General features: G+C 36.5%; 3 protein-coding genes across 5 annotated transcripts; 2 read left to right on the forward strand and 1 right to left on the reverse strand.

Annotated features, from left to right (window-relative positions):
- Nucleotides 1-554: 554 nt before the first annotated feature.
- Nucleotides 555-6,273, forward strand: LOC121420753 (succinate dehydrogenase cytochrome b560 subunit, mitochondrial-like). The gene is made up of 6 exons (XM_041615398.1): nucleotides 555-627; nucleotides 3,524-3,580; nucleotides 4,152-4,250; nucleotides 4,447-4,508; nucleotides 5,131-5,294; nucleotides 6,049-6,273. The coding sequence occupies exons 1-6, from the start codon at nucleotides 611-613 to the stop codon at nucleotides 6,151-6,153; spliced, it is 504 nt and encodes a 167-aa protein (XP_041471332.1). The 5' UTR covers nucleotides 555-610; the 3' UTR covers nucleotides 6,154-6,273.
- A 2,867-nt stretch (nucleotides 6,274-9,140) lies between these two features.
- Nucleotides 9,141-25,070, forward strand: LOC121420139 (cyclin-dependent kinases regulatory subunit-like). The gene is made up of 4 exons (XM_041614675.1): nucleotides 9,141-9,199; nucleotides 13,248-13,368; nucleotides 23,865-23,992; nucleotides 24,340-25,070. Exons 2-4 carry the CDS (start codon nucleotides 13,298-13,300, stop codon nucleotides 24,375-24,377), a joined length of 237 nt encoding a protein of 78 aa, XP_041470609.1. The 5' UTR covers nucleotides 9,141-9,199; nucleotides 13,248-13,297; the 3' UTR covers nucleotides 24,378-25,070.
- A 5,818-nt stretch (nucleotides 25,071-30,888) lies between these two features.
- Nucleotides 30,889-60,722, reverse strand: LOC121420140 (cilia- and flagella-associated protein 91-like). 3 transcript variants are annotated; one of them, XM_041614677.1, is made up of 19 exons: nucleotides 60,498-60,722; nucleotides 58,603-58,679; nucleotides 57,822-57,979; nucleotides 56,267-56,410; nucleotides 55,150-55,337; nucleotides 54,694-54,871; nucleotides 53,399-53,556; nucleotides 51,856-52,038; nucleotides 51,164-51,304; nucleotides 46,485-46,600; nucleotides 45,415-45,486; nucleotides 44,903-45,049; nucleotides 43,388-43,609; nucleotides 42,681-42,829; nucleotides 41,782-41,864; nucleotides 39,396-39,527; nucleotides 35,842-36,017; nucleotides 33,767-33,824; nucleotides 32,610-32,641 (listed from the first exon to the last, which is right to left on the reverse strand). In XM_041614677.1, the coding sequence occupies exons 1-18, from the start codon at nucleotides 60,562-60,564 to the stop codon at nucleotides 33,804-33,806; spliced, it is 2,412 nt and encodes an 803-aa protein (XP_041470611.1). In that variant the 5' UTR covers nucleotides 60,565-60,722; the 3' UTR covers nucleotides 32,610-32,641; nucleotides 33,767-33,803. The 3 variants fall into 3 exon arrangements, with proteins under 3 accessions (XP_041470610.1, XP_041470611.1, XP_041470612.1); XM_041614676.1 differs by lacking the exon at nucleotides 33,767-33,824 and having other exon boundaries at nucleotides 30,889-32,641; XM_041614678.1 differs by lacking the exon at nucleotides 32,610-32,641 and having other exon boundaries at nucleotides 33,765-33,824.
- Between the last annotated feature and the right edge of the window lie 226 nt (nucleotides 60,723-60,948).

A 60,948-nucleotide genomic window follows, 5' to 3' on the forward strand; every position in this document is an offset into this window, starting at 1 on the left:
GAATGACGGAAACATTTTTCTCTCTTTTATTCTTTCTTTCATCCTTTTATTCTAACTTTCTTTTTTCCCCTTCATTTTCCCTTACTTTTGTCTTTCTTTCTTCTCAATTCATCTCTTTTCTTTCGTCTTTCTCGTTCTCTCCTTCATTCTTTCGTTCACCCTCCCTTCCAGTTCTTTATAATTTTTCACAGGTGTAACACGTGTAGCCTTATTTGATCTTTTTGTCGATTGTCCCGTATTTCATTTTGTGAAATCTGGTCACCCTGCTGCCATGAGACATGGGGCAGAATCACCCCTTATAAGTATCAAAAATAAAAAGAGAAATGAAGAAGAAAGGGGGAAAAAGAAAAACTATCCATGCTATCGTATTCTATTAGTACACATACACTCTCTCCCTTGCAGTTTAACCTGTTTGTTTCTTATGAATTTACCCATTGGCCAATCAAGTATAACACAAGTTTAATGTCAGTCGAGATATGAGAAAGAAGAAGGTTTATAATGTTTTTGACGTTGATGGCGCAGCATTAATCCAGGGAAATTGGTTGTCGAGAATACTAGACTAGCCACTAGGCCTACACAAGTTCCAAGAAAGTTATAAAAAATCACCGATATGGCGCTTCTTTTAAGGTAAGTGGTGCTTTAAATGGCAATTATTTTTTAGGAGTGTGTTTCGTTTCGTATTCACATACTAAGATCAGTTTTTCTGTGAAATCTTTGCTTTGTCTTCTTTTTTGTGTCGATGTCTTTTTTTCAGCTCGGTTCCACATATTGATTTTGGTGTAACGTCATGAACGTTGACAGATTTTAGCGTAGGCGCGGCGTAATTGTACCGTTAGATAACAAATTTTAACGTTAGATGTAAAGAGTAAGACAGATCTATTTCAAGTCGGTGATTAGATGAAATGAGATATAAGGAGAAGGAAAAAGAATGAGCTATTGAGCCTGAATCGAATCAATTTTAAAATCGGAATCGGTGTTCGATTGATGACATCGACGAGCGCTGGTGCAGATTTTTAATTTTAGGTTCATCAAATCAAAAACAAAGTTTAGAGAGTCTTACTCGTCTGTTTTAATGTTTATGCTGAGATGATTTATGCACTGTGAATTCATGAATGGATTGTCATCGATTGCACTTGGGCACTGTGCTCAAACCAGGCCAGATTGAAATGGATCTAATATTCATAAACTAAAATTATGACACGAGATCAGAGATGCCAAGTTCAAAGACCAGCTATGCGTGAGATTTTCTGTGAATCTGAGTGAGATCACAGACATTGTGTACAATGTATATGGGGATAGGCTGTGATAGTTGTGTGAGACAGATTTGAGGGAATGAACAAGAGTCCAAAATGCTTGAGTCTCATGCATAATGTGTGAGACTTGGTAGCTCTGCAAGATCAATATAACATATTTTTTCAAACTTTCAATCAATGGTTTAAACAAAATATAATTCCTTGCAGCTCCAACTCCAAGTCAGATAAATTACATAAATTGTTTTTTTTTAATTAATGATGTTTTGATGATTGCTTTTTTATAATGGCGAGGGAACTGTGCCTTTGAAATGTATTATACTTTACTCTTTGTTTTTCAATTTCATTTTCAATTTATTGAGAAACTTGCATTTCTGGAATTCATGTACTGTATTGTGTCCTTCATTTAGAAAGGCAGGTACTGACTGTACCTACTGTACCTACCTAATGTTTATTAACTTTTTTCTTAGTTCAGGGGTTCCAGCCCATCAGGGAAATTAGGGAAAATAATTTCACTTTTTTTTCCAGTCAGAGAAAAATCAGGTCAAATATCAATACTGCTACCGATCACATGCAATGTTTTGAAATCGGCCGTGAATAATATGTTTGAGAAAATAGATACTGGCCCCAAATCACCAGTTTTGAGGATAATTGGAGGATGGACACGGAGTGAAATGCTGGTGAAGAGTAAGAAATTAAGCTAATTTTGTTTCTTGTTATTTTTTTTTTCTATTATTTTTACAATGATCATAACATTTCCATCCCACCTTTGTCACTCGAAATATTGGATTTAGTTCACCGTTCCGAAGTTCGGGTAGGTGGAGTGTAGTGCAGCGGTGTTGAAGTGGATTGTAGCTTGCACAAACTTTGCCCGAGGTAGGGAAAATGCCTCAAATAAGGAAAAATGATGGGCCCAAAAGTTGAAAGCACAGTGGTTAGTCAGACTGTTTATTTTGTTGCATATCAAACCAATATCAATTGAATGACTGGTTATGGTGGGTTTTTTTATGCAGCCTCTTTGGCTACAGTACAAGTACTGGGAGCTGTAGCACATGACCCAATTGAGGCCCCTCTAACTTTAAACATGATTATGTACACTAAAAAGCCAAAAGAGAGTAGCACCCCTCCCCTTGTTTTTGCACTAAAAATGCATGTAATTCACTGCAATAACTTAGAAAACATGCAAAACTGGGAATGGGTTTAGATAATTATCAGGGAATTTGTAAACTTTATCAGGGAATTTGTAAACTTCATCAGGGAAAAATCTGGAAATTTTGTTTTCTTGAAAAGCTGGGAACCCTGTTGTTTACTTAACATTATTGTACATGCCAGTACTGTAGTAGTAAAATTATTTCATTTATTTTATTTGATTTGAAACAAACTTGACTTCAGAATGGACTTTGTATAAATATTTGCACACTGTACATGTACTTCCTGCAGATTGTCAAATGTGTGTTTGTGCTTATGAATTATGTGAAATGTAATCTCAATATAAATTTCATAACCGAACAGGTTAATGTATCATGTACGTGTATTATTCAAACTAAATTGTAAATATTCACCTGATAGAATGTCCTTTATGATATACATTATGTAGCAGATCAAGGACAGGGCAATCTATAAAAGTAAAGTTATTCCAATATTTACTTTGATATTTTTATAGCTGAATTGTAATTTGTTATGTTGTCACTTGTCAGTTTGGAGGGAAGTCTGTTAAAACAGTCAACGCTGTTAATTTATTTTACATCGCACTTGCATCTTATTTTATCTGTCTCACAAATACTGAACTCTAAATTTGCCATATTGTGTTCTCAACTTTTCATCAACAATGCAGAAAAGTTCTAATATATCATTGCAAAAATAGTTCATGAATTTTTAAGGCAAATGTACTTGTATGTAATTGATGATGATAAAATGTTTATTTTCTTCTTCGCTGCTACTCATTCTCTCCTACTTTGGGTTCGGTTTTTGTCTCAAGTGATAATAATTAATAAAGGTATGACTCTAAATGATTATAATATAAATACATGCAATAACGTTAGCTTAAGATGCATACAAAATACATGTAATGCAGACACAAATGGAAATACCTGTGAAAAATACAAAGGGAAAGTAAGTTGAAATCCTGTGTTACATTCAAGACTCACAGATAGGGCAGTTTAATGATTGATTGTTGGAGAAAATATTTGCCTAAGTAAATTGATTATGAATTTTTTATATTGATTAATCTTATTTTCTCCCTTTTTCTTAATATTTCTTCTCTATTTCATCAGGGGAGTATGCAGGAATCATCAGCTTCTTGCCAGGCTGCAACCCATGATGACAAGCAGGTAGGTAACAAAAGAACTCTGCTTTGGGAGAGCCCTAAATATTTGTTTATTTTCAAGGCTTTCACAGGGTTTCCAGTTGTAAAAATGCTGTGATTGTTTCTTTCTTTTTTTCAGCACCTGTTTATTGAAAGCTGTAGGACTATACAGACCAAAAAAGTAGTAAAAAACATGCAGATCTATAATAGGGTACATGTAGGTCCATAAAAATGCAATTTGCCCCTGTTCTTTCATTTAATAATGTACATCATAGGCCTATGTTCCGGCTTAATATTGTTAAAATTGATGAATTTTTTTAGGGGATGGTAAATTTCTTGTTAGAGGGCCTAAATTGATGTGATATTTATATTTATGATATATTATGTGTGTTAACCTCTCTTAATCACTAATTTGTTTATAATTGAAAAGGAATGTTTGATTTCCTGGCTTACTATCCAGTTATATGTGTTTCGGGCAATGTTTATTTATTGATATATAATTCTTCTATATGTGTTATCATTTGTAAGAGGCAGAGTCCGCCACCTTTTGATTCCAACAAAGTATGTTTTATGATGTTGTTATGTCTCAAATGCAGGGTTACCATGGCAATGACAGCTCAGCAGGAGCAAGATAAATTTTGGGAGAAGAACAAGCAACTGAAAAGACCGATGTCTCCTCATCTCACCATATACAGGTAATTCATCATTCTAAGTAAATAAATAAATAAAATGATAAAATAATGAATAAATATGTAACATAAATAGATTTAAGTTCAAACAGAAAATAATTTGATTAAAAAAAAATAAAGTGAAAAATAAAAAAACTACAGAAATGTGATTCCATACACAATTAATCATTGCCTGTTTCTTGATGTTTGTTTATATCTGCAGTCCCCAGGTGACATCAATGTTGTCAATTACACACAGAGGAACCGGTGTTGGACTTACTGTTGGTAAATATCACCCAAATATTCTTCTTGTTTTACAAGCCTCCTACATCCATCCTGGAAATATTGACTTTGTGATGTGAATACTCTTATGCTATCATTTGGTTTAATACTTCTTTCCCCCCCCCCTCCCCCTGCTTTGAATGGCTTTCTTCAGATGTTGAGTAATTAATCACACTACATTGTATCTGTGAAGTGTTCCTCCTCTTGTCCAAAAATATGAATAGCTAATTTGTAAAATAATACCAAACTATCATGAAATTGATTTGCAATTTTCAAAGCAATAAACTAATTAAAAATCAGCCATACGTTTAATTACTATCAATATTTTCTATTATGAAGGTCATTTAGTGATATAATTTGTTGACCAATTAAATATAATTTCTTCCATGCATTTCGCTGGTAAATTGAAATGAACTGAAATGAATTATACCAGGTAAGTACACCTACGTCAACATTCTGTATGACAAATTTGGCTATCAAAATGGAAGCAATTTTCAGACCAGAACATGCATATTACTGTATGCATTATTGACATCTTCTTTGCTTCGCTCGTCAAACAGAATTCTGTGTCCTTTCAAATTTGATACAGGCAGGTTTCACCTGTATTTATCTCATTTTCTTTCAGGTATCTATGCTCTAGGTTTATCAATGAGTGTCTTGCCGCATGACTTTGCGTACTACCTAGATGCCATCAAGTCTCTTTCATACGGTCCATCGCTCCTCTTCCTCACCAAGATGGCGATCGTCTGGCCAATGGCCTACCATACACTCAACGGCGTCAGGCATCTGGTAAGTCCAAAGGTCAAACTTCATTAAAATCGTCATAGATTCTTTTTATCAGTGTATCTGTAAATATTGGCAATTTTTTTTCTGTTTCATACACTAAAATACATAAGAAATGTAAGTGTGGGACGTCCTCGTCTACCTCGTTTGCGTACTGACCAAGGCCTGTTGCATCAAGTATGGTATGGTAACTACCATGGTGATGAATTTCAACAGTAAATCAAAATCAGGGATATCATGGAAGTTAGCAGACTACAATGTGTAATGTTAAAAGGAGAAATTTATAATTGGAAGAATATTCAAGTTATAAATTCAATTCTTCAAGACACTTTCAGTGCCAAAGTCACTGCTTTGAGATCAAAACCAGCGATGTACTTCCTGGATAATTGATAAACGGCATATTTGCAATTTTTCATCAGATTCTGCTGTCTTGGGGCCCGTTGCAGAAAGAGTTGCAATCAATCGCAACTCTAAAAATTTAGGCGCAACTTGATTTTCAACCAATCAACAGCGCGCATTTTGGACTTGCGATTGATTTTTGGCTTGCACCTTTCGGCAAAAACCTCTCAGTTGTCCATTGTGATATGACTTGATATGATATGATTTTTCAAAGAAATTGGTTGGTTGTAGAAAGCGTCTGTGTTGTGAATATACGACATTATGTTGACTTAGCCTTCAAATTTTAAGTTTGTTCCTCCCCCCTTACTCTGACACACTCTCCTTTTTTTTTTTTAATTGATGTCTTCCCTTTTTCCTGCAGGCGTGGGACACCGGCTATGGCTTTGATATCAAGACACTCTACAAGACAGGCTACTTTGTGCTTGGTCTTTCATTCGTAGTTACAGCTGGGATCGCTATGTTATAAAATATTATATATATATATATATATAAGATATGAGTAATGATATAACCCATGCCCCCTCTGGGGTATACAATTTACAATTAATAAATCAAAGAGTCAGTTGCATACTTGCATAGCCACTCTTAAGAAGTCATTTATTAAGCTCTGTAAGAATATCATGAGTTGATGTTTCATGCAACCCTCTCGACTAGCTACCATCGTTACAGATCAATATTTGATCAGAATGTTCATAAATCATATTCTAATTAAAAATAACTTTACTTATAAGAGTGTCCCATCAGAGAAGATGAATCAAATAGTCTCTGGTGTTATGCCACGTTCTGCTGGCATTTCTTTTCTTTAACCATGTACCAGTATCTTATGCACATCATCCAAATCTTTGAGTACACTGTAGTTCTTGATATTTTTGTTTTAACGTTAAACAGAAGAATGTCCTCAGAAATGCATCATAATGTTGCCTTGTAATATACTCAATCATTTTCATTCTTTTACATGCCGTGTCTATATTAAATTGAAGTATACATTTTACGTCTTAGCCTTGTCGCATATAAATTAAGGTTTTGGATATGGGAGTGGTGCAGTAAGACCCTTATTCCTCTTTTCTGAAAGAAGCAACAGCAGAAATGTGTTGTCTGAAATGTATACATGATTAGATATTAAAATTGCCCATTTGTATGCGTTTAACTGTTGCTCATATTAATAAATATTTTAACAAATATTGATTTATAGAACTTGCAATTACATGCTTAGCATACATTAATGTGATCACCAGGCAATTACTTAACATGTGGTTTATTTGCCGACATTGATTCGTTGTACCCGAACACCGAATCTTCATTAAAAAAAAATATAAAATAAAAAATGTTTAGTCAAGAATTATAATTCTTGTCACATATATTCAGGTTGTATATGGGAATGTTTTTTTTTCTTCCTTCTTTCTGTATTTTGTCTGTTTTGTTTATCATATTTACGGTATCTTAGAAGATACCCATTTTGTCAGTAACTATTGTTTCTTCAGGAAGTTTGACGTATACTAGATTTGTGCATATTTTTTTAGAATTCAAAATAATGGAAATTCATTTTATCTGTACTGAAATCCATATTGAGGGAATGTGCTTTCAGTTAAACATTTTAAAAGCGTTTCAAGGAAATGATATGATTATTTTGTGTGATCCATGCCATATTCTACTAGTGATAATGTATTTTTTTTCCATGCGTGCATATCACAATATTTTAAGGGAGAACTTTAGGGGAGTTTATTTCAGGGAGCTCTGCCACCGTCCCATGGCACTATTCCCTGAGTTAGGGGAAGTACATTCATTGGATTGGATTTTGACATATGTATATTATCAACCTGAACAAAACGTGTTTTAGTTTGTGTTTGAGGGAAACAAAGGATTTATTAAAATTATCAATTATAATTATGGTTAATCAAACAGGCAAAAGGGGTTATTAATTTTTTTTTCTTGGTTGATTAATAATATTGCACATAAATTTAGCTCCAAAGGAGTATTTGTGGCATTTCTGCATAGACTATAACTCTACAATGATGTATGTACACTAAAAGAAAAATACATTGAAATAATGAAAGTTTGTATTCCTCGAAATGAACAGACGTTATTGATGTCCAATTATTTCCTGTAACTTTAAAAAATAAAAGATCAATGTGCATGGATGATTATGATGGTGATGATGGGGATGATGGTGGTAATGATGGTGATAGTGATGATGGTGATGGTGATGATGATGATGGCAGTGGTGATGGTGTTGATGATGATGATGATGATGATGGTGATGATGGTGGTGTTGATAATGATGGTGATGATGGTGGTGATGATGACGATAATGGTGGTGGTGATGATTATGGTGATGATGATGGTGATGATAATGATAGGCTAATATTCTAAACTTTGCTTTAACACTTTATAAATATTGCCTGCGAGGCATCAATACTAAACGCCGGTGGCCCTGCGCATGATCTTGTCCCTAGATCGTTTAATTTGGTCATCGCATTGTTGATTTATTATTGATGTTAATTGATTGTTAATTTCAGTGTTTTGTAAGAAAATCTGCACCATTATATAGTCGAGAAAATTTACTAAACAAGATGTATCAGTATGGCAGTGACGGCTAAGATCGTTGGTGGACTCACTGCATCAGGAATATTGCTCATAACAGCAAAGATGTTCTAACGAGCCCATGGCATGAAGACTTAAAGGGGAAGTTCACCCTGAAGAAAAGTTTGTTGTAAAAATAGCAGAAAAAATAATAAAAAATATTGGTGAAGGTTTGAGGAAAATCCGTCAATGATTAAGAAAGTTATTAGAATTCAAAGTTTTGAATTTGTGACGTCATATGCGAGCAGCATTCCTACAAGGCGAATGGTAAAAAATATATGAAATGTCATTTTCTCAGAAAATTGAAAATGGTTTTTACTGTGCCTTTTGTATATCAATAGACAAATCATTTCACACCCGATCATAAATAGAAAACAAAATAAAGTTATCAGGAACCGTACAAAATTTGAAATTCATTGATTTTTTACCATTCGCTATGTAGGAATGCTGCTCGCATATGACGTCACAAATCCAAAACTTTGAATTCTAATAACTTTCTTAATCTTTAACGGATTTTCCTCAAACCTTCACCAATATTTTTTATTTTTTCTGCTATTTTTACAACAAACTTTTCTTCAGGGTGAACTTCCCCTTTAACTGCAAACTGCATGAGAAATAGCAGAGGTAAATTAATCTCTAGTTTTCACATAGTTGAAATTTTAGCAAATTAAAGCAGAAACAACAGATTAGTGGTTACCGTGCAATCTCTCCCTACCCCCTTATATTGCCCCTCTCCTTCCCCCTTATTGTATTCTTTGTTTTGTTTAGATACCGTCCCCGCGCTCTTGTTATAATTAGCGCGCCGAAATCAAAAAGCAAAGACTCGACCGGATCGACCTTCGCTGCCCATACTAACGCTCGCCCTCGGCTCGCCCTCGGCTCGCCCTGCAGTTCTGCATGCCGATTCTCCTTTTTCAATTCATGTGACGAAGGTAAATACTCTTAATAATTATTTTTTACATTACTCAGTGGTTTATGCTCTCCTTATCGTTAATGGGGTAATTCCATAATTTATGCTGCGCGCTTGGAAAGTATTTGGCTGCCTTGATTGACGAGCCCCTGCTTGTGCCTGGCTTTGCCTTTGCTGATTAGAACGCAGCCTGGCCTAGCCCGATGGAGCTGGTCAGGGATCCGGCTGGTCTTTGACGCGGTATCGTCTGTGTGCGTGACGTGCCTCCCGATGAAATCCCAGTGCAGCGAAGCGCGAAGGACAGGTGGTGACGAAGTTGGAAGTAATGAATGAATGGATGGATGAAAGAATTAATATATTAATGAATGAAATTAATGAGTGAGTGAGTATAATAAATGAATCGCTGCCTAATCAGTAAATTAGTGAATTAATGAATGAATAGATTATAACGAATAAATGGAATGAATGGAGAACGAATCGATCAATGAGTTAGACTTGGGTCAAGTTGGGAGACTGGAGTGAATGAATTGGAATGGAAGAAATTAAAGGGATGCTCCAGGGCCGGGCTGAGAATAATTATATCTGAGAGTTAAATAAATACTCCAAAATTCACAGAGCAAAATGCAGAAAATTTCATCAAAATCGGATAACAAATAGTGCATAGCGAAATTATTGAATTTTAAAGTTTAGCAATATTTTGTAAAAACAGTTTATATGCAAGTCGATGAATATTCATTACAGAGCTACCAAGTCTCACGCATTATGCGTGAGACTGAAGCATTTTGGACTCTTGTTCATCCCCTCAAATCTCTGTCTCACGCAACTATCACAGCCTATCCCCATGTACATTACACAATGTCTGTGATCTCACTCAGATTCACAGAATATCTCACGCATAGCTGGTCTTTGAACTTGGCATCTCTGTCATATGTTGTTTGATGATGTCACATTCCTTTTTCTTAGTTATATTATTACATGAAATCATAATTTTTTTATATTTATGTCATACATGTCAACATGTGTAAATGATGTGTCTCCATTATGATGAAATAAGTTGCAGCAATATTTAACTACTAAACTTAATCCATTGTCAATCCAATTGTTTTAGTTCTTTGTAGAAAAATGCTGACTTGACCTAAATTCATAAAATAAAATACAAAAGAACAAGTGGGGATATGACAACAGCCCACCTAATGAATAATTCATGAAGAGAAGATGTGCCTAGAACTGTTTAACCTGAATAATGCAAAAAAATATTAAATTCAGTAACATCTCTTTATTGGTTATCCGATTTTGATCAAATTTTCAGCATTTTGCTCTGTGATATTTACTCTATTTATTGAAAAATAAATAACTTAAGCCTAGAGCACCCCTTGAAGGAACGAAATTGATCGAAAATTAATGAATGAGGACTCGGCGGGGGGGGGGGGGGGGGGGGGGCACTCACATCAGTAGAGGTGCCGGTCAGAAAATTGGGTACGTACATTGTACGTCCCAGTTTACAGGGACTGTGTCAGTTTTCAAAGATTCCTCCACACAAGAAATCTAGGAAAGTGCATTCACCTATGAAGTGCCGACACTAGTCAGGTTTCATAACAGGATTATTGGAAGACGGCAAGTTGGGAAAAATAGACAGTGAACTAGTGGGATTTGAGGTCACTGAATCTTGCGTCTGTGTCCCGCAGGCGTAAGGAAAAAAAATTGTCCCCTTATAAACAAGGACAGTCTCAATTTGTCAAGACATGATTTGTCTTGGTTTATTGAGGATATCCTTGTTTTCTGGGACAATCCCAATCGACGGCGGCGGCGTCAACATCAAATCTTAACCTGAGGTTAAGTTTTTGAAATGACGTCATAACTTAGAAAGTATATGGACCTAGTTAATAAAACTTGGCCATAAGGTCAATCAAGTATTACTGAACATCCTATTAGAGTTTCATGTCACATGACCAAGGTCAAAGGTCATTTAGGGTCAATGAACTTAGACCATGTTGGAGGGATCAACATTGAAATCTTAACCTGAGGTTAAGTTTTTGAAATGTCATCATAACTTAGAAAATATATGGACCTAGTTCATGAAACTTGGACATAAGGTTAATCAAGTATCGCTGAACATCCTGCACGAGTTTCACGTCACATGACCAAGGTCAAAGGTCATTTAGGGTCAATGAACTTTGGCCGAATTGCAGATATCTGTTGAATTCCCATCATAACTTTGAAAGTTTATGGATCTGATTCATGAAACTTGGACATAATAGTAATCAAGCATCACTGAATATTTTGTGCAAGTTTCAGGTCTCATGATTAAGGTCAAAGGTCATTTAGGGTCAATGAACTTTGGCCGAATTGGGGGTATCTGTTGAATTACCATCATAACTTTGAAAGTTATTGGTCTAGTTCATTAAACTTGGACATTATAGTAATCAAGTATCTCTGAACATCCTGTGCGCGTTTCAGGTCACATGACCAAGGTCAAAGGTCAATGAACTTTGGCCGAACTGGGTGTATCTGTTGAATTACCATCATAACTTTGAAAGTTTATGGATCTGATTCATGAAACTTGTACATAAGAGTAATCAAGTATCACTGAACATCCTGTGCGAGTTTCAGGTCACATGATCAAGGTCACAGGTCATGTAAGGTCAATGAACTTTGGCCATGTTGGGGTTTTTTGTTGAATAACCATCATATCTCTGTAAGTTTATTGGTCTAGTTCATAAAAAGTGGACATAAGAGTAACCATGTATCGCTGAACATCTTGTGCGAGTTAGAGTAGTATTCAAAGTCAGCACTGCTGCTATATTGAACCGCGTGATGCAGGTGAGACGGCCAGAGGCATTCCACTTGTTTGTCAAGGTACCTCTCCTCAGTCTCCTGTACATTGGTGTACTGGACGAGCTGCTTTGATGATCCCCTTCTTCAGACCTCACCTTCAATTTCCATTCTCTTGATTCAGCGCATGACAAAAGTTCTGTTCAGAAGCCACCCTTCCCCGCCTACAAGACCCCTAATACTACTTATACAACATCTCCGTTCCAAATGGCCGAGCCTACCACACTTGTGTTAAGCGCAATCCTTGATAAAAAATAAACCCCACAAAGTAAGCTGCAAGCGCGACTTTATAAATCCCTTCATTTCATCATGCTGCAAACCCACAGGTCACCGTACCTACAGTTGTTGCAGAGCCTAGCCAGCGATCGAGGGACTCGATCAATATACAGACTTGCCAAATCTTGCGTCTGAGACGTGAGATATCCGCATTAGGGGACCCTTGCTCATCCCCCATCTCTTGATCTGCATGTATTACTGCCTATCCTCATGTACAATGCTGGTGATCCCACGCCAAGTCACAGTGCTATACCTAAAATCTCACACATCACTGGTCTTTGAACTTGGCATCTGTGCTCCAATGGCCTTTTTTTTCTGTTTACTATGGCTGGCCTTAAAGGGGAAGTGAACTGTGTGTGGTCTCTCACTGACTGTGTGCTATAAATACATAGTCTTGAAATATAAGTTTTCAGATTAAATACTACAGAGAATAAATTGACCTAGATAATTGTATTTGTATACACGTAGAGAAACTAAAATGTTTTGAGGGGAAAATTGTTTTGCTACTTGGTAACATAATTATTGTGGTATGAATAATTATTGCGGTAGTTAGTTAGCATGTTATCATTCAAATCGGTCTATATTACTAGACTACACGAGCATCATGGGTTTGGAAACTGGCCAGGTATGAGTAGTTGAGGACTCTAGAAGGGGTAATTGGTTCATATCTGCTTTAATAGATAGGTTTGACTGTATGACAAATTATGCAAGTGAAAATTCCTTTTTTATTGTTCGAAATACAAATCTGAAACAGAAATCCTCTGTCCAACTCCAATTGACCTTGGGCCTGGCAGCCACAGTGCAGCACCAGATCGACGAGGCTCTATCCCTTCAATCGTTGAATGCCAAACGTGGTACATGTAGCAGCAGCACCCATCTGATGCAGCCGGGGTTTGAAATCTGGACTTGGTTGTGAGACACGTCCAATAGGTGTTTTTTTTTTCTTTATTGTGTGTGTGCAGGTACTCGGACCACTTCTCTGTTAAAGACGTATTCAAGGTCAAAGGTCATAATGCCAACTTCTGTGATGCAGCGATTGATCTCCTACTCGGATAAGTATGAAGATGATCAATTTGAATATAGGTAAGATTGGATGTCATGTCTTTTGGTAATGTTTTTATTTTCATTTCAAATAGCTGTGTGATCACTCCCTAAAGTAGTAATTGGATATGACAGAGATCTTTTCAGCTCATTTTACAAGGCAAAAATATCAGGTACTTTCTTTTCACAAGGCACCCAATCAAAATGAATTTTGATGTAAATCCGTAAATTTGACCGATAAAACGCATCAAGCAAAAAATTATTTTTTTTTGGGGGGGGGGCTTCTAACCTACTGTATAAATCTGCAACATTTGGTAAGCTTTAACATTGATCATGAACCCATGGGGATTTCCAGGGCTCTTTTGAGGGCCAAATTGTCCCCAGCCCAAGTGTATTTTCCCCCCTGAAACACGTATTTAGTTTATTTCCTTCACACCTCGACAGTTTTGGGGCACACGGAGTAACATGATGGAATGGAATAGTGATGGGCAGGCGCGGATCCATGGGGGGGGCCGAGGGGGCCTTGGCCCCCCCCCCCTTCGGCGAAAAAAAAAGAGGGAAAGAAAGAGAAAAAGAGGGGAAGAGGGGAAAAAAGAAGAAAAAGAAGAAAGGAAGAAAAAAAGAGAGGAAAAGGGGGAAAGAAAAAAGAAAAAGAGAGAGAGGAGAGGGGAAAAGAAGAGGGGGGAGAGAGAGGAAGAGGGGGAAGGAAGAAGAGGGGAAAAAGAGAGAGGAAAGGGGGAAAGAAAAGAAGAAAAAGGGAAGAGGGGGAAGGAAGGGAAGGAAAAGAGAGAGGAAAAGGGGAAAGAAAGAGAAGGAAAAAGAGAGGGAAAGGAAAAGGAGAAAAAAAAGAGAGGGGAAGAGGGGAAAGGAAGAGAAGAAAAGGAGAGAGAGGAAAAAGAGGAAAGAAAAGGAGGAAGAGAAGAAAAGAAAGGGAGAGGGAGGAAAGAAGAGAAGAAAAAAAGAGGGGAAAGAAAAGAAGAAGGGAAAGAAAAAAAGAGAAAAAGAGGGGAAAGAAAGAGAAAAAAGAGGAAGAGGGGGAAGGAAGAGAAGAAAAAGGGAGGGGGAGGGAGAAGAAAAAAAAGAGGAAGAGGGGGAAGAGAGAGGAAAAAGAAAAAAAGGAAAGAGAGGAAGAGGGAAGAAAGAAGAGGAAAAAAGAGAGAGAAGGGGGAAGAAAAGGGGAAAGGAAGAGAAGAAAAGGGAGGGGGAGAGGGGGGAAAAGAGGAAGAGGGGAAAGAAAAAAAGAGAGGGGAAAGAAAAGAAAAAAAAGGAGAAAAGAAGAGGGGAAAGAAAGAGAAAAAAGAGGAAGAGGGGGAAGGAAGAGAAGAAAAGGGAGGGGAGGGGAGGGGGAGAAAAAAGAGGAAGAGGGTGAAAAGAGAGAGGAAAAGGGGAAAAGGAGAAAGAGGAAGAGGGAAGAAAGGAGAGAAGAAAAAAGAAAGAGAGAAAGGGGAAAGAAGAGAAGAAAAGGGGAGACGAAGAGGGAAAGGACGAGAAGAAAAAAAAAAGAGGAAGAGGAGGAAAGAAAATGATGTTCGAACCAAAAGGGCGCTGAAATGATGTTCGAAGGAATGTCAAAATGCTGTTCAAACTGGGGGCAGAATTGATGTTTGAACGGGGGGGGGGGGGGCGAATTAATGTTCGACGTAGGGGCGCCAAATTGATGTTGGAACTGGGGGGGGGGTCAAAGTGATACTCGAGCTAGGGGGGGGGGGCGAAATGGTATTCGAACTAGGGGCGCCAAATTGATGTTGGACCTACATGTAGGGGCGCCGAATCGAGTTTCGAACTAGGAGGGCGCCAAAATGATGTTCGAAGGGATGCCAAAATGATGTTCGAACTGGGGGCCGAATTGATGTTCGAAACGGGGGGGGGGGGGGCCGAAGTGATGATCGACCTACATGTAGGGGCGCCAAATTAATATTCAACTAGGGGCGCCAAATTGATGTTGGACCTACATGTAGGGGCGCCGAATTGATATTCGAACTAGGGAGGGGGGCCGAATCGATGTTCGAAGTGGGGGCGCCAAATTGATACTCGAACTAGGGAGGGGGCCCGGGCCGAATCGATGTTCGAGGTAGGGGGCGCCAAATTGATACTCAAACTAGGGGGGCGAAATGATATTCGAACTAGGGAAGGCAAATTGAGTTCGAAGGAATGCCAAAATGATGTTCGAACTGGGGGCCGAATTGATGTTCGAACGGGGGGGGGGGGGGGCAAATTGATGATCGACCTACATGTAGGGGCGCCGAACTGATATTTGAACTAGGAGGGCGCCGAAATGATGTTCGAAGTGGGGGCGCCAAATTGATACTTGAACTAGGGAGGGGGCCGAATCGATGTTCGAGGTAGGGGGCGCCAAATTGATACTCAAACTAGGGGGCGCCGAATTGATGTTCTAACTAGGGGGGCGCAAAACTAATACTCGAGCTAGGGGGGCGAAATGGAATTCGAAGGGGGGGGGGCCAAATGATCGAACTAGGGGGGCGCAAAATTGATACTCGAGCTAGGGGGGATGATATTCGAACTAGGGAAGGCAAATTGAGTTCGAAGGGATGCCAAAATGATGTTCGAAGGGGGGGGGCAAATTGATGATCGACCTACATGTAGGGGCGCCGAACTGATATTCGAACTGCCGCCTTGTTGTTGGCTCATTGTTCCATATATTGAAAGTTTGAAGTGCCTTGGCCCTGAGGTTTTTAGGCATGGCCTTGGGGATTGATGCCTTGGTCTTGGGTATTAAAGCCTTGGAGGTTTGAGCCTTGACGACAACACTGATGGACAAATTTTGAAGTTTACTTGCAAGCACTAAGAAATAAATGTTCAGAATTGAACCCCGAAGGGTTGATGCAAAATCAGCACCCTATGGGTTAAAAAATTGAACCCCTGATTTGGGGTTCAAAAATTGAACCCTGCGGTTGGGGTTCATTTTTGCACCCTGCGGGTTCAAAATTTCACCCCTAGGGGTTCAATTTAAAATTTAGGGGTGCAGTTTTGAACCCGCAGGGTGCAAAAATGAACCCCAACCGCAGGGTTCAATTTTTAAACCCCAAATCAGGGGTTCAATTTTTGAACCCATTGGGTGCTGATTTTGCCAGAACCTTTCGGGGTTCAATTTTGAACCTTTATTTTTTAGTGTGCAATATGTAAAAGAATAAATGATGCTTTCATTGTAATGGTGAAAGTTTCGGATGCGTTTTTTATTTTTTGACGAATCGTCAAATACTCAAATAACTGAAATAACTCTATGGTTTATATCGTTCCTATATTTTTTGTTTCATGTAGTAATGCGTAAAAGACAGCTATATACAGTTGATGATACAACACCTTTTCTTTTCTAACCTACAGTGGGAAATCACGTTTTATTTTTTTAACGAATTCCACTGAAAATATTACGAGGATTTACTCAGGCCTAAACTGCATTGCTATCATTTACATTTATTGTTACATCTTGAAATAGTTGATGTATACAAGATACATGGGACCTTGGAATTCATGTTTCACTAGTATTGTATGAAAGAGAGAGATAAGAACTTATCGTCCAAAATGATGCGAACTTAAGAGCATTGTTTTCATATTTATAAAGACACTGACAATAAAGTATATTTTTACAGTAATTTATCTTTAGTATCTTATATACTTTTTATATACACTGTTTACACGCATTTTGTTTCTTTTGAAAATCTATTTGGAGTATATAAAATTTGAGCAAGATTATAAGATGCATAACCTTTTGATACTTTATATGATTGTTGCAAGAGCGGAAGAGCCAATGTTTGCTGATTAGGATTGACAAGACAACTCACTGTTTTGAATGGAATTCAAGCGAATAACAAAAGATTATATAATATATCCAAACACTTACAGATGAAAGTAGGCAGTGCACTCCCAATTAGTAAATGCTGAGTGCTGACTACTGAATCTACCTCACCTTTATAATAAAAAACATGTAAATTTATATCTTTTTCAAGAATATCTTACCCAAAATAAAATATTAATTTCTTTCATGCAGAATATACAATTTAGTTATTGCACAACCAGTTTTCATACGCGGCGATACAGGGGCGTCATCCCCGTAAGATTTTTCAACCCCTGAAGCAAAAAGTAGAAAAGAAAAAAATAATGGGAGTACCCACAAGAACGAAGAATGCCTACAATGCAAGAGAGGTTTCTGTGAGAAGTAACTGAACTAGACATTACCCATTCGGCAATGGGAGTCAATATTTCGGAACGATTATTACTTGACTTGAAATTAGGGCCCCCTAAGAAATCCTGGATCCGCGCCTGGATCCCGCTCACATAATTCTAGCAGGGCCTACTCTGATGAGAAGTTAAACGAATTGAAAGCATCAAATGGTTAAAATAGAAATCGCTCGAGTTTCCCGCTCGCATCGATTATTTGTTAAAGTGATATTACATTTATTCATGAACACATCATTATAAAACCATTATTCAATTGCATCTTCTTCATGCATAGGCGGATACAGGTGGGGACCCGAGGGGCCCGGACCCCCTATTGGTAGAGCAAAAAAGGGGGGGGGAGAAAGAAAAAGGAAGGAAAAGAAAAAAGAAAAGGAGGAAGACGAATGAATAAAATAAGATGAGAGGAAGACTTGGAAAAAATATTTTATGTCACTATATAAAATTTTCGCTCGCGCTTCGCGCTCGCATTGCCTGTTAAGTGATCAAAATATCTTGTTCAACACGGAGCTTGAATATCACGTTTGGAAGTCAGTATTCAAAACATATTTCTCCTTGGAAATCGAACTTTCATTAATTTTTGTGATTTACATATTGATTTTTAAAAAGTGCTCTGTAAAATGTTAGTTTTATGGTCTGAATATTAACATTTTCCAATTGCGCTGCGCGTTCGCGAATTTGGTTTATCAGGTACCTATTATTTTCATGTATTCCACAAAGTTTTCAAAATATCCCTTTTCAGGTCTGATTATCAAAACGCATCAGCTAGCGCGAGTATGCTTGCATTTTTGATTGGCAGGTAATGTATGTCTCAATATTGATTGTATAACAAACTACTTAAAATCCCCTTTTCATGACAGTTTATCAAAAATTTCTGATCGCGATTTGCGCTCGCATTAATGGTTAAAAATATATCAACTAATTAATGATGCATCCTATTCATGAATAAAAAGGTGCTTGAAATGTTCAGTGTTCAGGCCATAATATCAGATTCCGCGCCCTCATTATGCATTAATATTAAGATTTAATAATTAAATTGTCACTTTTGTTTTATCTCGCGCTTAGCAAGATGAATAGGAAGATATATAGTCATCATATTCATATGATAACATGTCCTAAGGATGTCAAGGTCCTATGTCTCAAAATTAAAGTAATAATGAAACATATCAGCTCTTTATCAAGTGCGATTTATATCCACCTTACAAGTTTCCTACAAAGTGTTTGAAATATCAGATCGGAATATCAAATATTTTAAGCTCGCGCTTCGCGCTCGCTTTTATTTTCATGATAAAAGATTGTTTAGAATGCCTAGATTCTAGGTGTAAATCTGAAACACGCGCGCGCATTTTCATTCAGTTATCCAGTTTCAGATCACAATATCGAAAAATTCTGCTCGCCCTTTGTGCTCGTATTAGGAAGATCCCCTTTCTCATGATTTACAAAACACGAATAGAGTTTCCCGTTCAAGGTCGAAATCTCGATTTTTTTACGCTCGCACTTCGCGCTCGCATAATTTGATTGTGAAATATGTAATGTCTTCATGGCTAAATGCAAGCAGTCCTTAAAAGGCACTTTTCGATCAGTTCAAAACGCACTTCGCGCTCGCATCAATTTTTTAGTTACATAGCTATCTTGTTCATGATTACAAAAACTGATTAAAGTTTTCCATTCTTTATGTAGAAATGTCAAAAATTTTGAGCTCGCGCTTCGCGCACGTATTTATTTGATTGTGAAATATGTAATGTCTTCATGGCAAAATGCAAGCAGTCCTTAAAAGGCACTTTTCGATCAGTTCAAAACGTATACAAACATTTTCTGCTCGCGCTTTGCACTCGCATTACTCATCTTTTTCATGATTTAGGAAACATGAATAGAGTGTCCCGTTCTAGGTCTAAATCTAGAATTTTTCCGCTCGCACTTCGCGCTCGCATCAATTGATTTGATTTGATTTATTGTTTTCTTCTGCATCCATAACATTCGTATAATACATTTTTCACAACATAAAAACATAAAATGTTAGCACTTTTGGCATGAATCATAAATAATGAGTACTAAAAAAATAATTCCAGGCAAAAATGATTAACTATATGATATTCACAATTTGCAGGAGGATTGTCATCATAAGCAGATTGCTTGAAAAAATGACAATCCCAAACTTATACTAACTGAATTAATACATTTATAAAGCAGAATTGGCATATATTTTCAAATACGAAACATGAATTCATGCAATGTTATAGTATGAAGATGAAGATGATAAAGCTAAGGGTGACGGTGATATGATGATGATGTTGATGATGATTATGATGATGATGATGGCCATGGAGATGATGGTGGTCATGATGAAGATATTGGTAATGACTAAATCGAAGGAGGAATAAATTCACGATAAAAAGGATATGACACAAAAATTTTACTTCTAATATTCTGATAATAACATAGATTTAACGTTTGCCTTAAATGAGTAAAGAGACGAAGATTGTTTTACAGACTCTGCTGGTAGAGAGTTACACAAATCTGGACCATGGTGTCTTATGGATTTCTGCGCAATAAGCAGTTTGGGGTTGATTAAATGAAAATTTGAAGTTACGGGTAGGGTATGAATGAATAGATGTATTCAGAGAATAAAAATTGTGGAATGAAGGTAGGTGGGAGCATGTTATTTACGTACTTAAACATAAGTAGTAAACTTTGAAGTGTATTTATGTCAAATACTGCATTAGAGTCTTTAGTTTATGGAATAATGGATTTGTGTGTGATAAATATTGGGAATCAGTACAGATTCGAATTGCTTTTTCTGTAATTAAGTAAATTGTATTAAAGTTTTCCATTCTTTATGTAAAAATGTCAAAAATTTTCAGCTCGCGCTTCGCGCTCGCATTGTTTAATTGATGAAATACGTAATGTCTTCATGTCTAAATGCAAGCAGTCCTTAAAAGGCACTTTTCGATCAGTTCAAAACGTATACAAACATTTTCTGCTCGCGCTTTGCACTCGCATTACTCATCTTTTTCATGATTTAGGAAACATGAATAGATTGTCCCGTTCTAGGTCTAAAACTACAATTTTTCCGCTCGCACTTCGCGCTCGCATCAATTGTTTAGTTATACTGTATAGTTATCCTGTTCATGATTACAAAAACTGATTATTAATTTTTCCATTCTTTATGTAGAAATGTCAAAAATTTTCAGCTCGCGCTTCGCGCTCGCATTAGTTGATTAATGAAATTTGTAATGTCTTCATGTCTAAATGCAAGCAGTCCTTAAAAGGCACTTTTCGATCAGTTCAAAACGTAAACAAACATTTTCTGCTCGCGCTTTGCACTCGCATTACTCATCTTTTTCATGATTTAGGAAACATGAATAGAGTGTCCCGTTCTAGGTCTAAAACTACAAATTTTCCGCTCGCACTTCGCGCTCGCATCAATTGTTTAGTTATACTGTATAGCTATCCTGTTCATTATTACAAAAACTGATTATTAATTTTTCCATTCTTTATGTAGAAATGTCAAAAATTTTGAAGCTCGCGCATCGCACTCGCATTATTTGATTAATGAAATATGTAATGTCTTCATGTCTAAATGCAAGCAGTCCTTAAAAGGCACTTTTCGATCAGTTCAAAACGTATACAAACATTTTCTGCTCGCGCTTTGCTCTCGCATTACTCATCTTTTTCATGATTTAGGAAACATGAATAGAGTGTCCCGTTCTAGGTCTAAAACTACAATTTTTCCGCTCGCACTTCGCGCTCGCATCAATTGTTTAGTTATATACTGTATAGCTATCCTGTTCATGATTACAAAAACTGATTAAAGTTTTCCATTCTTTTAATATGTAGAAATGTCAAAAATTTTCAGCTCGCGCTTCGCACTCGCATTATTTGATTAATGAAATATGTAATGTCTTCATGTCTAAATGCAAGCAGTCCTTAAAAGGCACTTTTCGATCAGTTCAAAACGTATACAAACATTTTCTGCTCGCGCTTTGCACTCGCATTACTAATCTTTTTCATGATTTAGGAAACATGAATAGAGTGTCCCGTTCTAGGTCTAAAACTACAAATTTTCCGCTCGCACTTCGCGCTCGCATCAATTGTTTAGTTATACTGTATAGCTATCCTGTTCATGATTACAAAAAGTGATTATTAATTTTTCCATTCTTTATGTAGAAATGTCAAAAATTTTCAGCTCGCGCTTCGCGCTCGCATTATTTGATTAATGAAATATGTAATGTCTTCATGTCTAAATGCAAGCAGTCCTTAAAAGGCACTTTTCGATCAGTTCAAAACGTAAACAAACATTTTTTGCTCGCGCTTTGCGCTCGCACTACTCATCTTTTTCATGATTTAGAAAACATGAATAGAGTGTCCCGTTCTAGGTCTAAATCTAGAATTTTTCCGCTCGCACTTTGCGCTCGCATCAATTGTTTAGTTATACTGTATAGCTATCCTGTTCATGATTACAAAAACTGATTAAAGTTTTCCATTCTTTATGTAGAAATGTCAAAAATTTTCAGCTCGCGCTTCGCGCTCGCATTATTTGATTGTTGAAATCTTTAACGTCTTCATGGCTAACTGTATGCAGTCTTTAACAGGACTGGTAGGCCTACCTTTCCAATCAGTTCAAAACGTTTATCAAAAATTTATACTCGCGCTTCGCGTTCGCAGTATTGCAGGCACATCTTTTTTCAGAATGTTCAAATTTTAGGAAAAATGCATACAATTTCAAAAAAAAAATTGCTCGCGCTTCGCGCGGTCATTATAAAATATTGGATTATGATATTATACATTTATGTTGATTTAGAGAATAAAGCTAAGAGGTGACTTATAGGACTACCCCCTTCAAAGAAACAAACGAAAAAAAAATCTTCGAGCGGCCGATCGGGGAAAATGTGGCCCCTTTATTGGCGAAGGCTGAATCCGCCCCTGATTCATGTGCTTATGAAATAAGATAATTCAACATGCATTTAAGGCACTTATGATTGCCTGGGGGAGGGAGGGGCCGCCATTGGCGGCGGAAGCCAAAAAATGTAGGGGGTGTGCACTTGAATTTTTGGGATGGACACAGGTACAAAATTGGACAAGCGCCCCCCAAAAAGGTTATCAACCTAAATTTTAGGAGTTGCTAAACCAAAAATTTTTGACAAGCAAAAAAAAAAAAAGGCCATCAACCTAGGGGGGGGGGGACAACACACGTTTCAGGGGGAGTCCACGTGAATTTAGGGGGGAACCAGGAAAACAAATTGCCCAGCAAAAAAAAAAAAAAAAAAGTTTATCATAAACAAATTTAGGGGGGACCGTCCCCCGTCTAAAATTTAGGAGGGGACACGTCCCCCCGCTTCCGCCGCCTATGGGGGCCGCCATTTTTCCGAAAAGTACACAGGGGCGCCAAAATCAGGTCGAATTTGGGCCCCCCTCCCTTCGAAATCCTGGATCCGCGCCTGGTGATGGGGACTTTGGGGGGGGGGATTTACCAAAACTAATGATTGCCTTTAAGGGTTAGTATTGATGAAAATGGCAGTATAATTTATATTAGAATGTACATGTTTATCACACAATGTCAGAAAGTGGGTAGATCACATTTGGACATGTGAAGATAAAGGAAGATGCATTGTTTACAAATTCTTTAACCAATATTACGTATTATAACTATTTGATGATTAGTAGTAATATTTTTTCTTGATGTTTTTCTCCCTCTGTTTATTTCACAAGCTATTATTTTTCTGTAGCATTCCTTTGGCAGTTTGTGTGTCTTTCACGTTTGTAGAAGGTGTCCAAGGCCCTGTAAGTGTAATGTAAAGCTTAGCGATGGATCAGAGGCTGATTTCTGGGATTGATCATACACAATAGTCTATGCTATCAATCGTAGAAATCGGTTCCATGATCAATCACAAAGTTTTTTGTTACCTGGGTCATTTAAGGCGAACATTCCAGCCCGTTTCATAAAGCTGTTCGTAAGTTAAGAGCGACTTTAAGTACGACTGGTGATCCTTTTGGGGGGTAAGTGGCAATACACCACAATGTTCACTGGCAATGGTTTAGGGCTCAAAAAGGATCACCAGTTCTTTAAAGCATTGAACCAACATCAAATTGTTATGTTTGGCACTGTGTAAATTACGTACAGCTTTATGAAACGGCTCCCAGGCTTGTACCGATGTGGCTTTTTCACTCCTCTGATGGCTGGGGCAATCTTCCTGGCCGCTTTGGTTGCCAACTGGTTTCGGGGAGCCTTGCCATGGTTGGTTATACTTGTCTGATATTGATTTGAAATATGCTGACCTTTTGAGCAGTAAAATACATGTAAGTTTACTTGAAACTAATTTCTTGTTCTTTTTTTTGGGTGCTAGACATGTTGTCCTGCCGACAGAGCTTGTGAAACAGGTCCCCAAGCTTCACCTGATGACGGAGACGGAATGGAGGAATTTAGGAGTCCAACAAAGCCCCGGATGGGTGCATTACATGATACATAACCCAGGTGAGTTAGATGTATGATAGAGTAACAAAAGTCCAATTTAATTTGTTAACATCCCATCCTCAAAAGTAACATGAATGAACATATGTAAGATATAGAAATAAAAAAATAATCATAGTTTTACATTATTGTTTTTATACTGAAAATACATGTCATTCACTGCAACAACGTTAATAGAAAACATGCCAAACTGGGAATGGGTTGAAATAATTATCAGGGAATTTTTAAAACTTCATCAGGAAAAAATCAGGGAATTTTGTTTTCTTGAAAAGCTAAGAGCCCTGTATTATTGTCTATTGAATTAAATTACAAAATTGTTATGTTTTTCATTTTTTTTTCTCTCTCATCAGAGCCACACATCTTGTTATTCAGGAGACCGAAACCTTGATCGTAACCAAGCAAGGTGCCGTAGGCTTCAACTTTGATATAAGGAATAATGTGAACTTCTGTAATATGGACTTCAGATAGACTTTGCTTTCCTTCTTTTGGAGTTTGACGTTCTGTAGGTTCTGACTAAACTGCTCATCTTGGTATCGTATTCTAGATCCAATGAAGACAGTTGTACAATAACGACTAGAAAGCTTAAGATAGTTTTGCAGCATTGCAATTGAGTGTGACTTCTTGCAATTTGGTGAATCAGAGAGCTCTAGGGTTTTTCATAAAGCTGTTCGTAAGTTACGAATGACTTTATGAATGACTTTATGAATGATTGGTGATACCTTCTTGGGTTCTATAATCTATTCCTCATTCATTTCATGTAGCAAAAGAAGGTATCAGCAGGAAACACCCAACTGTTCGTAAGTTACAAGTGAGTTTACAAACAACTGGTTGCCCTTTCTTAGGAACTAAAATCGACGCTAATGGAAGTCCGGTGTGCATGACTTACTGCAAGAAAGGATCACCATTCATTTGTAGAATAACTAACAACCATCTTTATGAAACACCCACCAGGGGCCCGTCATACAAATACTTGCGATTTATCCGATTAATCGTAACTTTGGAAAGCCTGCAAAGTCAACATATAAAATGGATGTTTGCTCAATTTTTTTTCTAGATATGAATTCATATCCATGAATTAATTGATTTGTTGACAGTTTGGTGTGTTCTCCTTTGTTTACAAGGGACATTTTGCACATTTCCTGTAGAAAAATTATGACACTGATGGATTTCCATAGTTATAATTGATTGGATCAATCGTAAGTCTTTGTAAGACGGGGCCCAGGTGTATTGGACAAAGATTTGCATTGCATTTAATAGCAAAAGTACAATTTTATGAGACAAATAGTTATTTTCATTTTGAGATGATTTAGCAACTTCTTCCAGAGAACCGGTTCTGTTGACTGAAAGGCATGACCTCAAATGAACATGTTAGACATAGGTACACTTAATAATATTCTGGATAGAAGAGTGGAGATTTCTTTCACAGCTTGTCATTGGGTGTTGTAAATTTCAAATTTGTTGGGATGACAGGCTATTGATTGATATATGTAACGAGTACCGATTAATGGCGCAATCACGTGCATGAAATAAAGTGTAAATGTAGAAAATACATTGTAAGAAGGTTTTTTCAAGCTTCCATTTTATTGTAGTTGTATCATGTATGTATATACAGAGGAGATCATGTATGATTTGATAAAGTTTTTATTGCTCGAATCTCGTTCCCTCACTGCACAGTAGCAATATTATTTATAGCTAGTCATTGTCTATTTTTTATCTCTTTATTGAATTGTAAAACTTTTATGGACGAATGGGCCTTGAAGGATTTACGTGCTATTTTTTTTTTGTTCATGCATATGTAGAAGTAGTTCGTGTTTTATGTCTGGATGTCAGTCACATGTTTCCTTAATGTTTTATGTATACACATGTAATCATGCTTATGTTCAGTAGGCCCTATTTTATCAGTTTTACTTCAGTGACATGATTGAAATCAATCTTATATACCCGGCTGATTTTATGACAAGCACTTGTTTAACCTTTAATGTGACTTCAAGAAAATTTGACTTAAGACATCAATTCTCTATATTGGAACATGAAATATGTCCTAATTGTTTTCTTTTTTAATAGTACAGTATTTACCTTTTATATATTGCTCCATAAATGAAATGATGTTCATGTTGGTGTATGCAGATTTATAATGACAAAATAAATATTTTCAAAAAATGATAAAAGTGATATTGAGAAAAGTTTCTAAAAAAGAGTTGTTTGTATTTGGTACCAGTGATGGTGAATGAGAGCCAGAGAAAGTGAGGGGGAGAGAGAGAGAGGTGAAGAGAAATGGGCAGACATGGGCGGGAGAGAAAGAGACAGAAGGCGGAGAGGGGGTATGGAATAGGGGAGTGTTTAATCAACATTTATGGTCTGAAAAGTTGGATCTGACAGCTATCCCCTATCCTGATTGGCTGAGAAGCACTGTTACTATGGTAACAGTCGGATAAACTCCTTTCATGAAACATTCCCCAGGAAGAGATAAACGAGTGTCCTAATCATGGGTTAAGGGAGATGAGAGAGAAAATATAATATAGCGCTTAATACAAATGTTTCTTAAGTGCAGCATACAGTTACCCCAGCTTTAGCACGGCTATCCTGATCAGATGCTCGTGAATTCAAGGAATTCTTTCCTGCCCGGTACCCATTTACTACACGGGCCCGTTGCAGAAAGAGTTGCGTTTAAACGCAACTTCAAAAAATCAATCGCAAGTCCCAAGTGAGCGCTGTTGATTGGTTGAAAATCAAGTTGCGATTGATTGCAACTCTTCTTGCAACGGGCCCCTGGGGCCTGTTGCATAAAACTTTTTACCTGAGAAAACTGGTAAAAACTGAAAACTAAGGTTAATCTGATTTCTGCCATTGACTTTAACACAGGCCAAAAACTCTGGTAAAAACAACCTGAGTTTTCTCAAGTAAAAAGTTTCATGCAACGGGTCCCAGGGTGGAGAGTGGCAAACGTAGATAAACACTTGCCAAAGGACACTAGTGCTGTTGTGGGATTTGAACCCCGGATCTTGTGGTTCGAAGTCAGGAGACCTATCCACTGAGCTACAACACCTCCACAAAATCAAATAAAGTCAAATTCAAAATCTATGCCACGCTCTACTCTTATCCTTTACAGATTTTTCTTTACATCACCCCATGTATACTGCTACTTGTCTCTCTTATTTTCTTTGTTCTCTTCTCCGCAAATTTATTTTTATGTCTCTCATATTTCACTTGTAACTCGTGCCCCCTCTCTATATTTGCTTATTCTTACCAATTACTATTTCTCCTCTCTCTCACTCCCTATTTTTCTCATTCTTTCCTCTCGCCTCAAATTCTCTCTCTCCTCCCACACTCCCTCTTTTTCCAATTCTCTCTCCCACCTCTTCCTCTCCTGTTCTCCCCTTCTCGCACTCCCTCGTTTTATTATTCTCTCTCCATGCAGTGCACACACCCCCTTCTCTCATCATGAATCATTAGAAAATTCCTATTTCATAAATAATAAATGGGGCAGCTGCTCGTATGTGACATCACAAACAAAAAAAAACGCTGAAAATTCTGGTCATTAACTTTCTTACTAAATCTTGAATGGATTTTCCTCAAATAATAATAGCAGGGCCCACTGGGAGAACGGTTTCCAGAACTGAAGTGGATACCCTGGGTAAGTATACTGTTATTATTATTAAACCTTCACCAATATTTTTATTATTTTTTTCTGCTATTTTTACAATAAAATTTTTGTCAGGGTCAACTTTCCCTTTAACTGCTTCTGATCATTAACTTGAAGAATAACAAAATCATCGCACACACATTTAAAATCTTTATTTTTTATTCAGTCATTGAAACAGGATCATAACACATTCATACAAGATTTGTACTCATTTAGAATTGTGCAAGAAATATTGAAAAATTAAACAGATATGAAAAAGTACATGAAAAAAGGGCCACAAGATCAAATGAATACTAGTGGGCTTGATTGCCAAGGGAATAAATTAGGAGTGGATTAATACTAATAATGTTGCAAAAAAGCAAAATCTGCATGAGAGAATGCAATCAATTTTCTGGAAAAATACATGGGGCACAGGGTGAATTCACCCCCCGAAATGCCCAGAAGAATATGGGTACTGGAAAACTAAAAAAAAAAAGTACCCTGGAGATTCCCATAGGGCTCAGTATAAACTGGAATACATTGTAACAGCATATGGCTGGTGAACTTGCAAAGTAGCCCAGGGAAAAAAAAATTCTCCTGGTTTTTCCAAAAATATCTAAAAATTTCCCCATATGCCTTTAACTACTTTGCTTTATTCAAGGCCTAAGGTCTTGTGTTTTGGCTTGCTTCCATACATTTCAACACACAAGAAGATTTTCAAAAGATGAGATAATCCTCAAATATAAGAATGTTCAAATAGATATTATATTGACAATGATGTGAAATGTTTGCTTGAAATTTACATTTTCTAAGGTTCACATGAATTTATTTCTTTTTTAAAATTCAAGTCAAGTTTTTGTTCCTTTCATCTTTAGCAGCTGGAGCTATAGCCGGGGTAATAAATAGTGCGTCATGGAAGAGGCAGCTAGATTAATCAGCGCGTCATAAATGCTTTTCACATACAACTATGAATTACAATATAGAATCATCACAACACAAATAATAAAGTATTCAGAACAAATATAAATCTATGGTCAAATTCACATGAAAATAGTATAAACATAACAATATTTGTTTCCAAAAGACACATAATGCATACCACTTCTTTTCAACAATATATATATCTATTTACACATATTTACAAAATGGATGGATTATCTGATAAATACAAATGCTGGCTTTGCCCAGGTTATATCAACTCTCTGGGCACAACACACAGATATAGAGGACAATACACATAAGACAAAATAAAGTTAAACTGAGTGAGTCGGAAAAACACTTTACACCTTGAAAATTGCAAGCAGGGAAAGTGAGTTCCAAGTAAGTGATTTTTTTCCCTTTTTCTTAAAGGAACAAAAGACGTTATGCTTAAGAAATTCCCAATTGCCATCAACTCGCAGATGAGTTCATTGCTAACCCCTCCCTTTAATAAAGGTCAAGTCCACCTCAGAAAAATGTTGATTTGAATCAATAGAGAAAAATCAGACAAGCACAATGCTGAAAATTTCATCAAAATCGGATGTAAAATAAGAAAGTTATGACATGTCAAAGTTTCGCTTATTTTTAACAAAATAGTTATATGAACGAGCCAGTTACATCCAAATGAGAGAGTCGATGATGTCACTCACTATTTCTTTTGTTTTTTATTGTTTGAATTATACAATATTTCAATTTTTACGAATTTGATGATTAGGACCTCCTTGCCTGAAGCACAAAATGTTAAAATAATGAAATTCCACGTGTTCAGGGAGGAATGAAACTTCATTTCACATGACAATGACGAGAAAATCAAAATATTTCATATAATAAAATACAAAAGAAATAGTGAGTGAGTGATGTCATCAGTTCCCTCATTTGCATACCGACCGAGATGTGCATATAACTGTTTTGTGAAATGAAGCGAAACTTCAAAATGTCATAACTTTCTTATTTTACATCCGATTTTGATGAAATTTTCAGTGTATTGCTTGTTAAATTTTTCTCTTTTTATTCAAATCAAGTTTTTGTTGGGGTGGACTTGTCCTTTAAAGCTTGGTATCAATGACAGACGCTAGTATTCTATAATAAAGTTGCTCTAGGCCAATCAGCTATCAGAATTTCAATAGCTTCTCGTAACTTGTCATTGTGAAACCAGTGACATGTCTGGGTCTCGTCTTCCGAAGATTAGCGATTGATCCGATCAACTTCAACTACATGGAAATCCATCATTGTCATAATTTTTCCTACAGAAAATTTGCACAATGTCCTTTGTAAACAAAGAGGAACACTAAATTGTTAAAGCAACAATAATAATAACAACGATAATAATAGCTATATTTTATATAGCGCTTTTTGCCCGAGGATACAAAGCACTTGCTATTGATACCCCGGCTTTACCTCTAGCTACCATCATCGGGGCTCAGTGCATGCAAGGAATTAATCCTGCCGGGTACCCATTCACCTCACCTGGGTCGAGTGCAGCACAGTGTGGATAAATTTCTCGCTGAAGGAAAACACGCCATGGCTAGGATTCGAACCCACAACCCTCTGCAAGGCGAGAGCCAGTACCACTGGACCACGACGTGCCCATGCAAGGAACACGTGAGTGTTCATCATCGTCTAAGAAAGATTTTGAACAAACATGCACTTTTGACGTTGGCGTTGCTGGCTTTCCATAGTTGTGGTTGATCGGATCAATGGTGACTTTTTGTAAGACAGTCTTCTGATGGCTCTTTGGCTTGTACACTAACCTAGCATCGACTGAAATTTGTTTCTGACAGTTACTTGTAACATGTTGATAACACATCATTTATTCATGAACTGAGAACACACGCATAGCAGTGTGCTCTACACTGCTTTCCTTACATCCTTGTAATACAGGTAAGCTTGCCTAAAAAGTTGAATCTCTTAGGACAACACGTGCAACTTGGACAAAACTCATATGCGGATCAATAAATAACACATGCTTTGCATAATCTGGGAAGCCTTTCATGAAACAAATACATGTAGTCAGTGATTTTCATTAACTATTGTTATAAGCTACTGAAATCCTTGCATCTGATTGGCACAATGCAATTTTGTCAGTGAAAATCATTGAAGAGATGTTTTGTGAAACACTCCCCTGTTACGTTTTGAAAATTTCCAAAGTGCCATACAATGAACAAGCCGATAAGCAGACAACACTACAAATCTACATAGACACTAGATAATTTACATCACACAGACATTCTTCAAATTTTTGTACAGCTCTATAGACAAATCAAGGTGAAAGCTGTGATGACTATTTTTTGCTGCAGTGATTGGTGAAATACACTATCCAGCGGTTATTAGTACAATTTCTATCAGTGAAAATACACTATCAGGCAGTCATTAGTACATTATATTACCTACTATAATCAGTGAAATACATTAAACCGGCAGTCATTAGTACTTTATATTACCTACTACAATCAGTGAAATACATTAAACCAGCAGTCATTAGTACATTATATTGCCTACTGCAATGGTTGGTGAAATGTACAATTTAGCAGTCAAATAGTACATTAAATTACCTACTGCAATTAGTCAAATACACTAACCAGCAGTAATTAGTACATTAATCACTGCAATGATTGGTGAAATACACTTTTCAGCAGTTATTAGATCTTTTCATTTACCTACTGCAGTGATCAGGGAAATGCAATTTCCAACAGTCATTAGTACATTCTATTTCATACCTCATCTACGCATTTGTAAAATTGTGACAGGTGAAATGCTGAATGTAATCATACATGTATGTCAAAGTCTACAAAAACAGATTTATCCATTTAAACTGAGAGAACTCCATTATGCCTGAGAATTATCAACCTTTTCATGTACCCTGTACAATGATATGAATTTTGCTATTATATGCAACATTGTTTTAATCTTAAATCAATGTGAGTGAGCATTGTAAATGAATATTATGAAATGTGAGAAATATCTTATTATTTTCTTTTAATTTTGTTTTCTGTCTTCACTTTTTTGTCTGTAAGATTTTGGGGTGTCTTCCAAACCATTTTGAAAACAGAGGATGGATAAAATCTCTTTTCAACTCCAGCATCTGGTCTCATTAATATATTAAAGGCAGCACCACAATTTCTGAAATATATACCATCTGACAAAACTTGCAATGAATATGTGTCAAATTTATATATCTGCATTCTTTATTCAATTCCCAACGTCAAGTCTGTGGATTCCCATTCATCGTATTATAAAAGGAGGAGGGTTTCATTGGGTAAATAGAACTACTGTATATAGTTGATATTTCTTCATTTTGTGACTTTGCAAAGATGCATGTACCTCCAATCAGGTAAGTAATCATGATCAAAATTTGAGGGACATAAACACAGTTTTACAAATAATTCTTTGAGTAAACATGGACACCAAAAGCTTTAGCGCTCTCCTTGTGTAGCAGAATCGGTTTTCTGTCTAACTTCAGCTTGAACTTCTTCCCCTTCTGCGCTTCCTTGCTGATCTTCAGATGGTGGCTTTGCTGCTTCTTCTACTGGTACTGCTGCTGGTTCTGCAGTGCCTTCGCCCTGAGCTGGTGCTTCTGGTGCTTGCACAGTGTCTTCTTCTGGTGCAGCTGGAGTCTCAGTGGGTACACTGGCCTGATCTTCATTGGTGACTGGTTCTTGCTTCTGCTCAGTACCCGCGGTGCCACCTTCATTACTACCTTGTTGCATCTCCGATGGTGCTTCTCCCTGCTGAGCTGCTTCGGCTGGTGTCCCTTCTCCCTCAATCGGTGCCTGTTGCTGGTCAGGCAAGCAATCTGCAGGAGCTTCACTACTGGTCGGTTCCTGTGATTGTTCAGATACACCCTCCATCGGTGCCTCTTCACTACTAGCCGGTGCCTGTGGCTGATCGGATGTGTCCATTGGTGCATCTACAGGTGGTGCTTGGTCATCTGCTGGTGGTGCAGGTGAGCTGGATGGCAGTGCTTGTGTTGGTTCCTGACTCTCCATGGTTGGTTTGCTATCTTGCTGAGGTGATGATGGTGGAGCTGGTGATGATGATGGTGATTTCTTAACCTGCATTTAACAGAAAGTGCAAAAAGAAATCATGACAGATGTATATAAGTATTGTCAATTGGCCAAATTTATAAATTGTGATCATAGAAAAGTCCATTAAAAAGAGGTGACCCCCCAAAAAAAAATAAATAAAAAATAGAACACAAAGGAACACACATAAATGATGATGAGTGCAGGAAGTTTAACAAAACAAAAAATAGAAAAGGAGTGAAGGAAATAAAATAAAAAGATATTGACTAAATGGAAAGGAACCAAGATTATGACTGTTATATACTATAATGGAAAGAAATCAAAATTTATTATTATTTTTTAGAAACATAAGTCAAAACATAGACATTATATTTCATTCCTTTAATTTCAGACTGAAATATTTGTGTCACATTGAGACATTGCAGACGAATAGCCTGCATGTAAAACGGGATTTATATTATTTGTAGAATTTACCAAGACCAGGGGGATTTCATCAACATTTATAATCATCTGTCCAAAGTGTTACTATTGTAATTGTCAGATATGATGACACTATGTCAGTGCCGACAACTGAAAAAGTTCCCTGGAGCCCGTAAAATAAAAGAACAAATAATCTCATGATTGATATCAGTGAGAATGGATTTCACGGTGCTCTGAAACGCTCTGCAAAGGGCCTGAATGTAAAAAAAAAATTTGGCAAAGTCCAAAAGTCACATTTCATGTGACAAAAGTTCGCCACACATGTGCTTAGATTCAGAAGCTTCACAAATCGTGTAAGCAAAGTTGTTTTCATTGTGATGCGTATTTGTAAACTGTAACTTACTTGCAAATGTTTTTTGCATCCCAACAAAATTAACACAAACTTTGTTAGAACTAAGAACTGAGTTCCTACTATATGTTATTATTGATGTAACGCTATATTCTGTCAAATTATTTCTATTTTTGCATGGTGAAAAATAAAACAAACAAAATTCAAGTGAAATGCATAAAAATTATCCTATAAAAGACGCAATTGTCACGAGATAGGGAGAAAACTTCTCTGCATTTGGACTTCTCTGCCATTTTTTCGACATTCGAGTCATTCACAAACCGTTCTTGAGCCCCTTGAAAACCATTTTACATATCGATTGTTAGAAGGGACAGAAGAATACTCACGCTATACAAACTTGAAGAAAGGAGAATTGAAGAATCACTAGTGTTGAGAGGTAGGAGGCTGTTAAAACCACGGCAAATCAAACAATTAGAAAGCAGAGAAGAAACAAAAACACAGTTACCATTTCAGAGTTTTTAGCAAAGGTTCAGACAGAAATCAGAGTAGTGTATTGAATAGAGGGAAAATTATTTCACACGAGAAAGGTTTCCAGTGCTATTCAAACAGTGATATCTACATGTACATTACTTGCAATAGGAGCTGCAACAGGATTTATGACTTTACTGTTTCAGGGTTCCCAACTTTTCAAGAAAATAAAATTCCCTATTTTTCCTGATGAAGTTTGTAAATCTCCTGATAATTTTTAAAATCCATTCCCAGTTTTGGATGTTTTCTATGTTGTTACAGTGAATGATATGTATTTTCTGTATAAAAACTAATTAGCACCACCATAACCAGTCATTCAATGGATGTTGTTTTGATATGCAACAAAATATAACAGAGTCTGACTGACTACCATGCTTTCGACTTTTGGGCTGATCGAAATTCCTTGATTTGTGCCCCATTTGAGGCATTTTTCCCTGATTTGAGGTATTTTCTAAATCAAATTCTCAGAATTTTCCCAGACTGGAGAAAAGTAAAATAATTTTCCTTATGGGCTGGGAACCCTGTGTTTGGATTTTTCTCTCCTACTTCCCAACCATGTTCCTCAGCTCTTTCCTCTGTAAAGTCTCTCTTTCACTTCTTCTCACCTCCTTTTCGCATTCCACTAATATTTTTTCTCCTCCCCCCCCCATCTTTTTTTCTCTCTTTCTCTTTCTCCCTCACTTTGTCGCTCTCTTTTCTGTGCATTGATCGATCAATCAATTTTTATCAACATAAATCCTCGATTATTCAAGTAAAGCAAGGGGGGGTAGAATGATGAAAAACCCTTTCATATCACCCCTAAAAATACACAAGAAGGATACTGAAATACATTACAATGGAAATAGAAGTACAAGATTAAAAGAACACACCACAGCAAAACTCGACAAAGGGACATTTCAAGGTTGGTCAAACATGTAGTCTTTGAGATCGAAGCAAAGATAAAGATTTGTCACAAAATATGGCTTATACATCAGGAAGGCCACTTTGAACTCATGAGGAAAAAATCCCCCTTTTTATTAAAAAACACAGCTGTTTTCTATGCCCAATATCATGGTGTTGGGTTCAAATTCCTCTTGGGGCTAATTTCATAAGGAATTACCATTATGATAAACTTTGCCAGAATGATAACTACCAAGGAAACCTTGATTTTGACGGGCTGATGAGCCATGTTTTCATGGTAATTGCCAAAATGGAAAAGTTTCCATAATTGTAAGTCTTCATGAAATGTGCCCCTTGTATGACAAGTATCAATGATACATCAACCTTGACCAGCTTTAAAAGAGTGAATTTGTTTAAGACTTGACAATTTCATTGGGTGATTTCAGTTTCGGTGTTGATCTTTTTTTTTCGGTAATAGTTTTGGGCTTATTTTTACTTTTACATCAGCTAAGTACCCAATTTGAAAAGAAGTCGGTCCTAGGCTGGATCCCACTAGGTACTGAGCTGAGTTATTAATAATGTGATTTGCATCATTCTTGTGAACTCAAATTACATGTTAGGGCTAGAAAATGCAATCCTGATTGTGCTCTTAACACAAACATCACCACTAACACTGAATCCAGTGATTAGGTGCTGGGGCTAGAAAAAGCAATCCTAATTGTGCTGTTAACACAAACATCTCCACTAACACTGAGTCCAGTGATTAGGTGTTATTGCTAGGGAAGATTCTAAACACCAAACTTGAAATTATCCAGTGATTTAGGTGTTTGGGCTATATTTTAGGGTAGACAATCTAAATTTTGCTTTTAACACTGACACCAGCTCTAAAAGTCAACTTAAGAATCACCCAGTAATTAGGTGTTGGGGCTAGGGAAGACAATCTAGAATGTGCTTTTAACAACAACACTAGCACTAACACCAAACTTGAAATCATCTGGTATATTTAGTATCAAGGGTGCTGATAGAGCTAATACAAAAAAAAGGCTTTCCTTACCTTCGGGGAACCCGCCCTGCTTCCTTTCTGGGATCCGCCAGCCGACCCCTTCCTGCCGCTGCTAGGTCGTGACCCCTTCGATGACCCTTGACCTGTACCAGAACCACTGGGCGGCCGAGAGCTGACCTTTTGACCCGTTGGAGAGGGCGTCTTCCTTGCAGTCTTGGAGGCAGAGGCTGGCGAGAAACAAAGAGATAATAAATAGGATTAATATTTGGCGATAATTCAACAATGAAGTTGGATGATTTTTATAATACAGCAAAATTGATGCTTCAGTCACACCCAAGAAAACTGACTCCAAACCTACTGATGATATGCCATTGGTAATAATGTATTAGCATTCATCGGTATGGAGATCAGCTTCAACGGTGTGACTGTCCTAGTAGAAAGCATCCATAGCTGTAGACCCTGATACCAAGGAGAGTTGGACACATGGGATGACAAAGGCTGCACAAAGGGACATTCTAAGAGATTTTAATTCATTAGTACATACATATTTTTTCTCAAAAGTTAGGGAGGACAGGCGTTGGACTGGCTCCTCTTTGACAAGAAATAGGAAAATCCCTATCACATCTAGGGACATTGAGCAGGGGGCTGTTTCATAAAGCTGTTCGTATAAAGTTAAGAGCGAATTTCAGAACGACTGGTGAACCCTCTTTACACGCTAAACTATCGTCAATGCAATATACCATTTCCCACAAGGATCACCAGTCATCCTTAACATTGCTCCTAACTAACAAACAGCTTTATGAAACACCCACCAAGTACAAGTAGACAGATCTAGGTCTCTACTTCTTCAAATCAAGTATACTGCAGAAACATTCTCACTACACGGAGGAAGAGAATTTATATGAAGTGAAATCTGCATAAGAATGCAAGAAAATGAAATATGACAAGCTGATGTAGAGAGCACTCACAAGAATCAGAAATTTTCAAACCAAGGTACTGTAGGTAATGCAAACTAGCGAATGAAATAAGACCTTCGTTTTAACAAAGACGACACAGTAGAGCATAATACAAAATACATCCGCCCTGAGTGGGTTGTAATCTACCAACTGTATGTAGATTTCCAAATGAATTGTTGATTACATATTTGAGAGATGTATCCACTGCGTCATTTGACGAAGCCATATACTGATTGCTGATGTACATGTAGCTAACCAACAATCTTTAATTATAGGCACATTTCATGAAAGAGCGTTGTCAGAGATTTTTCAGACTTAGGATGGTTTTAGCCAATCAGATGCAAGGATTGCCAGTAGCTTCAAACATCTGTTGGTGAAAATCACTGACTAGTAGCATGTTCCTCAAATACTCGTAAGGTTTTCTTTCATATATACAAGTAAAGATCAAGGTAAAATACAATGCATATTGACAGACACAACTCTTTCAGAGTTCTATAGGAATAGCAGGAGTCAGAAAAGTTCAAAACTCAAAGTTGAGTTTAGAGTTTTTGAGGGAATCACAGTCATGATAAAGGCTCACATCTACAGAAGTGCAATTTATTTGTTGTTCTTCTTTTTCATGAAATAGAAAGTAGAAACTCTGCTATTGTACATTTACATGCAAGCAAGTTGAATTGTTTATAAGACCCCAAATATTTCCTGGTATCGAATTGCAATCGCCCCACATTTTTTTAATGACTGCTACGCAAAATAGCAATTTTTTTACAAAGATAGTTTGGAGCTTTTTTTACAATACAAAAACGACTTCTCAAATTTGAGAAATGAGAAGCAAAATTTTACATGTACATCATTCATCTGCTTATTTCACTTTCTTAATATGAGTAAATCATACATGTACATACGTATAGCAGATCCATATTGAAATTTCAATACAAATTACTCGCTTATGAAACATCTTGGTGATTAATAAGATTTCTATTGATATGAAATTTTACTTTTGTAAGACTTTACCAGAAGCCTTACAAAAACAAGGATGGGTCTCGTGAGTCTTGCCATATTCCCCCAACTTGGGAAGCCATTTAACCATAAGAACCTTCCTATCCACTACCTTATTAGCTGTTCATCCCTAATGTCATATTCACAAGAAAATTTAAGTCAGACAGTTCTTGTTAACCTGTTGACTTCTGAATTCTGTATTTTACCACTAAATCTTCATTTTCAATCTTCATTTCAAATGTTCATTTTCATTCTTCAGTTTCAATCTTCATTTTCAAATCTTCATTTTCATTCTTCATTTTCAATCTTCATTATCAGTCTTCATTTTTCAATCTTCATTTCAAATCTTCATTTTCATTCTTCATTTTCAATCTTCATTATCAGTCTTCAATTTCAATCTTCATTTTCAATCTTCTTTTTCAGTCTTCAATTTCAATCTTCATTTTCAATTTTCATATTCAATCTTCATTTCCTATCTTCATTTTCAGTCTTCATTTCAATCTTCATTTCCAATCTTCATTTTCAGTCTTCATTTCAATCTTCATTTCCAATCTTCATTTTCAGTCTTCATTTTCAATCTTCATTTTAAATTTTCATTTCCAATCTTCATTTTAAATCTTCATTTTCAATCTACATTTTAAATTTTTCAATCTTCATTTCCAATCTTCATTTTTCAATTTTCATAACCAATCTTTATTTTCAATCTTCATTTTCTCTTCTCTTGCTGTTAATTCTTAGTTACATATTCACCATGGAAAAATAGATGGGGGTTCTGGGTCAATTTGCCTCCAAAACATCTGAAAGAGCCCTGGATTTTTTTTTTATAAAGAGTCCCTAAAATTAGTTTTATAATCTTCGTTTCTCAAGGCTTTCTTTATAGCTCTTTCTTATATCAAAGGCATGACACAAACAGAAATCCTACAGTTCCGCCTTCCTGTTGATCATGAATTCTGTAATTCCCATAAACGAATAACAATTTTCATTTCCCCCCTCAATACTGTTACTCCTTTACTACAAAACCATGAAATCATACAGTTCTTCTTCCAGTTGACTAATTAATGAATCCAAAAATTCACAAATAATTTATATAATGACCATCTCGGTGGGGAGTCACTACATGACACTTCAACAAATTTCATTATGAAACAAGATGGAATACAAAACACTGGACAACACTGTACTCAGTTGTCTGTACACTGGGAATTCTGAGAACAAAACACTAAAATATCAATTCACTATACTATAAAGAATTGTAAGATACGATGAATTTGAAATATCTAACACGAAACACTGAACTTGCTTGGTTGCACACTGAAGCTTTCCAACTAACACTCCCATCCATTCACAATGGCACAAAAGATGGAGACACTGGGCACTCAACACTAAACTAAGGTGTTATACACCAAGGTGTTTCACCATGTTACACTATTTCTTCTATAATTACATTCAACAGGATCACAATGTAGCACTAATACTAGGGATAAGGGCCAGGGACACTCTCGCCAATTCACTCTGTAAAATATGTTCCAGAAGACACCTGACACTAACTTCTAATCGACAGCAGTTTTTGCACACCAAAAATTTTTCACATGAGATTTTGATCGATTTTACAATAAAAAAAAGATGAGACCTTACACTGAACACCACACTTACTTGGTCTGGAAGGAGGCTTATCATCAGTGCTTGGTGCTCTTAGAGGCTTAGAGTGTAAACCAATGATGGACTCAGCTTCTTTGTGTATGGTGCCATGTGCTGCTAGAAGGTGCTTCCGTTGCTCTTGTTTCACTGCATGGGAAGATGAATTCAAACATTTTCATTTCATCATTCTTGACAAAATATAATAATTTCCAACAAGTCTCAAGGACTTTTTGTTTTCAAAATCATGATTTGGGTGATTCCATACGTGTCGTACGGGACATTTAGAGAACATTTGACAGTTTTTTTACAAGAAAAAACTAAAAATATTCCAGTAACTATAGGTGATCATCAAGTACTACCAGAGTGTTAGAAAAACCAAGACTTAACATGACTTGAATTCACATCCTGTAAAATACAGATTTAAAATAGTAATGTGTCGTACGGACGCAGAAAAAGTGGCTTTTTTAGAAACCTCAAGTTTGTACTCAAAAGTCTGTGAGTTGGGCAGATAAATTTCATAGAAACTGAACTCAAATTGACATTCAATTACCCAAGAACAAACACATCTATAAAAGAAAGCAAAATAAACATTCATGAATAAATAAAGCAAATTATAATTTTCGAGAACATTGTGGCGTACGGGACATTCAAAATGTGTCGTACGGGACATCTCTAAATTGAAGCCAAACTTTCTTACTTTATGTCTCTTTGACTTCTTCAATCACATTATTTGGCTGATGATAATGATAATCCTATCAAACTAAGACATTCATTAGGTTAGAAACCGCTATTAGCTGAATATTTCTGTCAATATATCATAAACAAAATAATGTGTCGTACGGGACACTTGTGTGTCGTACAGAACACTTCTGTATTGTACATGCACTTACGTGTTGTACTGGGCAGCCTAAATTAAGAAAATGAACTTTTTATCAATCAGAAGGAGCATTGCACCTAAATTCTTCCCTTTTTTATGAAAAATCTTTTAATAAGTAGTCATTCAGGACAATATAATTAAGTAACCTCAATATATACAATCGGGAGCAATATGTTATAATTTTTTTCATGATGGGAAATGTACAAGTGTTCACAGCATTTTTACGAGCTGAAAAACTTGAGGTTTTGTGTGAAGTTATATTTTAGTGAATTAATTGATGATTTCCAAACACTATTTAAACAATGAATGAATGAAACTTTGTGTAAATTATGGGGCTAAAAACTTTATTTATATAAAATGTATATCTACATGATATATGTCACAACTGTCACTTGTAATTCCACAAAATATTTTTTCTAAAGAAATGCGGTTCTACTTTTTCAAACCCATCTGCATTTCATGAAACCATATGGTTTGTCTTATTTTCCAGATTTTTTTTACAACTTGAAAAAAGTAAGGAGTATCAATACTGTATATAAACAAATAGTGATCAACAAGGAAAGTCCAAATAGATGATCATGATGATTGATATGTATTTTTTTTTACATCTTATAATAATTCCACATTAGCATGCAAGAGGAAGTCATCTTCCAGGCTAGGTTGAAATAATTATAAAGGTTTTCTTTTCATGCTCAATGAAAAGAAATTAATCTGCTCTGATCAGTGAAAATCACCAGTTTAGCTGAAGGGATTCACAAAAGAATAAGCCTACATGAAATCAATTAAAATGTTTAGAATCACCTATTTCATGTTCTATGGAGATAAACAAAGTACTTTTTCAGTTCACTTTATGTTAAATCAATTAAATGAATTTAAATATGCCTACTATTTATGGTTTCTGAATCCAAATCCTGCAATTAAATGCATTATATATTGTGTGTCGTACGGGACATGTCCCGTACGACACAGCGTGTGTCGTACTGGACAACGTTTAATAGGACAATAATTGAAAAATGAAGGGCAGTAATTAGATCCTTATGGGATAAATCGATCACCCATGAGTCAAAGAAAGAGAAACTGATTTTATGAAATTGCATCATCAAAAATAAAATTGTAGGAAAAACTTTTGCATTGTCATGTGTCGTACGGGACATTGCCAAAAATAGGTTCGGAAAAATCAGGGCTGCCCCTACTATGGATCATGTTGTAGATATTATTTGGAACCATCAATGATATATAATTCTATTGACCTGCAATATTTTCAATCTTCTCGTGCTTTCCAAATAATTGTTTCAGGTGGTGTTTGTACTTGACTATTCAATTAGCAAAATTATTGAAAATTTAGAATTCCATTGTTCCAAACTCAAACAAAAAAAAAAACAAATAAAAGCCAATGGTTATGAAATATTTGGACATTATTATAGTGTCAGACGATTATCAAATAATTTGAGAAATATTGCTTTTAAAACTCGTCTACTTTCATGGTCCAACTTGAAAAGAAAGGGATAGCATGAGAAACCTCACCTTTTTCTCTGATAGTGATTTTCTGGACTTCAGGCAGAAGGAACATCTGGACCAGTTCAGCGACAGTTTCTCTCTGCTCACCTCTGTACATTTATATAATAAATAATAAATATGATATTTCATTCTTGTTTAATATTTTATTTTTACAACTCGATGGATTCTTGAATGCACACAGAGAGAATTAATTTGTCCGTCATTACCAGACCAATCAAACAATCTCACATACAACTCTAAAATTTCCCAATAATGACCATTGACCTTGTAACTAAAACTCGAAACAGATCATCCTTCCCCACCAACACAAATCATGCAAACTCTAAAGGACTCTAGGTTGAAATTAACCTCCGATACCCCCTTAAGTTTTTGAGAGAGGTCTATATTTTCAGGCATATAAGAATCCTGTAAACCTTGACCGTTGACCTCATGAAACAGAAATCTGATAAAATCATCATCCTCTAATATGCATACATGAACCAGTTGAATATGAGCCCTCAAATGGTCATCCAGCAATTGCGAGTACAAGATAACCAAATGCATTGAATGACCATTGACCTCATGACCCCCACATCTAATCATTTCATTGCCACTCCCATTTGCAAATACCAGTCTAGTTTGAAATTGGACCCTCTGACGGTTCTGTAGTTATCGCAAGGACAAGATATTGAAGGGTATATAATGACCTTGGTAATTTTGAAGTTTGACCTTGCGACTAAAAAATCTAATTAGATCTCTGTCCCTCAAACATGCATACTGCAACTAGAGGACAATTGATCACTTAAACGTTTCTTCATTTATTGCGAGAACAAGATATTCCAAAGTATGTAATGACCTCTGTGACCTTTAATTCATTATTGACTTAATTCACTGTGAGTGAAACTATTACAGCCTGGTGAACCTACCTCTGTTCCGACAGGTAAGCCATCTCATTGACCTGCTCCGCCCTCTCCTGTACCTCCATCCTGGCTTGGTCATCGGCCGTCTTGTCCAGTGAGGTAAGGATGATGTCTTCAAGGTAAGTGTCAACTGTGTTCTGATGAACCTTGACCAACTGTAGAAGAGATAAGGAAATCACTATAACTGGATGATCTGCTACATAAAAACTGATAGGTACTACCAAAAGATATTATCGCCCAAATGTAATGATAAATTCAAAACCTTAGCAGCAGCATTTGAAGTGCACAGGCTGTGGGCTACATGCACATACAGAAACAGTAAACATACTGTAAACTGAATTCCCTGTGTTGATCTGGGAATTCTCGAAGCTTGTCAGCTTTTTCTCAAATATTTATCATCATTATTCAATACCAACATTTTATTGGTCAGGATCATTATCACCATCATCACCATCATCACCACAATCATCATCGTTATCATCATCATAGTCATCATCACTATCATCATCATCACCATCATCATCATCACCATCATCATCATCATCACCATCATCATCATCATCACCATCACTATCATTATCATCATCATCATCACCACAATCATCATCGTTATGATCATCATCATTATTATCATCATCTCTTGCATCATCACAAACATCATCACTACCCTAAAATTAATGAACAACTATCCTATTAATCCCTCTTCCCCTCACCTGTTTGAAAATCTCATCCTCCTCTCGTCTCCTTCTCTCCTCCACCTGTCTCCTGCCAGACTCCTCCGCCTCCCTGACCCTGCGTCGTCTCTCAGCCAGCATGGCGAAGGCGTGGATCCTCCTCTCCTCCTGGAGCCGCACCAGCTCCTTGCTCAGGAAATCGAGCATGTCACCCAGTGCGGCGCCCTCTAGCTTTGACATGGCCTCATCGATGAAGGATTCCTGATATAATAATAACAATAATAATCATTTCAAGAGAGGCACCATTTTGGGTTTGGCTCGGCAGGGTTCTGCCTTTTTTTCCCCTGAACTTTGGTTCCACTTGAGGTTCGGCAATATATGACTAAATCAATTATAACAATACAAATAAAAGCTTGCCAGCACCAAGCAAATTAGACATTAATTGTAAGGGCCTAACATGTACAGAATCAATATAATTTCAAATTAAAAAAAGACTAGTATTATCAACTGTTGAATATTTTTTATTTATTTTCTTTTTTAAACAAAAAGAAATGTAATTCCAAGTTTCATTTAAAAATCATATTATCTAAGAAAAAATGATGAAATTGAGAAAATGAAGTAGGAAAAAAATTACAAAGAAAAGAAATCTTTTTCATTATAAATTCATCCAGAAAAGAATATCAGACCTGCCAATTTCTGGGAATGAAAAACAGTATTCTGTAATAAAAAAAACTGCATTTTTCCCAAAAAAGTGTATTTCATAATAAAATGCTTGGCGCACTAACTCATCGCGGCGCTCAAGCTGCATGCAAGTTATAATGTGCACTGCTCTTGCAGTTGAGAAAAATAGCATTGAAACATGTGTATATCTTCACCCTGGTTTTAACAAAATTATCGAAAAAAAAAGTTACCTGAGATTTGTGTAAGTTTTATGAAATAGAGACATATAGAGATGATTTTACTCAATAAATTACGATTTTGTAACAAAAAACATATTTTTAAAAGAAAAAACGTACTGCTGTATTTTGGTTGCAAAAACATACTAAATACGCTTAAAAACGTACCGGGGAGAAGGTCTGGAATATGATCGATCAGAATGTCAAAGCAAAGCAATGCAGCTACCCAGATAATGATTGTAATTCTAATCGGTCATAATTGTTTTACAAGTCCTTGAATACAGCATTAAATACTACACACTACAAATCGGACATATCCAAGAATGAATCAAATCCAATGATACGCCATGTTTCTAAAATGGATACTTTCGACACATGCCCTTAGCAGAAAGAGTTTTGTTGACAGACAAATATTTGATTCCCAAATCACATGCAGCTTATTACATGCATCCCATGCAAGAACTTTCGCAGATAGAAAGTCTTTTCGGAGTCACATACAAAGTTGGAACCTAAATAATTAAAATCATCCACTTCTTTAAGCTACGCCCCTACCTTTGTCAGTACTGATGCATCATCATGAGCTTCAGTAGATGTCATGTACATGTACTCTTTTAAATAAGCACACTAAAATTGTCATGGAAACGGAAAAGGCCCTTACCCTGTGATCATGTACTTGTCTCTGTCTCTGGATATTGAGGGTAGCTTGTCTATCTTGTTTCTTTATCTGTTGTTCAGCTTCCTGTAAGGCGTGTGTGCTTCTCAATTCATTGATTAGCTCCTGTCGCTTCTCCTTGCCTTCAAACATCTGAAATTTACAATAAACAACCATTAGAATCTTATAAGGTGATAAAGGGATTTCCCCCCGACAAACAAAAAAAAAGCTTTAGAGTATCAAAGTGAAGAAGTCACAATTTTTTTTAAAGCGTAAATTCTGACCCCCAAAACCAGGCTCCTGACGGAAGTGGTCATGGGACAGCGAGTTGCACCATACCAAGTTAATGTAGCACTACTTTGTCAATGCAGACAACATTTCATGAAATAGTCGCTAGATATGCAAGTCTGCCTTGCATAACATGATACATTACTGTTACTATTCCATTCTCAAATGTTTACAGTTACAGTGAAATCAAAGTGTTTGGATCAAAACTATCAGGAAAAAAAAAGACTTACCATGTTTTGGATAGCTCTTCCTCGGATAACTTGTTGTAGGAAGATGATAGCCAGTTCCCTCTCCTCTTCAATCTAAGAAGATATCAAATCAGAGATAGTTGAAATAGAAATTTATAACCAAGTACAATAACAGAAGTGCATGATATCAATAACAGTAATAACCAGTGTGTATTTATTCACCCACATAATTCAATTGTTTATATTTCTATTTGTTTACATGATTTATTCCTTTCGACTAAAGAATATAAGAATTTATATTATATGATATTCCTTATATTATATGATATTCCTTATCATAAGGAAAATCGCAATCAAGATCTGTGGTATGAAACATAGTATCATCTATGTGTTGTATTATGTTCTATACTGCCTCGACAGTAATGCACCGTGACCTGCACTACTTTTACTTCCTCTGTTCATTGTGTTTGTAGATTATGCAAATATCATATTTTAATTATCTGCACTATGATCCTTTATTGAATATAAATAGAGAGATACAAAATCATGTATTAACAGATGGTTTACTATGCTTAATTGAACAACTCAGTGTATCTCTGATGTTACATGGCACATATGCAACCATTATTCACATTTCACAATCACATAAACTTTCGAACACGAATTCACTTCAATACATTTTTGAATGGGTTGTTCAAACATCAATCTGGATCTAATTTTTCTCCTGTAGCTATTGCTGTAATCATAAATACAAATCTTTAGGCAGGACAGGAATCACCAAAGAGCTTTAAACTTCTTTAAAGCTCTCATAGAATTTCCATACATTCCAGCAAATACTGGACAGGGTTATTGCTGACCGATTTTGGCAAGTTATATATCATTTTATTTTAAAGCTTAAAAATGTGCCATTCTTAAAGTCGATAAAAATCTCAAATTCATCTTGGGTGACTTATAGATGGTTTGGAGGTGGCAGGTCAGCAGGCGTGGATCCAGCCCTATTAGACAAAATACCATTTTAGGGGCCATATCGTCTTTGCACAATAGTTGGCCTCTCAAAACTATTGTGTCCAGTCTGGCTAGATCCGCGCCTGCAGGTCACATTTAATACATACCAAATCAGGTACTTCAACAGATGGTGTAGGCGGTCTCGGGATTGGTTTCTCGATCTTTTGAAGGAACTTGAGCGGTTTAGGAGACTCCACCCCTTTGTTCTTCTGATCTTTGATTCCTAATTGATACATTAACAAAAGCAATGTGTTACATATTTACATAATCTATGAATATTTGGTCATTCATGAAGACACATTTAGGGGAAACATTTAAAGAGAAATTCCAGTAGTTGCAGTAAACACTGATTTCATGAGAAAGTCTGTAAAACCAGGCTTAATTGTCAGTATATCATCGAGGATCTAGATCTGGTACAGTTACATAAACTGAACTTTGTGAAATCTTGAAATCTACGCTGAAAAATGTTCACACTGAAGATCCTCAACACAGATAGGCACATGTGGGACAGTGTATAATTATTGCTTTGAATGTCTGGGCCCGATGCTCTACCCGAATCCTGTGCTTATTTGCTTATTTCTCAGCAATTACACAATTTCTTCCAGAATCCTTTGGCACATATTTTTTATTCATACAAACAGACACTTGGGTGGTCATTATATTGATTTCTGTAAAAAGTCATTTTGAGATCGTTACCAAAACTGGAATTTATCTTTAAGGGAGCATTTCAGGGGCGCTTGTAGTTGATTTTCACTGACTAATTTGTGCTCAGCCAATCAGATGCAAGGATTTTCAGTGGCTTGTAACATTTGTCAATGGAAATCACTGCCAAAACTCTTCATAACTCTCCACTCCCAAAGGGGTGGTGATGTGCATACATTGTGTGTGCGGGAATGACTGATTGAATCTGATGACCAGGGTAATAATATACTGTAAAGCACTTAGACAAGTTGTTCCAATGTATTAAGCGCTATATAAAAGCGGAATATTATCATTTCATGAAATGCTAACCTACACTAATCAACTGCAAAAGAAAGTTCATAATCATTTTTTTTTCACATTGAAGCAAACACAATTAATGAAAATGCTATAAAATTGACCTACAAAGCAGCTTAGAGCAGCAGATTGAGCACCAAACTGATGTCATAATTGATTGGTTGTCATAAATAATTCAGGTTTGAAACAAGTAAACCTATGCAAGGGATTCTGGGATAAATCATGAAAATAGCTGACTAGAGTAGGGCAAATTTCTTAGCTTAGCTAAGTGGTATGGTAACCACAGCAATACGGTTTGGAACCTGAAATTTGGACAAGATGATAATCATGATATCACAGTTTGGTACTACTGTATGAAACAGAGCAGGAAGGAACTGACATACAAAGATATACAAGGCACATATTTCTGCAAATGCTCTGAAGTAAATAGTGGTCATAATATTACAAATATTAAAAAAAAAAATTATCAACCATCCAAATCTGCTTTCCATATGATTGAAGCTGAAATAAGACACAAGCACATCATGGCTCGTTGAACCATTGACAAACTCAGCATAACACTGAGGCCTACGATCTTCCTACAAAATAAAAACTATGTCTTGCACAACATATGATCATGAAAGGGGTGAATAAAATCTATATCTTCAAAGTTCTTCATATATTGAATTTCTCCCAAAATATCAAAGCAACAATCACTTCTATCATGACAAAAACAAACTGCAATTTCATTGACAACATTAACACAAACAACTTCTAAAGACCCTCTTAATACCATTCTTAATCCCTCTTAAACAGAACCTATGAAATGATTTGTGTAATCTCTTCAGAAATTGCAAAATAAGAACTACAGTAATTCCTGGCTTTGGTGACCACCAAAAGGGAAACACAAAATGTGGCCTCTATAGACAGGTGACAGCTATTAATAGACAGGTTCTTAATTATACACATAAAATGCCTCCATGGGAGTCAGTTTTAGTGGTTACTATAGGCAGGTGGATGCTATAGAGAGTTGGCTAGGAACACATGTTTTACTGCAACTTAACCTGAAAAAATACAAAATTCTAATATATATTTGTATGAATTCCGAAGCCTGACATTATTAAATCAATCAGCAAACCCCATTCATAACTTATCATAAAGAACGACATCAGCAACCTGATTAAATCTTCCCCTCAATAATTTACAATTGTAACAAACAAACAGATTGTGCAACCAAAATTGTGGCATATCATTAACATAAAAATCTGCAGCCGTTCGTGTAGAAAAAAAAAGAATGTGCAACCTCATTCTTAACAGAACATAAATTACAATACAAAATTCCCAGCCAATGACGATGCACATGGACAGTTTTAATACTGCAAGCTATATTCAATTCACATACCTTTATTGCCTTTCACTTTTCTTAAGTCTAAAAAAATATAAATAAATAACGGTGGAAAAATGACTTCATGTGTAAACAAAAATACATCCAACATAAATATATTTGTCCATAAAGTTTTTTAAAGGAATTTTGATATTCTTTCCCCTTTACGGTTTCCTATCCATGAATTGATCTCTTTGAATTCGTTTCCTTCTTATTCTTCAGAAAGTCACCTTCATATCTTCTTTCGATTTTTCTTGAAATGTTTTTCATCATTTCCAATAAATGGTTTCATTTCCTTTCCATTTCCAATTTCCTTCTTAATTCTTTCATCTCCATTTAACACTGAAAGTTCATTGGACTTTGGCAACCTACATGTAGTCAACTTTAAAGTACATGTATTTGTTTTTTTTTCTCTCTTTCCCTATCTTCAACATTCTTTTAATAAATATAATCATAAAACATTTTCTCATATTACATAAGAAGATACATGTATCAACATTACCCAACACAGCAGAAGCAAAAAAATAAATAAAATTAACCACTACAGGAGACAAATTTGAAAATCATACATATACAAGAACAGACAAATACATTGTATTTTTTAATGTCTTTGCGTACTTGTTCAAGTGATATTCACTTCTCTCTTCATTAGAATCTACACAAGAAAAGGGAAAGACTGCACAAAATACTCCTTATTAAAAATTAACCCCAAAACTATAATGAGGCCAGAGCATAGTCTTGTTTAATCAATAATTCAAACTTGAGTATAAGAACAAACAAAGCCCATCTTTTGGCCAGATTGTTTCTAATAGTCATGAGCTCATCTTGTGCATAATTTACATCCTGGAATTCCACACACAAGTGTGGACTACCGTGAACTATCATGGGCTTGAGTTATTCTCTTATTTTTCTACTAAAATGAGTACATTAAGGATGACCCAAGTCCATGGATAGTTCATTTCAAATAAATAAAGAATGTTTTCATTAATTTATGTTTGGGTTAGTTCAATGAAGATTTTGGTCTGTTTTCCATTCATTGCAACCACTGCTATGCAACTTCAGGGTATTACACACAAGATGTGCTTATTCTGAGCAACATTTCCCACATTTCAACTGAATTTAGCCAAGAGATAGACTTTGGTCATTCATATACTCAATTGTATTGAAGCTCAAACTACACAGAGCACACAAACAATTTCTTTTACATTTGGCCTCTCAAAACCACCCTCCTTTCACAACCGCATGAACATACATGTAAAGACACCTGTCCTTAGTGACCACCCAGGGGAAACACAAAACATGACCTTTATAGGCAGGTGGCTGAAATAGAAAGGTTCTCCGTAAGGCGACCGCACACCTTACGATTGGTCGCGACCTGATTTCAGAATAAAATGTAGTAAAATTTGATGGTAATATTGAGATTTCGAATATCTTACTGTGTAATGTTCAAAATCATTGTACGAATATGTGACTATGCTATATCATTCTTAGAATAAAAACGAATTTAATATCTAGTCGTAATGACATCATAGCAGTCGTACGATTGGCTACGATTTGAAAATAATTTGGCCTTTACTCCAAAATAAAAGCTTGCAATCTTTCAAAATGGTTATATTAGTATTCTTTCAAATAATTTTAACTTACATGTAGATAAAATGATATGTTCCATTCACATTTCTTGAAAATGAGCAAAAATGTGATATGTTCCAAAATCAGATCGTGAACAGTCGTAAGGTGTGCGGTGGCATTTACACACACGATCTTACTCCATGTAAAACAGTTGCAGTGGTCACTATAGACAGGTGGCTACTATACAGAGGTGGCCACTAACGCAGGTTTGACTGTACATACTAGAAACATAACAAATACATTTGTACTCGAAGCCCTAGAACAAAATGACAGAAACAACTGCAGCGAATCACAGGAACTGCAAAATTCACCCAAAACCTACCTTTGACAACAGGTTTACTTTTTATGCCTATGGGCAAAAAATTCATCGATGAAAAGAATTTGTATATTAGAGGTTGAATTATTAAAGCATATTTGTCTGTATTCTCAAGAGGTTCAAAATGTAGTATGGTTAAAAAAAGTGCTTCTTTCATTGCATAAATAAAATTCCAGTAATAATTGCGAACATTTTGCAGTTTTGTAACATGGTACAATTGAAACCTCTTTTGAGAATACATAAAGTTTAAATACAATGGAGAGAAAATGGCATGAAAAAATATGAGTTTTATCTGCACTATGTAAGATTTTAATATCTCTGACATAAATCATTAAATATTACCCAAAATAAATGCCCTCATAATATGAAAATATATCTTTCATTTGTGCTGACATAAGCCCAATTTCTCTAAATGTAGTCAGAAATGCATTACCGTATATTGATTGCATATGCATTATTCTTACGAGACAAAGCATTCTTACCTTTGTAGATTTCATTGAGTTCATTCTGTCTCCTTTGCTGTCGCTTGATGAACCCAGCCTTGCCCGAGGATTTAGGTTTAGGTGCGATCACCCTCGGCTGGGTCACAAAGTCTGGGAGGGAGTTCTCTAGCTCAAGTAAACCTGATCAAACACATTTTTTTAGATTTATACATTGTAATGAATTCAGATCATAAATATGTTGTCAAGTGCATTAAAAGAAAAATAATTTTTGAAGTTATGTAAACAAATGGAAGCTTATCTACAAGGATCTTGCCATTTAAAGTCTTCCTCCTTTAATATGCTTGCTAGATCCCCAAACGCAAGACAGGATAATCTATGATGTAGTTAAAAGGGGACGACCAATCTGTTAAGAATTCTTACAGAAAGCACTTCTGTCCCCACACTGGCCAATATTGCCCAGGGTTATGTTTGCTACCATCAAACAAAAAAAAAGGGCAATAAAAATGCTATGTACCTCACAACTGGTCGATATAATAGTCAGTTGTTCACCAGGATATGATGTAGTGAAAAGGGGTACCGGTAGACCATAAAGAACTATTCTACAAAGCCCTACTGCCCCCATACAAACCAATATTACCCTTATGTTTGCAAGCACAAATTAAAAGACTAGTTTGTGTAATAAAAGTGCTATTTCCCTCACAACTGGTCAATATAAGAAAACTATTACATACCTTGATAGGTAGTGATATATTTGCTTTTGACTGTATACTGTTCAGAGCCTTTGTCCAGGAACACACCATGCCTGGTCCTGGGAGCGTAGGCCTCCGAAGCAAAGGCAGAGTAATCCTTGGTGATATCACGCCTCTCGAGCTTGCCCTCAACATTCCTTCTCTTCTCAGTGAGCTTACGTATAGCTGTGTGAGGATGGTGACAAAAATGTATCATAGAATGATTTAGAGAGAAGAGTCAGGCCTTGGTGTAAGCACAAAAAATTCTGGCACAATCATGTATTATATCTACTATCAGTTATCTTTACCATTATCACTGCCAAAAGCCCCACCATTATTACTACTACTATCACTGTCATCATCATCATCACCATATCATTATCTTCATCATCATAATCATCAGCAGCAGCATCATCACCATACCCATCACCATATCATCTTCATCATCATCATCTTCATTATAATTATCATCATCATTATCGTCATTATCATCATCATCATCTTCATTATAATTATCATCATCATTATCGTCATTATCATCATTTTCATCATCATCATCTTCATTATAATTATCATCATCATTATCGTCATTATCATCATCATCATCAGCATGATCAACATCCCCATCATCATCACCATATCATCATCGTCATCATAATTATCAGCAGCAGTATCATTGTCATCAAGGTTATCATTGTTGTCATAGTCATCGTCATCCCCATCATCATCATCATCAACGTCCCCATCATCATCACCATATCATCATCGTCATCATAATTATCAGCAGCAGTATCATTGTCATCAAGGTTATCATTGTTGTCATAATCATCATCATCCTCATCATCATCATCATCAACGTCCCCATCATCATCACCATATCATCATCATCATAATTATCAGCAGCAGCATCATTGTCATCAAGGTTATCATTGTTGTCATAGTCATCGTCATCCCCATCATCATCATCCTCATCATTATGATCATCATCATCATCAACGTCCCCATCATCATCATAATTATCAGCAGCAGCATCATTGTTATCAAGGTTATCATTGTTGTCATAGTCATCGTCATCCCCATCATCATCATCCTCATCATTATGATCATCATCATCATCAACGTCCCCATCATCATCACCATATCATCATCATCATAATTATCAGCAGCAGCATCATTGTTATCAAGGTTATCATTGTTGTCATAGTCATCGTCATCCCCATCATCATCATCATCATCATCATCATCATCATCATCAACGTCCCCATCATCATCACCATATCATCATCATCATAATTATCAGCAGCAGCATCATTGTTATCAAGGTTATCATTGTTGTCATAGTCATCGTCATCCCCATCATCATCATCCTCATCATTATGATCATCAACGTCCCCATCATCATCACCATATCATCATCGTCATCATCATAATCATCAGAAGCAGCATCATTGTCATCATGGTTATCATAGTTGTCATAGTCACGTCATCCCCGTCATCATCATCCTTCTTATCATCATCACCTCCTCTCTCAAGATCTAAATCTTACATTTGACATGCTCCTTCCTGATCCAAGCCACCTTCCTTTCCCTCTCCTGCTGCTTCTTAGCCCATAGTTTATCCAATCTCTTCGCACTCAGCTTGGCATGGTTCTCTTCCCGTTCCTTCAAGATCTTCTGCAGGAGCTGCAGTCTGGCTTCCTGCAATCTGAGATAAATACATAGCAATTAATACCTTTTATAAAACGGGTTCAAGGATGTAGCCAATGGTGAGTGCGTATTCAAGTCACGTGTTCATGCTTTAATTATGCGCAACCTTCCAGTCGTGCATTTTTCGTGCAGCACTGTGCATTTTTTGTGCAGCACTGTGCAATTTTTGTGCAGCATAAACTGATACGCGTTCAGTAAAAGAGGCTGGCTAGGATTTTGATGCGCTTACTTAGGCGCGCATAGTAGATACGCCTGTGATGTCATAATTGACAGTCTTGTGATCTCTTCGTCTGTGCGATCGTACACAAGTTGGAGGGATTTGAACAAGATTTCCATGAAAAATTCATTTTGCCGACCCGTTTTATAAAACAATTAATGCACATTTTAAGATTCGTGATGTTAGTGACGATGCGAGCAACTCTCGGGCATTCACAATATTATGCAAAAGCACTCGGCGCAAGCGCCTCTTGCTTTCGCATAATTGTAAATACCCTCGAGTGTGCTGCATCGTCATATCACACTCATAAATGTGCATTAATTGTATAACATTATATTGCCTCAATGTTTTTACTGGCAAATGGCATGGCAGAACATCACTATGACATAAGGGAAAATACAAGCAAACAAAACCAACAAAACTACCAACAGACCAATTCTTTTCACCTCTGTTGCGGCAAACAAAATTTTCTTAGGCCTCATTTCAAAATACTTAAACAAATAATACAGCATTTTTTATAGCGCAAGTATTCGCCTTGTTATATATTACCCTGGCTAAGCTAGTCTAGCAATTCCGGTGCTCACAGCTTTTTGGGGAAGTACTTCCTGCGGGTACCCATTTACCTTACCTGCAGGACTGGGTTAAGTGCAGCACAATGCGGGTAAAACATAGTCTGCAGACACAGACCCTGATTGGAACTTTAATCAACAAGTGTGCCTCCATGCAAAGACTAGCACATACAAAATTTACTGCCTTCAGTACACAAGGCATGAGTAGGCTGCACATTCAGACCCTTAACTCGAGTGAAGGGTTTGCCCAGCAGACTAAGGCAAACGTGCCATGGCTGGGAATCGAACCCACGTCCCTCAGATTGAAAGACGAGAGGCTCAACCACTCGACCACGATGCCCCTACTTACTTTTCAATCTCTTGTTCCCTTAGAGCCCATTCTTTCCTCTCCATCTCGTCCATCATCTGTTTCCTCTTCTCCAGCTGGGTGACATCACTCAATGGTGGTAGGGTAGCTTCCCATTCTCTCTTGGCCCTGGCCCTTTCGATCATCTCAACCTCAGCGAGACCGGCTGGTAAACCATGACCTGAACGAAAAAAACAACAATAGTTTTAGTGTATGATATTCCGCATACAAGAATTTTTATATAGGATTGGTATACCCCCCAGGGAGTGGAGATGTGCACACGTCTTATGTGGGCAAGCCAGAATCTGATGATAGAGGTGATAATATATCTGTAAATGGCACAGATACAATGAAATATCATTATTAATATTACAAAAAAAAAATATTACCAATTATTTCAAAGTTATAAAATATTACCAAATTACATCATCCAATCCAATGTATTCATAAGATTCTTACCAAAGGAGAGAGTTGCCAATGTGAGAAGCTCCGGCTGAGATCCAGGCCTAACGACGTACTCCGGGGTGTAAGGATCAGTCTGAGTCTCGCTCTCCCTGTAGTCTGTCTGAATCTCAATGGTCCGGTGGAGCGGGGTCGGGGCTCGCTCTTGAATCACCTGGTCAGTCTGGCCACCCATGCGTGCCAATCTAATCAGGAAAAGTGCAGGGAAAAAAAATATATCAGCGATGACCCAAAGGCTGGTCCCATCAATAAAATGGAACAGAGAGTCATTAGCATTCATACAAAATATATCCATATTTATAACAGGTGAGTTGACCCAGTTGGAAGAGCGTCCATCTCACAACTGAGAGATTGGGGGTTCAAGCCCCAGCCGCATCAGACCAAAAAGACCTTAAAAGACAGGTGTTGCTGCTACCTTGTTTGACGTTCACCAATTTTATTGGATAGAGCAATGTCGCACTGGCGCTGCACAGTGGCTGCCTGGCCCACGATCTATAGAGCAAAGAAACTTTTGCCCATTTTTTTACAATAAAATATGGATATTTTCATATCTGAATAATCATCCCAAATCAATAATTTTCAAGCCATATCATGGAATGCTCACTTGTGGCGATAGCATTTCACATGGCAGATTTATTTTCTGAAAGACAATAAAACCTCAACTGTTTACAATGTCCTGATGTGATATAGGCCTATCGTGCACCCTATATCGTCAATTCATTGAAGTTTCAGTATCACAATACATGTACATGTATTTCAGTGATATTGTCATAACATGATATAGCCCAACTTCGGTAAATATGAACTCTGGGCCTTCTATTACAAAGAGGTGCGATTGAGTGGATCAACTACAACTATGGACAGCCAGCAACATCAACATCTAAAATGCAAATTTGTTCAAAATATTTTCTAGATACATCCATCGTTCTCTTAAAGATTAAGTGTGGTTCTCTTTATTTACTAAGGAGATTGAGCAAATTTCCTGTTGAAAAAAAGTATGGTATGGATGGATTTCCACAGTTTAAAGTGATTGGATCAATCGTAACTATTTGTAAGTCAAGGCCCTGGACTGGAATGGTTTATATTAGTATAACATTCAAATTGATTTTCTTACGAGTTGTCCATGACGAATTCTGGTGGCACTTGCTGCAGGAATGGAATGATGGGACGCCTGAAGTACTTGTAGCGATTCTGACCTCCGACATCAGGATCGGCATGGTGAACGGTGGGGATCTTCAGATCGGGAGCATAGTTGAATCTGCAAAAAAATAACACAAGGTTATGAAACTCATCATTTCTTATATCTTTTAATGTATTATCTTTAAACTATATTTATCTGTAAACCACTTTGTTCTACTGTATTAAGCACTATACAGATTTCTTTTTTCTTCTCATTTCATACCTTCTTTTACCTTACCAAATTGAGTGAGGTAAACTGAAAAGGAGAAAAAAGTCTTTGACTTGTTCAAATCTTAAAGAGTTTTAAAGTCACACACTGTCATTTCCTCCAAGGATTATTAATAAGTGCAATACAATTAAGAATGAAATCCTTTCAACTTTAATGATTACCACCACATAGAATCTAAGTTTACTTTCAATGAACTCTCACTTTTAGCAGGAAAGGGGTGCATATCAAATAGGTGTGAAGGTGAAATTAGCTTGATTTTGCACTAACTTTGTGTGTAGGGTTTATAATTATATGTAGAGCATCCATGTTAAATTGTGTACTGAGAAATTATAAAGCTTTCCTATTGAGAAAATATTAATAAATAACAAATAAATGAATGTACCTAAAAAATATTGTCTATATTTCATCTAGTATTATCCCAGATGGTCTAGTGCAAGTTCATCTACAACTGTTTCAGCTTTTACCATTTCATCTATTTTCCAGTTAAACTACATGTATACCTATCTTGTCTAATATCCAATTGGGTTTAACAGCACTTAGTCTATGTGATCGGATGAATGGTTTATGAATTGAATTTTCATTTGACAAAGTGCAAAAATAGTAAACAAAGTGGAATATAAATCATCTTTGCATTAGTCTAATGATAATTGCACAAAGTAGGTATTAGACCAAACAGTGTCTATACCAAATGGCAATTACCGGTAGACCAAATTGATAGTAGATCAAATGGCTTAAGTCCCTGTGGAACTAGACTATTTGAGAAGTAGACCAAATACTTATACCTGTAGACCTGGGGCCATTTCATAAAACTGTTCGTAAGTTAAGAGCGACTTTAAGAACGACTGGTGAACCTTTCTTATGCGCTAAATAATCACCAATGAACATTAATGGTGAATATCATTTACCATAAGAAAGGATCACCAGTCGTTCTTAAAGTCGCTCTTAACTTACGAACAGCTTTATGAAACACCCGCCTGGGGCCATTTCATAAAGGACTTACAACTGGTGTAACTTTGCCATTTTTAGTGGATGTTGAGCCATTTCACCATGGTAGTTAAAGTTACATTTTTTATGGGCCCCAGGGGTCTATTTCATAAAGATTTGTTATAATAACAAATGTATAAAAAGTTTTAAGATCAGCCTCTCAAATTACATCCCATTCATTGCCATGTTAAAACTTATCCAATATTGCAGATTTGAAAACGAGGCTCTAAAAATACCCCCCTAAAAAAAAACCCCAATTTTTCCCTGCACCACTCACGTCTTGTATCTGACGAGCGCCTCCTTGGCCTGATCAGCATAGCCTCTCCATTGCCTGGAGACAAATCGAGGTACCGGGTCCGTGGGATCCAGACGGACGTTGAACCTCGGGAAGTGACGTAATGAGCTGAACATGGTGTTGAACTGGGGAACACGGCCCTGAAGATAAGATACAAAATATATTATTTTACCATGAAAACATGTAATGGAGCTTGAAAGGATGAATGCAACATGACGCCAAATAGACAATTTTCATTTATTGCTTAATTTCCCGGGAAAGGAGCCCTTAAACAGAAACCTGTGTAAAACAAGCATTATACAGTCAACCAGATTCATGGTAAAAATAAACAATAAAATTAACATTACTGTGTTTCTTTTAATAGTCTTCTAAAGAAGATTTAATAAAAAAATAAACCTTACGTTTACTAAGAAATGTGATAACTTAGTTATCATGGTTCTTGCATGAATATTGCTTTTATTCAAATATTTTTTTTCTGTTGAAAATATTTTGCTTTTTACTCACACTCCAATAATTGATTAACAAAATTTCCAAATTTAAACCAAATTACGTAAGTCACAATGAACTCCACTAATAAAGATCGTATCACGCAATGATATTCTAATGATTAAGGTAAGGTCAAATTATGGTATTTACGGTATTTACCTGCAAAATGACTTTGATTTTACCTCCAAGCTTTGCTTTTTTGTGAATACCATCCAATATCTCTTGGATTTTTTTTTTGTTATATAAGGTTTGTTTGTTTTTGTAATGAAATACTTACCACTCTTTCCACAGTCGTATTAGCTTTGAATGTAGCTCTGCCATGGTCCCTCTCACTAGACAATGTGTAAATAGGATCTGTGAAAGAGCAAAATATATATGACATGTTTGTTTGTTTTTTTTCAAATAATTCTTCTCCATCTTTTTCCTCTTACACACCTTGATCTGACTGGCCTTTTCTATTTATCAAGACACTAAATTGGGGTAGTATAGAATATTGTAGCCAGTTTATTATACCAGTACTGACTTCACTTAGATTTAATTAGACACACAAGAAAATATTATTAAATCTGAAAAGTAGGAGGAAAGCATTAAAATTAGAAATTGACATTTGTGCAAATGTTTGTGTGGCACCTCTTAACTTTGACACTCAGATCTCTTAATTTTAGAAATTAAAAAATCAGTCTGATTTTAATCACAAACATCCGGTCTTGAGCCACACTGCACTTTACAAAAGTTAGATAACTGGCATGATGATGATGATAATTGTCATTTTACCTCCTCCCTAAAATCTTACTAACAAATTGCCAAAATAAAGGGCATGAATAGTCAACGATTTTACCTTGAACACTTTTAGAGCTTTTTTTTTTTTTTTGGGGGGGGTCTTGTATCTCGAAAGACTAAGAGTTCACATGATTAGTCGTTCAAGACAATTTTCACAATATGACCCCCAGGCATTCTAGTGGTCAACTGGTCAACCATTTTTGTTCACAAGCATGACAAGTACCACAATTAAAAAGAGGACACCAACAGAGGATTTCTGATGTAGAACTACGTTTTCAAAAAAATCATTCTCACAACTCGTCCAACTACAACTACTAGTACACCCAGTTGTTGTGTGTCCTGACAGGTTGTGTGTCCGGACGATCAAGTTTAGAAAGTCATTTGGAAAAATTTACAAAGTTTCATTAACTTTCATCAATTTTTAGTAAAAATGTTAGGAAATATTAAAGAGAACAAAATAGAAGATGATTAGGCCTACCATTGAATTCATATTTTTATTGTAATCCAAAGACGAAAAAGAAGGCTTCAAAAATATAAAGTGTCCGGACACCCAACCCCCCATCCTACTACTAGCAAGTCTGACTTAGACTAAGTCTGACTTAGACCATGCTTCGGTCTCTGTTTTGTTGGTCGTTCAGCTGAACTCTGTTGGCTTCACTCACCAAATACAGAGACCGAAGTTCTAGCGCGATCTGTGCAGGGGACTCAATGGCCATATGTTTATGTACTTAAGATCGGATAAAACGGGGAAGTGAATTTGCGCGACAGCCGAGGTAAGTCACTGTTTTTGTTCCTTTTAACTTCATTTTTCTCTGTTTTGGGGCAATTAATGCCAAGAGGGAATATAAATTTGCATTTTGGTCGCATTAATTTTCAAAATTTTTATTCATTAAAGACAAAAATTGAAGAGCCCCGACGGGGGGATTTTGCATTGCAAGTCCCCTAATGGTGGCTGCACGATAGCGAGCCGTCTGTGTACGAGGAGAAATAAAAAAAAAATGTTAAAAAACTCCTCGAAACAGACGGCTGCCAGCTGTCTAAGTCTGACTCTGAGCTCTGAGGCTGAGCTGAGTCTGACTTGCCAGACAATTCAATTTTCTTAAACTTTCTTTTTTTCATTTTCAAATTCAAGAAACTTGTTGTACTAGTCTACACATTAAGGCAACGCATAATTGTCAAAGAATAGTTCATCACAGCTATGATACATGCACCACTTAACAATACAGATCAAATGACAAAGAAATTTCAATCTCTCTTCTCGCTATCTCTCCCCATCCCCTGCCAGCGCAGTCAGCCGCTATTCCACGCACATTCCCCATGCCCATGCCTATGCTATGCCACAGGGTGCGGCGCGATAGCAGCTGGCAAATCGAATTTTTTTTGTCGACTTACCATACAAATAGTCGTGTGTTCTCGCCTGCTGGATACGGGGTCGGCGAACCGCTTGGGCTGCAGACATCTTGGAAGTCTACTTTATCAGAATAAAGGTTTGATTTGTCTTTATTTTTTCTTATAACAAAAAAATGTGCAGTTATAAATTATCTTCGAAACCAGTCGTCAATGCCATGGAGGTGTTCAATCTAGATACGTCACGTCAATCACATCTTGATTACCCGATTGGGAACCATAGTAACGTGCGTACATTGCTTAAAATAGTATTGTTTTCATTATATTATTAGTCATTTAACAAATTATCATTGATGAAAATTATATTCGAAATCTTTGATAATTATTTTACAATTGATACTGGTAAAATTTATATTTTTAAGATATATAAACTGAGCAAAAGTATTTCATCGGTCCAACAAATTGGCCATAATATTTACTTCGCGATTGTGACTAA

The sequence above is a fragment of the Lytechinus variegatus genome, chromosome 8 (genome assembly GCF_018143015.1).
Source record: "Lytechinus variegatus isolate NC3 chromosome 8, Lvar_3.0, whole genome shotgun sequence".
Taxonomy (NCBI): Eukaryota; Metazoa; Echinodermata; class Echinoidea; order Temnopleuroida; family Toxopneustidae; genus Lytechinus; species Lytechinus variegatus.

Coding starts and splice junctions, on each gene's coding strand:
- LOC121420139 (XM_041614675.1), top strand. CDS start 13,298: ATGCCAACTTCTGTGATGCAGCGATTGATCTCCTACTCGGATAAGTAT. Junction 13,369..23,864: donor GATGATCAATTTGAATATAG/GTAAGATTGGAT, acceptor TTTGGGTGCTAG/ACATGTTGTCCTGCCGACAG. Junction 23,993..24,339: donor TTACATGATACATAACCCAG/GTGAGTTAGATG, acceptor CTCTCTCATCAG/AGCCACACATCTTGTTATTC.
- LOC121420753 (XM_041615398.1), top strand. Junction 4,509..5,130: donor CGGTGTTGGACTTACTGTTG/GTAAATATCACC, acceptor ATTTTCTTTCAG/GTATCTATGCTCTAGGTTTA. Junction 5,295..6,048: donor TCAACGGCGTCAGGCATCTG/GTAAGTCCAAAG, acceptor TTTTTCCTGCAG/GCGTGGGACACCGGCTATGG.
- LOC121420140 (XM_041614676.1), bottom strand. CDS start 60,564: ATGTCTGCAGCCCAAGCGGTTCGCCGACCCCGTATCCAGCAGGCGAGA. Junction 54,872..55,149: donor ATTGGCAACTCTCTCCTTTG/GTAAGAATCTTA, acceptor TTTTTCGTTCAG/GTCATGGTTTACCAGCCGGT. Junction 41,865..42,680: donor GCTTACCTGTCGGAACAGAG/GTAGGTTCACCA, acceptor ATAAATGTACAG/AGGTGAGCAGAGAGAAACTG.